The sequence below is a fragment of the Phragmites australis genome, chromosome 6 (assembly GCF_958298935.1).
Source record: "Phragmites australis chromosome 6, lpPhrAust1.1, whole genome shotgun sequence".
In the NCBI taxonomy this organism is placed as follows: domain Eukaryota; kingdom Viridiplantae; phylum Streptophyta; class Magnoliopsida; order Poales; family Poaceae; genus Phragmites; species Phragmites australis.
This window is the reverse complement of record NC_084926.1, coordinates 1608380-1677376: the sequence shown is the minus strand read 5'-3', so window position 1 is coordinate 1677376 and position 68997 is coordinate 1608380. Positions and strand designations below refer to the sequence as shown.

General features: G+C 43.9%; 10 protein-coding genes and 1 pseudogene across 13 annotated transcripts in view; 5 read left to right on the top strand and 6 right to left on the bottom strand.

The window, feature by feature from the left end:
• Positions 1-1602, bottom strand: part of LOC133920986 (uncharacterized) — a 7331-nt gene extending 5729 nt beyond the window's left edge. The window contains exon 1 of the mRNA XM_062365664.1: positions 1197-1602. Coding sequence (XP_062221648.1) covers positions 1197-1496 — 300 coding nt within the window. The 5' untranslated portion in view covers positions 1497-1602. The remainder of the gene's footprint in view (positions 1-1196) is intronic.
• Positions 1603-8315: 6713 nt separating this feature from the next.
• On the bottom strand, positions 8316-17727 carry LOC133920985 (AP-1 complex subunit gamma-2-like). 3 transcript variants are annotated; one of them, XM_062365663.1, is made up of 21 exons: positions 17445-17727; positions 17049-17351; positions 16804-16945; positions 16231-16404; positions 15508-15687; positions 14947-15101; positions 14748-14838; positions 13955-14118; positions 13830-13884; positions 12674-12796; positions 12489-12584; positions 12026-12073; positions 11946-11971; positions 10879-10983; positions 10493-10782; positions 9944-10051; positions 9788-9865; positions 9628-9705; positions 9374-9549; positions 8790-8894; positions 8316-8683 (listed from the first exon to the last, which is right to left on the bottom strand). In XM_062365663.1, exons 1-21 carry the CDS (start codon positions 17522-17524, stop codon positions 8588-8590), a joined length of 2673 nt encoding a protein of 890 aa, XP_062221647.1. In that variant the 5' UTR covers positions 17525-17727; the 3' UTR covers positions 8316-8587. The 3 variants fall into 3 exon arrangements, with proteins under 3 accessions (XP_062221647.1, XP_062221645.1, XP_062221646.1); XM_062365661.1 differs by having other exon boundaries at positions 11946-12073; XM_062365662.1 differs by having other exon boundaries at positions 9655-9705; positions 11946-12073.
• A 3619-nt stretch (positions 17728-21346) lies between these two features.
• LOC133920984 (auxin-responsive protein IAA9-like) lies at positions 21347-23118 on the top strand. Its single transcript, XM_062365660.1, has 3 exons — positions 21347-21840; positions 22651-22741; positions 22853-23118. The coding sequence occupies exons 1-3, from the start codon at positions 21486-21488 to the stop codon at positions 22893-22895; spliced, it is 489 nt and encodes a 162-aa protein (XP_062221644.1). The 5' UTR covers positions 21347-21485; the 3' UTR covers positions 22896-23118.
• Positions 23119-35181: 12063 nt separating this feature from the next.
• LOC133920983 (proliferating cell nuclear antigen) lies at positions 35182-37340 on the top strand. Its single transcript, XM_062365659.1, has 4 exons — positions 35182-35669; positions 35766-35918; positions 36022-36119; positions 36796-37340. Exons 1-4 carry the CDS (start codon positions 35351-35353, stop codon positions 37015-37017), a joined length of 792 nt encoding a protein of 263 aa, XP_062221643.1. The 5' UTR covers positions 35182-35350; the 3' UTR covers positions 37018-37340.
• A 217-nt stretch (positions 37341-37557) lies between these two features.
• LOC133920982 (caffeoyl-CoA O-methyltransferase 5-like) lies at positions 37558-39224 on the bottom strand. The gene is given in 5 exon segments (XM_062365657.1): positions 37558-38057; positions 38435-38566; positions 38648-38832; positions 38835-38973; positions 39069-39224. Coding segments are annotated over 5 exon segments (858 nt in total). The 5' UTR covers positions 39186-39224; the 3' UTR covers positions 37558-37772.
• Positions 39225-39975: 751 nt separating this feature from the next.
• Positions 39976-43420, bottom strand: LOC133920981 (transcription factor PHYTOCHROME INTERACTING FACTOR-LIKE 15-like). Of its 2 annotated transcripts, none has more exons than XM_062365655.1 (8): positions 42889-43420; positions 42695-42790; positions 42542-42607; positions 42362-42427; positions 41342-41656; positions 41159-41228; positions 40884-41022; positions 39976-40388 (listed from the first exon to the last, which is right to left on the bottom strand). In XM_062365655.1, exons 1-8 carry the CDS (start codon positions 42967-42969, stop codon positions 40331-40333), a joined length of 891 nt encoding a protein of 296 aa, XP_062221639.1. In that variant the 5' UTR covers positions 42970-43420; the 3' UTR covers positions 39976-40330. The 2 variants fall into 2 exon arrangements, with proteins under 2 accessions (XP_062221639.1, XP_062221640.1); XM_062365656.1 differs by having other exon boundaries at positions 42691-42790; positions 42889-43418.
• Positions 43421-44090: 670 nt separating this feature from the next.
• LOC133920770 (uncharacterized protein At4g04980-like) lies at positions 44091-46192 on the bottom strand. Its single transcript, XM_062365359.1, is given in 7 exon segments — positions 44091-44129; positions 44751-44996; positions 45094-45246; positions 45329-45493; positions 45571-45657; positions 45659-45743; positions 45852-46192. Coding segments are annotated over 7 exon segments (1116 nt in total).
• Positions 46193-50762: 4570 nt separating this feature from the next.
• On the top strand, positions 50763-52151 carry LOC133920330 (F-box/kelch-repeat protein At1g67480-like). The gene has a single exon (XM_062364939.1). It carries the CDS (start codon positions 50849-50851, stop codon positions 52025-52027), a length of 1179 nt encoding a protein of 392 aa, XP_062220923.1. The 5' UTR covers positions 50763-50848; the 3' UTR covers positions 52028-52151.
• Positions 52152-53759: 1608 nt separating this feature from the next.
• Positions 53760-57754, top strand: LOC133920769 (uncharacterized; annotated as a pseudogene).
• Positions 57755-58106: 352 nt separating this feature from the next.
• LOC133920980 (uncharacterized) lies at positions 58107-61968 on the bottom strand. The gene is made up of 4 exons (XM_062365654.1): positions 61741-61968; positions 58891-59002; positions 58756-58806; positions 58107-58593 (listed from the first exon to the last, which is right to left on the bottom strand). The coding sequence occupies exons 1-4, from the start codon at positions 61896-61898 to the stop codon at positions 58510-58512; spliced, it is 405 nt and encodes a 134-aa protein (XP_062221638.1). The 5' UTR covers positions 61899-61968; the 3' UTR covers positions 58107-58509.
• A 3650-nt stretch (positions 61969-65618) lies between these two features.
• Positions 65619-68472, top strand: LOC133920978 (uncharacterized). The gene is made up of 3 exons (XM_062365653.1): positions 65619-66067; positions 66919-66994; positions 68120-68472. The coding sequence occupies exons 1-2, from the start codon at positions 65945-65947 to the stop codon at positions 66982-66984; spliced, it is 189 nt and encodes a 62-aa protein (XP_062221637.1). The 5' UTR covers positions 65619-65944; the 3' UTR covers positions 66985-66994; positions 68120-68472.
• The last annotated feature ends 525 nt before the right edge of the window (positions 68473-68997 follow it).

The window sequence follows — 68997 nt, the reverse complement described above, 5'->3', positions numbered from 1 at the left end:
TGCAAGTGACACATGGATTGCATTTAGACCTTTCCCTAAAAGTAGATCTAAGTGCTCCAGGTCCTAGCATGAAAACAACCAGCAATGGTGCTGGCAGCTCCTGCATGGCACACTGATGTCACTAGGGACCGAGGAGGAATTTTCACGTAGCTAGAATAGAAGCAATCAGATCGGCATGTGTCTGGATGTTCGTAATGAAATGCTACATCAAAAATGAGATCAGGACTAAACTAGAGTTTTGACTTTCCCTGCACATTGAGAGATGCAGAATCAATGTACAATGCATTGTTGACTATGATGTGGGCTTAACTGCAACAGTCCACACATTTTTTTTGTGAACAACATGACCGAATGACATATATCTGGATGTTCTTAATGAAATGTTACATTAAAATGAGATCAGGACTAAACTATAGTTTTGAGTTTCCTCGCACATTGAGAGATGCAGAATGAATGTACAGTGCATTGTTGACCTCTGCGAATACAGTTGCCTTTCATCTAAATATTAATAGTACCTTCACTGGGATCACAGAAAGTAGTAGGGAAGTACATTAACATGCCTTCAAGCTTCAAATTCAGGTGTTGAAGGCATAAATAAATTAGAGCTAAGAGCCTAATATTGTTTATTGCATAACAACAACGCTCCTACCACACCCACCCTGGATGTGCAAGTCAAATTAAGTCACCAGTCATTAAGCACAAAACATTGGTTATTCAACTGAGCATCAGGCTAGGTTTGACATTTTACATTGCAATGATGAAGTTCCAAAAGTGACTGGTAGCTAGCTGATTCAGAACCATTTAAGTGTCCAATTTATATTTGTAACTAGAGCAATAAAGTACTAGGTGAAACCTCTGCAAGCAAAGTACCCGCTCCTTAGCCCCCTAGCATGTAATCCAGCATTCACCAAAAAACACTATGGATTGCAAAACAAATGAGACCTTCTATAATAGGTGAAGAGTTTATCAAATATAGCAGCACTTATCAATATCACAATACCGACCATGCTACACAAGTTAACTGAAATCCACACTTTAGCCAAACATCACAAGGTCACTATATGTTTAATTCGACGGACTCCAATCATACGATCCAACCTTATGACATTTCTCTTAACAAACATGATAAATACTGCAACAGTCCCATGAGAGGAGTGAAATTGGGGTTTGGGTGGGAGGGGTCAAGCGTCGAACACCTGGCGCGCAAGCTTCCGGTACGCGGCTTTGATGTCCTTGTTGCTCGCGGAGCGCGGCACGCCCAGCGTCGCGTAATAGTCGGCCGACGCCCAGACCACCAGGCCCCCTCCGCGGCGCCGCCTCGGATCCCGCCCGCGATGCCGCGGCGCAGCGCACGCGAGCGGGAGGCCGCCGCTCCTACCGGCGGCGAGGAAGCGGACCCCACGAGGAGAGAACGCCGCGGCGGCGGCCGAGGGGCCGCGGGGGGAAGGCGACGGATTGGAGGGCGCGAACGGGAGCGTGGACAGCGCGAGCTCCATTAGCGAGTTCGTCGCCTTCTAGAACCTTCTGCCACGGGTGCGGCTGCTCGGCGCTGGAGACTGCTGTTATATGGTTCGCGTCGTCTAGAGCGCGAGAGGTGAGAGCTGCGGTTACGGATGGAAGGAGGACGACAGATGGATGAAACAGGGTTGGGCCCCGGCTGTCAGTTTTTTTTTAGACCGTCCATTCCTCAGCTTCCATTTTTTAAAAAGAAAAGACAGATTTATTAACTCTCATTTACATCAAGCTGATTCCTCGGTTCTCATAACTTCTGTTAACTGAGTTGCCATGCGATGAGATTTATCCATCATCACTAATCTTTTTTTTAAGCCGAAACGTGTTCCATTAACCGGTGGGCACAGCTAAGGTGTGTTTAGATAGATGCATGAATCTGGATGGGAGATAACCATTCAGCTTTTATTTGGTTGGATGAATGAAGTGGATAGGATAGTCAATATTGAAGAATATTTCTTAATATTCTGGATGAGTCGATTCGAGTGAAAACAGTCGGACTGAGTCATCCGTCTTTGTGTATTGTGTTTGTCTGTTGTGTGTATGTGTTTATATTTTTTTATTTAATTTTTGATTTTATTTTATAGTATAAGAGTGCTTAAAAATTCTAAACATTTTTATGAGTAAACTAGAACTCACTAGCAAACCGTTTTAATTAGTTTGATAAAAAAAACTTGAGCCAATTTAATTCAAATTTTCCAAAAAAGCCTACTTTTAAATCTTTTAGCCATTTTTAATTCCTTAAATAAATTCCTAAAATATAGTAAAATTCACTAATATTCTTTTTACATGATGTACTAATTTATAAAAAAATTATTCTTATTTATTTGGTGAAAAAGTGAGTTCCGTTGTAATGCTCTATTTATATGTATTTTTATCATTTCATGTTATTCTCTTTTTAATTCAAACATGTATAAATTCATCCAAATACTGCACAATCAAGATGTAAGTTTTAAAAAAAATTATCATAACCAACTCAGCTCATCCAATCTATTTAAAAAAACTAACTTATCTTATCCACTCTAATTCCACTAACCAAACAAAAATTATTTATCCCATTCATACTAACAAAACAGAAAAATTTATCATACTAAAAAAACAAGAACAGTCCTACCTTATCTACCCTCACACCCCCAGCCCAACGTACCTAAATCGCCGGCTACTCGACCGATTACAAAGTCCAGGAATTGGTCCATCCATAGTGGAGGACCAAGCCCAAGTGCCCAACAAGACTAAGAACCAAAATTTTGCTAACTCGTATGCTACCAAATTACATTCGCGAGGGCAAAATTGCACACTGGCTTCACTGAACTCAAACAACAGTAGACTCGGTTTGCTAGGGCACCAAAAGAGGATCGATCTAGTGAGAGGAAGGCCAAGGACTGGTGCGCGCGAACGCTAGCGTGGACAGTGCGAGCGCCACTACCGAGCTCATGGAAGAGCACTATTCAGTTGTAGTTGCAGGCTTGCAGCCAACAAAGGTCGTCAGGTTGATCTGAGTTAATCACATCAGCAAAGGCCAAAGCAAGAGGGCAACCACATCATCGTGCTGGTCTGCTGGACAATAGCGGAGCGTGACAGGATACCACAATACCGGTTGCACGAGTCAGCGCCATCACTACGACCTGTTTACATATCTGCCTAGTGTCTAGGTCTCCGGCTCTCCGCTGACATCCTGCGTTAATCTTTCAGAGCGACAGATTATAGCATCCCTACATCATAATTTTTTTTCAATTTTTTTCATGATCATTGATAGTGTTTTGAATTTTAAGAGATTAAAATATTGTATTTTTTATTTTTTAACCTGTCGCCAATTGATCGACCATCTATCGTATTTTCAACTGATGATAAAAGTATAGAATTGTAAAATTTCAAAACAGACTTATATGTTTACAATTTTTAAATTTAAAAATATATAAAAATATCTGAGCTAGCGAGGTTCAGAGGCAGAGACAGGTCACGAAAGCTTACTTGCTAGACGACTGAGAGATAGCTCAATGCCCTTCTCGGCCATCTCTTGCCGTTCTATTCTCTGAGCCTAACTCAGGTCCTATTTAGATATGTTAGAGCTTATAAAAAGTTGATTTATAGTTTGTGGATCGTTAAAAGCTGACTAAGTAAAAAGTTTGGGGTGTTTGGATCTGTGAATTATAAACTAGCTTATTATTAATTTGAGATGTTAATTGTCTATAATACACTTACGGATAAGAGGAGTAAAGGGAAAAAAAGTTCTTTTTAACATGCATTAGCTGAAATAAGCTAGTTTTTCCTAGCTTATGAAATTATAAAAGAACTGGGTGATTGGATTATTATAAATTGAACCCAAAAAAAACTAAACTGTTTGGATTCAAATAGGCGCTCAACGGCGCTGAAATAAGGTAGTAAAAGCAGTTTTCTATAAGCTAAATCCAAACAGACCCTCAGACGGCGCTGAACTGGAGCTCTCTCTAGTACCGCGTCGCCTCTTCTTCGTTGGCGGCGGCGCGGCGGCCGGGCAACAAGCAAGATGGCGCAACGGCTGCTGGGGCCTGGGGGTGGGAGCCGGCGTCTGCGGCTCCTGTTCCGGCGGCAACCCCTACGTCCGAACCGTGCCGCATCATCTCCGCTTCTCTTGCAGTAACTACCTTCCTACACAGCCCAAACCCTAGCCCCGTCCTGGAATCTCGATGATTTCATCGTTGTTACTTGTTACCGTTTCAATGATCCGTTAACAAAGAGATAGCTAGGTATGCTATTGCATTATTCCGCCCAGTCGAGGAGCTGGTTTTTAGTGATTTGCGTCTGCGGCTAGTGGCTTAACGAGTGGGATTTTCTGTTGCCATGTGTTAATAATTGGGGGAATTCTCTTCCGGACTTGGGGTTGCATAAAATGCAAGTTCCAGGTACACAGCATGCTGTGTAATCTGTTTCGTTAAAGTTGGGTACTCCAGTGACGACTGAATTCACCTCCTATGTCGTTCCAATTCCTGAAAGCAGCTCCTGTGAGACGCTGCGTATTGTGTGGAGATGAAGAGACATCTGAGGAGTTTTGATTTAAGTCTGCGAAATATTTGTTTCTACCTTTCCTCTTTTACGATGTGCCGAATCTGCTTCCTTAAGGGTGGATACTCCAGTGATGATCATATCCTATATCGTTCCAATTCCTGAAAGCAGCTCTTATAAGATGCTGCACATCTTGTGGAAATGAAGAGACATCTGAGGAGCCTAGTATGGTTTTATTAATTGATTATTTTTTGGGAAATACTTGTTTGCCAGTTTACTCCTTTACTTTTTTGTTTATTTTTCAAAAATATTTCTTGCTGTTGATATTTGGTTTAATCTGACGAAATGCACAAACTGGTCTGAAACATTAGGACCTGTTTGCATCATAGGAATTTCTCATAAAGTTTACAGAAAACAATTCGATTCCGGGCTTGCATTACAAACAAGACCCTATTTTACTATTTCCTGCTTGTTTCCTCTGTGATGACACTCTATAGCTTTCTGGCTTGCCTTTTGGTTTTCTGTTGGGTGCTGCTGGAACTTTGCTTTGCTATTTGGGTACAGCGTCAAAACATTTATGAGCGATAGTGATTGAATGCAGATTTGAAGCTAGAATGTGGATTAATTCTGTTAGTTCTACTTATATACAGATGTAGAATGTGGATTAATTCTGTTAGCTAGAATGTGGATTAATTCTGTTAGTTCTACTGATATACAGATGTAGAAACACCTGTCTGCTCACTTGGTTTTATGTTAGGAAAGTGACAACAATGAAATCGATGGGCTACTGAATCTAAGCTAACATTATAAGTGCCCAGCTGTGCCGCGAGCCCGCATAGCCTCAAATCAGCCCCCGGGAAGAGAGGAGCCCCCGCATAGTGCCGTGAGAGAGGCCGCCACTGCCGCCTATGGTGGACCCTTGCCGCCGGCCTCTCCTGGCTCATCTGCTGCCTTGTCCATCGCCCCCCATCGCTTGCAAGCCCTCCATGGCCACCCTTCCTTATCAGGATCTTTCACCGCCTCCGTTGTGTGTGCGCCCTTCGCCGCCACCCACTGTGTCGTGCTCCACCTCCGCCTCTGCCGCCGCTCCTCCTCCTCCTGCTTCCTCTGCTGCCGTCTCACCGGTAGTTTCTTGCATGTCCATTTGTTTAGTGGCGTGATGTCGTTGTTAATGCAGCAGAATAGATCTGCCGGGTTTCATGTGTTCTTTGGTCTATACGCAGCACTTGTTGATTTAGGGACATTGGATAGTTCTAGCATTGGTCAATCATAGATTTGTGGTGATTATAATTGTGATGATTAGCATTGGATAGTTCTAGCATTGGACTGCAATGCAACTTGAAATTAATAGGACTGAAAGCAGTGCTACAACTGCAATTTGAAATTAATAGGACTGAAACAAATCTCTCTCTACAAATGCAGTGGCTTTATATTGGTTCCTGTATGTTCTAACAGAAGTTCAGGAAAGATCAGAATTTGCAGGTTCTAATGACTTACTGGTCAAAGCTAAAGAATGATATCCACCACATGCTACATGAATTGCTTCCTCTACCCAGTTCGAAGTTTGAATTTGCTGAAAATGATATGCAAGATGTGATCATTCAGTACATCAATAAGTTGCCAACAGGCACTAGGCAAATTTAAACTGATAAGTAATTAGAGGAGAGGTGCAATTCAAAACTCAAGAATACATTATTCTCTTATAGTAGAAAGCCAAAAGCCAAAATGAAGGGATGCATTCCTTTACCATGTAACTTAACATGATGGAATAAAAAGGTGCAGATTCTAGTATCATGTCAATTGGAGAAGAAATGGATGCGCATCAAATCTGCAGTGTTTTGGCAATACTAATATTAGCTTTGATATTTTTAAGGGTCAATTTACTAGGGTGGTCAACTGAAAGCATAAAAAGGCATGACAGAGATTGGATTCTACATGGATTGGCGACAGTATCAATGTCAGCTAAGCTATGTCTGATAATGAAATGAAGGATCTGGGTATGCAAACAAAAACTGTAAATTTATTGGAAAACTGCTATGCCATCTAGAGGGAAACACTAACTCTCAGTAAATGTGTATGACAGTATGAGTCGTTTGATGTTTGGTCAGAGCCTAACCTCCCCAACTCCATAACTGCCCATCTGAAGTCAGCGCCATCGTGAAGAAGCACCACAAGCTACAGCTGCAACTGGGAAGTATGAGTCGTCCTGGCCGTAACATAGAGACGCACCCTTGAGCGACGGCGTGCAGCCAAACGAGATCGGAGGAGAATCTTCGAGCAACAAAGCACGGTAGCTTAATTAGACGAGCGCCGGCGTCTGCACCAGCTCGACGCCGCCAATGTAGCAAAAATCGCACACCAGCATCTTGAGCAGCGGCTGCGGCGCGTCTGTGGTCAGCACGGGCGGAGGAGCGTCGTCGTCTATGTCCAGCACGCCCTCCGGAAGGAATCCGCAGGACGTGACAGGAAGGAATTCGAGAGCGGTTGCAGCCTCGCACGAGGTCGTTCCGCACGGCCGGGGCATGGAGCCACAGGTTCTCAAGGGTGAGCTTCGTGAGACACCGGAACGCGCCGGGGCAAACCTTGAAGCTCTGCTTGGCCCGGAGAGCGCTCCTTCTTCGAGCTGTCAGATCGAATCTAGGCCGCACGATTTAGATCTAACGGGTCGTAGAACCTTAAGCCTGGACGGCGAACGAAATACCGACCGTGGTGGTCGTCAAATGGAGCACCGACCACCCCGACCAGGGCGCTAGATTTGCTGGCGCGGTGGCTACTCCCAGCCGCTTTCTCCCTGTTCGCCGCCGACGTCGCCATCGGTCGTTTGAGAGCCCCACGTATCCAGCGGCGCTCGTATCGGCGGCCGCAGCTACCGCCTTGGCGGCGCCTCCACTCCCCTCGTCGCGCTCACGGCGGCCACCACGCTCTCGGCGTCCCCTCCTAGTGTCCACATCGTTGGCCACTTCCCTGAGGCTGATTTTTCCCACCACGTCCCTGAGGCTGAGACAGCGTGGTGTTCGGATTGCCCACGAAGCTCTCGTTGCAAAACATGCAGTTGTTCTCCGGCGCCCCCGCAGCCGATCGAGACGTTTTCTCTGAGTTCTGTGGCTTGCACCCATCCGTTGCCCGTGCTGCGGATGCATGGCGCCCGCAGCTCAAGGTGTTGGAGGGCTCAAGACCCGATCACGTTTGGCCGCGCTCCGGCCGGTGCTCCACGTGCCGTTTGCCAACATGGTGCGCACCTGTATGGCTGAATGTATGTCATGAAACGATCCTCTGACGTAACGTCATCGCTGATATGTGAGCCTCACGTGTCATAAACCACGTCACCCTATGCCATAGTCATGGCGTGTGCTGGCTCATTGTTGGTTTTTTGATGAGTCTGCATTAACTGGGAGCTGCATTGGTGATTTGCCAACAAGGAGCTGTACCTGCATTGGTGTAGGACAGAGCGGAAGAAACACTCTGACCGACGGCCCGGCTACCGGCGAAGTGAATTTAGAACGAGAAAGCACAAGGATGTGAGGAGAATAAAAGTTTGTGCGTTATGGTCAAATCCGTGCGTTGAACGCCCATTTGCTTCACTTATAATCAACAACAAAAGCTTCCCTGTTTCTCAATCCACCGCTCTGTTATCAACCTTTTCCATTTCTGTGATCACCTTCAACGTACACGACCGCCATATAGTACTGCAACACTACTGAGAGCAGAATCTTCATTGCCGTTGCCTACTGCCAATGGCTTGTATGCAAGAACACGGCTAGGAATCTCTAGTGTACAAGGCAGATCGTAAAAGAAAACAGAAAACATTTGTGGTGAGGGGGAGCTGAATAAACTTTTTCTGATTATCATCAAGCCTGATGTACGGCAGGCACGAATACATCGCGATGAGTTTGAAGATATCACGTCGGTGCTGACTACTATACAATATATATAGGAAAATGGAATGGCCGGAAGAGGCCATTTGCTCTTAAGTCCCGCAAATGGGGAACAAGAATGAAAAAGGAAATGTAGAACAGGGTAAAAGAAATCTTTGCTCTGACCCAAAACGTCAAATTTAGAGATCTATCACAACATGATATAATATACACGAATGGCACTATAGTCCAGAAGGAAAATTGCTGACTTGACCTTGTTCTAATCCGTCCTCACCATTCACTTTATAAGACATCCGGATACGCATTGCGAGTGGTTTCTGCTCAGCAGGATAGAGATAACAAAGAAACGTCAGCTATAAGCATGGGACGAAAAGAAAGACAGAAAAGCTGAACGGGAAGTGAAGGATGCAGATCTTCGTATACCTGTCCATGTTGGTTATTCGTGACATTGAGCCCTTGTGTGACTGAACCATTTCCACTAGCTGGAACAGTGTTGCCGCTAGCTGGATCCAGTCTCAATTGGACGAACTGCAATATAGTTTAAGACAGTACAAAAAAAACATTATCATCATATCGAGAAAATCTTTTAGCCTTCATAGAATTTTTAGCCAATAAACAAAAAAAAGGAAGTAAACAATGATAACCACTTTAGGCTCTTTCCATTGCAATTACGAAGAAAAAAACGAGCTCTTTATGCATTTTTTTTTCTAGGGATCTACGGACTACAGAATAACTACAAATGTCAAGCCGTATAAAACGAATGAGTGGTCAACTGCATGGGTAGCTTATAAAAAATGGCCCATCAAATCTCAAGTTGAAGAATAGAAGATAAACAACAGAAATTATCGTGGAGCATAATTATTACTCATCAAGTGATAATTGCAAGTCATAAAACTGATATATGTAGAGCAAAACCCCGATTTCAGAAAGGTGTAATATCAGATATAGTTTGTAATGCCAACGGACAGCTCAAACATGGAATACAGCATACAGCACTAAGTTGTTACCTTTGGAACAGCAGCCTGAAAAATAAAATCCGTAAGAGTACTAGATGTCAAATTTGTGAAAGTGGCATGAATTGTAGTCTCTCGTGGGTTTCCAGGCTGCTTTTTGAAATCAAAGGTTATCTTCAAGGTTGCACTCTGGAAAGCCGTTATTGATGGATGGGCTGTATTATTAAGTCCTGCTCAAATAAGGAGGCTTAGTAACTATGAACGCATTATAGTTTATTCTTGCTTGCAAATTCTACAGCCAAACTAACCAGAAACGGATGTAGCTGATGACAAACCATCGAGCAGATCCATAGCTTGAGGTATCGCAGGAACAGGTTTAGTCTCCGCTGCATTAGTGTTAGACAATTCATTAAAGGTTATAAACAGCGAAATAGGCAACTCATACGGCCAACATTAAACCAAACTAACCAGAAAGTGATGAACTTGATGACAAACTACCAAGCAGATCAATAGCCTCAGGTATAGCAGGAACAGGTTTAGTCTCCGCTACATCAGTATAACACAATTCAGCAAACAGTTATAAATAGAAACATAGGCAATTGGTACCATCAGAATTACTTTTACCTTGTCCAGGAGGACTGAAGTTTGGTGCCAGCGGACCACTCTGTGACGGAGAGGATCCAATGGAAAGAAGATCCATCAGAATATCTGTGCTTGCAGACGAAGGTACACCTGGACATAAACAGAACAAAGTTTATGAAGTGCTACAGTAACGAGACTTCTGATAAAAAGCAAAAAGAATGTAACTAGTAATTCACAAAAGATAATAATTGAAGTACACAACTTTTTTCCCCTCAAAAAAAAGTACACAACTATTTCATACATCACAGCATCATCTTATTGAAAAAGCAAAAGCAAAAATGAGCAGATCCCATGTTATAGGAACAGAACTAAATTTTAGGCTAAAGGGATAAATGACTAATTAGCAACTCACTGTGAATGCACTGCACTCAAATTACAGTGAAGGTAAGGGTGCATAGCAGAGAGGGAGTGAGGGAGAGAGGGAGAGGGCACTAGGTAATAAAGAACTAGATGCTCTAGTTTTTTTTATGATAGAAGCAAGCTAACATGGAAACTGCATGTGGACAAGAACGGAGACACTAAAACAAATACCTGCCATTGATGAATTCGTCCCACCAATACCCAAAAGGTCTTGTAGAAAAAAACTAGGTGCTGTAGTAGTAGAAGCAGCGGTAGTAGCTGGTGCAACATCAGAATTCAAGTCAAGCAAATCAGCTAAAGGAGCTGCGGTAGGTTTTGCTACACCATTTGGAAGCTTAAGGCCTCCAGGAGTAACTGCTGGTGCAGGTTTTTCTGAAGATATAGTTGCTTGTGTAGTGGCAGCTCTCTTCACCAGATAACTAGCTTCGTCCAATACAGGCATACGTTCAAGCAAAGACGATCTGCACTGTACCAGATTCTCTAAGATAAATGTCTTCCATAAGTACCAAAATACTAAATAAAGCTCTTGCGGTAACATATAAAGTTCGGTAACCCACCTGATTGACTGGTGTCTCTGCATAATGGAACTGAATTCAATTGATCTTTGCTGCAGTTCAAGAGCAATATTCTCTTTATTATGGGCAACTATTTGTTTTATCCTCCTGTTAAAACAGTAACATCATACTATTTAACAAGGTGGTAATACACTATAAGAATCACCTAGCAATAATAAACACAAGTTACATGATGTGGTAAAGTATTTCCAAGTTACAAAAAGGCACCATAATCAGAATTACTGACATAAATAGGATGTAGTTAGTGGTAGATATTAGTCTAAAAACAATAAAGGCAGATATATCACCATATGTCAACACTCAAAAAGATGTGGTAAGCTTGTAAAGAAGCTACATTAAAGGATACTAAAAAGATGAGATCATAAATAATGGTGTATCATCAATGACTACCATAATGTACAAATAAATACAGCATAACATAATTCTTCAGTGAGATTTCCATAATTCAATGACCCAGTGCATTCAAAGTTCACTTGTAATAAGAAATAAGACAGTTGCACTTTGAATTTTTAGGAGATTAGTGGAATAAGTCCACTTTACCACCCCCTCAATTCCTGTCCAATCCCAAAAGGTGACCCACGACTTCAAACCCTTCACTTTTCAACTCGAAATCACCTGTGTTCAGGTTTTTCTTGAATACAAAACTGATACCACGTCCCTTCCTATCCATGTGAACAAATAAACAAATTTTTGAAAAATAGAATAGGACCGACATGGCGACATGTCAGCCTCTATTGCCTTTCTTGCTCCTCATTTTCTTCATCTCTCTACACTCTGGCCTCTCGATGTAGGCTTGCCTACTTGATTGCTACATCATAGAATACTGGGCCAATTTGGGAGCGAGAGTGCATTTTGCACCTGCCTACAAGCTCAAAAATTGGTTTCCAATAATGTATTCAAAATTTATAAGGAACCTTATGAGTACAAGAGAACCAACAGAACAAAATCCTACGAGTTCATTGTTAAAATCAAGCGGCTTTGAGTCAGTATTTAGCAAAGTATCAAAGTTATGTAAGTTCCATACTAGGTCAAATTGAAATATATCTTACTCTGATGTCGAAGGAAATCGTGAGGAGAGCTTCAAAAGAGCAACCAAACACATAGCTCTAGTTGTCACATCTGCAGAGTAACGGTTAAGAGCAACCTCTGCAGCATCCACGGCATTAGATTCTGTTACCTGGACAAGTTAACGTATTTCACATGATGTCTTAGAGTTACAAGTGACATCAATACCATATAAAAGGTACCAAACTGCAAATGTAGAGAAGTAATGATTCAATCTATGATCGGAAAAGGATCCTACAGAAATTCATTTCTCTGAATCTATATATCTAAATTACATATAAGGCCATCTACCATACATAAATAGCTAAATGGACTATTTGCAGAGAAATCCTGGAAAGAATCACCGAGGCCTTGTTTAGATGGGTTGGGATGGCTGTCAACCGGACCCATTCACATGGAAGTTAGATCAGATAAAAACAGAACTTAAATACATGACGAATTATGGGGCAGTTCAGACAGCTGGAAGCTTAATCTAGCAGGTTCAAAGGGTTAAAACAGAACATAGCATGCAAGAATTCTCCACTCACCGTAATTGGTTCCTCCCCTTCCAGCATGCCAACATTATTTACCAGCATTTCACCATATTCACCAATGCACCAAACAGCTACTCTTACTAAACTTCCCTAAACAATAGTGTTAACAAAGTTACAGACATCAGGTAGGATGAGACGGAATGGCATGCACTATGAAAAGCATAAAAGTTTTCCCCAACCTGTTCACCATATGCTTGTAAGGCCCTATATAATGACCTCACTGAGTATCCTTGAAGTTCTGATGCATTGCTTAATACAACAATAAGAGCATGCCATACATCATCCTTCACATGATTTCCTGCCTGTTAAACAATGAGAGTACAACATGAATTCGGTTTGTTTTTGTATGTCGGTCAGCGTGAATTCCAGTATGGATTACAATTATACTCCGAGCAACAACCAGGCGATCCACGAACTAATTTTGTTCTAAGTTTGATACCCCCCTATGTCAATTAATGGGTAGTAACGTAACTACAAACAGGGTCCCAAATACCAGTTGCAATTAGTTTTTCCCCTTCTGTTTTCCCCTAAAAAAAATAGTTTTTCCCCAGGCCATCACTGGTTTAGCTGCTACTCATAAATAAATTTAAAAGTATACATATTGTTTTGTGCAATTCAGAAAATTATGCACAAATGACATGATATCATGTGTGCAAAGATAACAATGTTTGTGGTGGTTCAAAAGAGCTATGATTAAATTTCTGTGATTCTGGCCAATTTCTTCGAAGTGCCTGGCATCATATGGACGTTACTGTGTGCACATTTGTCAATATGAGGTACAAAAAACAAGGAGAAATGCAGGAGGCCCAAGCTATAAAACTAAAATCTGGGACGTGACCAGTATTACTAAACCATTACTGGAAGTTTATTCCTTTATGGGTTATTTGGAGTATAGGATAGCTTTGAACTTTTCAAGGAACATAGGGAAGTTTCCTTCCCTTTATTATCATTATTGTTTTCACATCATCTTTTTAGTTGGATCTTGTGGGTTTCATCTCTAGCCTACCCCAACTTGCTTGGGACAAAGGCTGTTGTTGTTGTTGTTGTTGTCAATGCAGGTCACAAATACAGTAATACCCTCACTTGAAATTTCCAGTCAGTACTATACACTCGGACTTAAAGTATGCCATATCTACAAGCATCCAAGTTGAACATACTTGCCCAGAAAACAGATCAACAACTAAGTCTTACTAGTGCCTACAACAGTGATGCACCAAGAAGATTGTAAGGTTTAGCAGTGAAGAGGCATGTAAAAAACCAAAAAAAAAAAAGAGGATGTTCTGGAGTCCATACTTTTCAGATATAAAAATAGTTACACGGTACTTTGGTACTTACCAGGGATAAAACCTTGAACATCTGATCAAGGTACCATAACTTTTCTTGAGAAAACCTATTAGAGATGCAACATTTTTAGAACTGCCATGAGTCAACAGAAACCAACAAAAAATATAGATACTAACTTTTCAACTATTGAGCATATCCTTGCTGTGAGATCTCCTTTGTAGTCTGGATCAGCTACATCTAAGTAATCGACAAGCTCTTTAGTCAAAGGCTTTACATTCGTATCATTGACTAACAAAAAGACAAGTTCAAGGGCCCTTTTGCGAATGGAGGCATCGGCGTCCTGAAAAATGCACAGCAAATAGAAAATGTTAAAGGCCAAAATGGCGGGACTAGGGTGCCAGAAACAGTAAAAGATTGTCGAATGTAGCCCACAAAACTGCAATATTGAACATGTATAGTAAGGAACTTATAGGTCACTATACGGTTAACCATTGAGTTGAAGATTGCTTTGCAAGAGCAGTAACATCCAAACTGACTACTCTGCCCCCTAAATAATATGAATCCAGCTTTAGCAAGTACAAGAGAAGCTCTCTAATCCAAGGGTGCAAGATTAATGGAAGTACCGACAGTTCCTGGTAAAATGTTAGGCTAGATACCAACGCTGCTGTCACATAATTTTTGTTTATTGGAGAATCTATGAAAGTTGAAACCAACAGGAGGGTCTACACTGAGTTGGTACAATATAAAGGGGCTTGTAACTCCTAAAATCTTGAAAGTGCTATAAAAACGTGTTGAATCATTTATAGTGTGGGCCTGTAGGGGTGTGGTAACAGCATCATTTGGGCAATACGTTACGAAAAAGGATAACATGAGAGTTCTTATTCAATGTTGTGCATACATGGACATAAGTTAGTCTGTGGTATAAATAAAACAAGCACTCAAATCGGAAAGAGTTATGTGCATTGTTACCTTTACACACTCTAATATTGTTGTCCTGTGCCTCTGTACTGCTTGTGCATCTACTGTTATGGCCCTCATAAGCATGTTCAGAGCAACATATCTGAAAGAGTGGCAGGCATAGTAAATACTTCACTATGGGAGCAGATTGATAAACCGGTAAACATTTCATTGATCAAAAGTCGAGACCAATAAACAAGAGCAGATTGACCTTATATTGTTATCACGGTTCAACAAGAATCTGCCCAAAATGTTGATTGCCAGCACACGTAAACCACTAGTAGCTTCAATGCCCATTATAGTCTGAACACATTCATACAGAATGGCATTTCCAGCATTCTTGTTTGATTCAGTTTTTGTTGCAACCTGGATAAACACAAGAAACATGGTTAGTTATCTATTCTAATATACAAGCAAGTGCCCAACTACAAAACTGAAAAGGTTGCCTGTGGATAAAATGTCTGTAAATAGGAACGAAACCAGAATCTTTTAGGTCATCGAATGAAACATATGCACCCCTACGGAAGGACCTAATGGAAGAACATCGTATTGTAATTAACACAACAGATATACATGAGTCATATGCTAAATAATGCAAAACTTAGTTCACGATATTATATGTAAGTCTATACCCTGATAGGAAGGTAAGTCAGCAAGAGATATATCAGAAACCAGAAAAAACATGTCCCACTGAATCATGTATGCTTTGCACGATGAACAACAAATGCCAGTATTCTGCATGTGAAACCAAAAACACAGATTAATCAATCACCTGAGCAAGAATATCATTCATATATTCACTGCAATCTGCATCTCCTTGACCCAAAATGCGCATAAGTTTAAGAACACGAATATGCAAGAATGGATCCGAAATGCCAGCAACATCATACTCAGGAGCATAAGAACTATTGGATACATCTCTCAGTATCCGGACCAAACCTTCAATGCAGTTCTGCAATGGAAGAAAAATGTAAAAGTATGTGAAGATAGTGCATATCTCAGCCTCTCATGTATTGTAGTACAATTATCAACACATAAAATATTTAGGTTAAGTATTTAAAAAGCGTGCCTTTTATGTAAGTATAATTTGGAACAATGACGCATTGAAATATTCAAATACGGACCATTTTAGATCGATATAAAAAAAAAGATAAAGAAATGGCATACTTTGGGTTTATTTTTTTCTGTGCGCTTCTGTGTGGTGCTATTGGTGACCGAGGGAAATTACATGCAACTAAGTCGACTGGTGGAGTAGTTCGCAAAGTAAGGTGATACATTGCAGCCTTCCAGGTCACAAAATAGTTTCTGAAGTGCAGTTTGAAATGTAGGCTGCTAAAAGGTGCAAAGATCTCTAGCACAAACTTTTGGTACTCGCACAAAATTAGTTGAGATGTTACATGTTAACACATAAGGGGTTACAAAAACAATTAGCAATCTTTTCCCTAATCCAGTTATTGTCAAAATGACCTCATGGATAAGAAATAAATTCCCTTACCTTCCTTAGGTACTCCAGCGCATCTTTGTTGGCTTTACACAGTTCTGTGCAGAGCTGAATTACAGATATCAGAACCCCATGGTGTTTTTCCTTCAACAGAGATGTGGCAAGGGCCATGAAGTTCTCCGCCAAATCTGGGACTTTTCTTACAATCCTTATAGAGCACAAAGCAGCCTAATAAACAGGTAGAAGTAGACCATGAATAGTACCCCCACAAAACTAATGTTTTCAAAATGAATGTGTGCCGTGTAACTTTTTGAAACTGCCATAGAAAAAAGACAAACAATAATTCAAAAGGTACTCTTTGCATTGCATCCAAAAGTTACTCGGATTGTTGTTTACATGAAGAAAAACTTATGAAAACTTATGCGAAGCCAATGCATTTGGTAGCGCAAGTGTGCGGTATTTGAATCAAGCTAGGTTTCCCCATAGTTGAAATCCATTAAAATACCACAAATCAACAACTCACCTGGCAGTTGTTTGTTTTTGGTCATGCTCTACTAGAGCTTTTTTTAAGACCCAAATGTTCTACTGGATTCACCAACTAGGATTGAATTACACGAAGGAAAGTACCTTTTTCTTTGTATTGACTTCCCTACTGCGCATCAACCTCTCCACTTCAGGCGCCAGATCCCGCGCCATTTCCGCAGAGCAGATGTTCCCAAGCGCACACAGCGCAAGACCCACGATGAACTGGTTCGAGTGGTTGAGATCTCTGCCCCAAATTAAGCACTACCATTACTCAAAACTCAGCACAACATTTGCGGGGACAACACTCGCAGCTGCGACATTGCGGAGATAGAGTCGGACTGGCGTACTGTTTGAGGGAGTTGGTGACGAGCATGAGCACCTCCTGCCGCTCGTCGAGGAGCAACATGAGGCCGAGGTAGCCGACCCGCTTCTCCGGGAACCCCGCGGCGGCGATGAGCTTGAGGCACTCCATCTGGCCGAAGTGGGTGGGGTAGCCGAGCATGTGGATGAACATGAGCTTGGCCATGTTCCGGTGCCGGAGCTCCGGCTCGTTCTCGCTGATGGCCGCGCGTATCGCCGCGCATTCCCGCCGCACCACCGCGCGCTCCTCCGCCGCCGTCTTGCACGCGCGTATCGCGCGTATCATGTCCCTGCGGAAGCTCACGAAGCGGAATTACAGCATTGGCTGCACGAGCGCCATGGATCCGGCGCAAATTGGGGAAACTAGGGGCGCGGTGTCTCACCGGAGGCGCGTGCCGGAGGAGAAGGGACTCATGGCAATGTCCGAGGCGAAGTCCTCGACGATCTTCTCGACAGTATCCATGGTGAGATATCGGGGAGAGCACGCCGCGGCGCGGGGAGGTGGAGAGCGGAGAGCTCGCAGGATCTGAACGCCGCGGTGGTTGGACCTGGAAGCAGTGGGGAAGGCGTGGCGAGGCAACGCGCCGCGAGCCCGCGAGGAGGACGAACAAGGCCTTGGCGGATCTGGAGGAGTGGAAATGGTGGTGACGGTGCAAAGTGCGAATAGTCCCCTTGGTCGCTTGTATTTTTCTTTCGGTCCCATTTGGAGACATTCTGTGCGAATTTGTACAAAATTTGTCCAGCTGAAAATTCAATTTTGAAATTCGATAAGGGAATATTAGATTGCGGGAAATTCACATGTGTGATGATGTGCGCAATTTTATACTGACGAAGTTTAAAAGCACTGTTGGTGAATTTGCACAAAATATCTCCAACTGCGAAATAAAATTACAAATTCTGACATGTTCAGTGACTTTTTAAATGCATGAATTTCTCATAAATTTTGCAGAAAATGGTTACTCCAGCAAGACCCTAGAAGAATCTCTCGTTTCAAATGAGGCCTTAGAGTGATGGAATTTCATATGCTTAATGAATGTGCGCAATTTGTTGAAGTTTTGGCGTATATATGTGGTCCGTGTTCAATCCTCAAACATTACTACTACTTCTTTTGTGCTCGGTCTTGAAATAATACTACATTTATTTGTATGTAAAAAAGTTATACTGTTGTCTAATTTAGATAAGAAGTACCGAAACATAAAGGCAGCAGGAAAACAGATCCTTGGATAAAACTGAAAGGTGAGAATTACATATCGATTACAAAATAGAATGCAGTTCAGCCACATTTTGGAATTTATAAACATACTTTGGTGCAAATTTGGATGCGCTTAATACAGTGTGAAATGGATACGAAAATGAAATCGGATAAATTGGGATGAATGTGGACATTCTTACAAATTGTGTAATGCACTGTTTTGATGGTATTTTATCCATGAGCTCTTTATCCATATAACTAGCACATTTGGTCATCCAACATTAATTACTTAACCTAAAGGGGCATGAAATCAAATACTTTTTCAGCAACATCAATATAATTATAAAATTAGCAACAAAATATGCATATTGTTTGTTCGAACACAAATACGAGCAGTTCGTATAAACAGCATCTTTTATTACAAATCATATCATAGCTACATTCAAATGTTGCATACAAATTCGCAAAAGGAAAGAAAATGTATGTTTTTAGGGGCAGGAATAAACTATTAACTGAATGCCGAAATCTAGAGGATATCTGTACCCATAGAATGCGATAGCCGAATGATACGGAGAACTCGTTACTCGTATCGGTCTTACATCCCGGTGAAATCTAAAAAAAATCAAACACTTGCTGACTGCTGTGTGGCGATGAGTTCCAGCATAGTGTTCCCCAGGCAATCAGATCAGGCTGCATTTTGCCATTCCTCCACATCATGGAACTGAACAGACAGTGAAACTACCTATGAATCTTTCTGAGCATCTTATATTTACTAATTGAGGCTCCTTTTATACCTCCATATTAATCCTAAAAAAATTCTAGAAATTTTCAGAAAAAGCAAAACATCTGACCGTCGAATTGATTGTATGTAACCATAGATTAACAAATAGACAAAACAATATAGAAAATTAAAAATAAATTATAGAGTCCAGCCTCAAGACTACTTATTTCCTTATCTTTACTTTTTTTTTACAGATACCCTTTGTCCAAAAGGATTACGTTAGCAAACTCCAACTTAATTACGTTAGCAATCAATCCACTTTTCCAAATTAATTAAAATATGCCATTAAATATGTGTGTGATCAAATATTACAAAATTAAAATAACAGAACGCAAACATATTACGGATATCACATAAAAATAATATCAAATAATTTATAATGTATTTCTAAAAAATAATATGAGATACGGTGACAACATTAAAAATAAAAAAATTAAGAAACAAATAAAAATCAATTTACATAACACATAAAATGAAAATTATAAATTAGATCACAAATAATAAACATGATTCCAATATTGTGAACAAAAATTACATTTATATTTTTACATTATAATATTTAAATATAAATAACCGATGTATCTTATCATACAACCATTATTAACACAAATATCTACAATTCAACTGTAAGCTAAATTTCTAACATGTGTAGTTGCACGGGTTAATGCGCTAGTGATTCCTAATCCGAATGACTTGACTCCGCTAGGATGGATGCATACCCAGGACCAGCAGATGAAGCTCCTCAGCCATCTCTAGGTGTTCTGTACTGTTTGCTCTTACCGAATGAAATGAACAAGAAACTGCTTTCTTGATGCCGTCTGAACTCGGAGACTTAATCTTGTCTGTTTCCTGCAGAACTTGACAATGCATTGCGAGATTTCAGAAGACAAATTTTTGGGCGGTGAGATTTGCATCAATTTGGCGTGTCCAGGGTCTTCTTCAGTGGCACCAACTGCCGAACAGGGACAATGGCAGCTAGCAAGTAGCAAGTAGCAACCCAACAGAGACTGGCACAGTAGAGATATCTGCATCACGAGAATTCTTGGTAGTTCAAGATTTAGCCTGATACAGTGATATGCAGCTGAATGTCTATGCAGCTGCAGACGGAAGCTCAGGGAGAATCGATCAAGCCGGATCCGCTGCTGCGCGCGGCATGACGTCACGGAGCGCAAGAACGCCGACAAGGCGGGGTAGTACAGGACAAAGCTGTCCGAGAGATCCGCCATGCCCGGGGGGCACGCGAGATACGGTAGTTTCCGTCTCCCTTCTCCCCCAAGCCACGCGCTCATACCACCACCGAATCTGCAGATTTTGTGCATGCTTTTTCTATGTCATGGGAGGAATATCTCGTGCTAGGGGCTTGTGCTTAAAAAATGGCCGATTGGTCGAGCTGGCCATCGAGTTGGTCACGTTTCAGAGGATTTGTTCTGACGTCGTGGCTACCGGATGGACAGACACTTGACATGTCTCTGAACATGTGGCTCGGAGTTCAGAGTCTCCGTGCGGAGCTAGAGGGCAATGGGCGTAGCCGAATGAACACAGCGGAACAATGTCCCGCCGGCACTGCATTGCGAGCCAAGGCAAGAGGCAGTGGGGAGGCAGGCGGCGATCGAATGGATAACCAACGCCCAGCCACGCGCGGTTGCAACTTGCAGCCGAGCAGCCGACCACGGCCGGCTTCCACGTTCGATGGCGCGATGCCCGATCGCCCAGGCCCGACGGAATGCCCGTGTGGTACTGTGAATTTGTGAGCTGCCAAAGTGCCCGCCCGCCCGATCGCTGCTGGCAACGGCGTGCACGCCCGGCGCATATCAACGGCCGGCCACGCGTGCTGCACCGAGTGGTTGCTGCTTGCTCCAGATGCGAAGGGGGTTGATCATTGCAGCATTTGGGAAGTTTTACTGCTGCTGGCCGGATTTCAGCTGCACACAGTCGCACCTCGTGCGGTAACTGAAGTGTGCACTGAATTTGACAGAGCCCACGGGGCACGAGTCACATGGCAGCAGATGACACCGCCCACTGACTCCTACCTCAGGTTGTCACTTGTCAATAAGCTGTTGCACTCCAGCACAGCACGAAAGAACAAAGTCACCGCGGTGCAGTGGACTACCACGAAAGCACACACAGAATGGAAGGGTCCTGTCGGTAGGCTACAAGAAATCAAGGCAAAGCAGGGGACTCAACAGGCAGGCAGGCAGGCAGGCAGACAGATTGGCTGCCTTTTGGCTACCCTAAACCCCGACACCCTGTCCCGCTTCATCGATTCTTCCTGACCTCCTTCCGCTGTCAAGCACTGCCGGTTCTCCTATATATAGACGGGCATCTCATTCTTGCTCGTGACCTCCAAAATTCCAAAGCTCTTCTCTCCGGCCTGTACTGTTCACTGCACGGCTACATCACAATTCACAACTTGTGCCAGCGAGACAGCAGCTACAAGGGGATCAACACGACATGGAGCTGGAGCTTGGGCTGGCGCCACCGAACGCACGTCTGATCAAACACCACGACGAGCTCAGCGGTTCGTCGGATTCCACCCGCGGGAAGAGAGGATTCACTGAAGCGTTCCACGAAACGACTGCTACGCTGCCGCTTTTCGACGACGGCTCGTGCAGGAGGAAGAAGTCACTGGTCGGGTGGCCGCCGGTGCGCTCCGCACGCAGCAGGGATTGCGGCGGCGCCAACTACGTGAAGGTGAAGAAGGAAGGGGATGCCATCGGCAGGAAGGTGGGCTTGTCTCTCCACGCCTCCTACGACGAGCTCCTCGCCACGCTTGCCCGCATGTTCCCCGCTACCAGCTTCCAATCAGGTGCGCACCATTATTTCATTATTAGGAAGGAGTACAAGAACACGATCTATCTTATATTTACTAATTAGAGATTTTTTTTTTGCCTCCATATTAATCTAAAAAAAATTCTAGAAATTCTTATAAAAAAGCAAAACATTCAACCGTCGAATTGATTAATTGATTAACTATAATCATGGATCAACAATGAAATAACATAGAAGATTAAAAACAAATCATAGGATCCAGCCCTAAGACTATTTCTTGCCTTGCATTTCCTTTCTTTTTTTTAGATACATTTTATCTAATAAGATTACGTTAGCAAACTTCAACTTAATTACGTTAGCAATCAACATATTTTTTCAAATCAATTAAAATATATCAATTAAATATACATGTAATCAAATATTACAAAATTAAAACAACAGAATGCAAACATATTACGGATTATCACATAAAAATAATATCAAGGAATTTATAATGTATTTTAAAAAATAATATGAGATACGGTGATGACATTAAAAATAATAATAATTTTAAAAAAATCAAGAAACAAATAAAAATCAATTTGCATAACACATAAAATGAAATTATAAATTAGATCTATTCACAAATAATAAACATGATTCCAATATTATGAAAAAAAATTACATTTATATTTTACATTCTAATATTTAAATATAAATAGTTGATGTATCTTAGCATATAATTATTATTAACATAAATATCTACAATTCAGCTGTAAGCTAAATTTCTAGCCTGTGCAATCGCACAAGTTGATATGCTAGTAATGTCCGACTCATTCTGATTCCCGAAATGGTTATCTTTATGCAGATGAGAAGGAAATCAGCAACTCCACCAGCCTTGTGGTTACCTATGAGGATGGTGAAGGGGACTGGATGCTGGTTGGAGATGTGCCATGGGAGTAAGTTCACCATTTCCCTGTTTCCATTCAGAAGTTACAACAAAGAGTATGAGCTGAGTTCATTTCAGACTTCTGGATTGGTGCTGACATCGGTCTGCGATTTTCTTGCAGTGATTTTGCACGATCTGTCAAACGTCTGAAGATACTGGGGTGACTAAGGACAAACGCAAGTGCGGCTGCACTGATGTATATGTTTCATCGTGTGTGTTTTTTGGTTGCAAGCACTTGGTGGGGAGTCGAGACAGCAGTTTCTAGTAGTTGAGACAATACGTATACGACCAGGGTCTTGTTTATGAGAATGTTCTCTTTGAGACTTGCCTTAGTACTTCTGCGTGCAACTGATCCTATACTATAATACAGAATTTCTTTAGTTTTTATTACAAGCATGCAAACTTGCACCGATTTCTCTCTTTTTAAGCAAATCAGCTGACAATCAGGATAATTAGGATTCTTCTTTTGCGATAGTATTGGCAGCTCTGTTATGCTCGGCATCATGTCAAACAGAACGTTAGTTATGATCTCAAGGTTCATTCATGGAAGAAATGCTTGTTATTCGGAAGGAAGATAAGTTTATGTACAGTTGACGCAATAAACTCCTTCACGTCTATTTGCAACATTTGATCCTCTGTAAGACAGCCTCCCTCTTCCCGATGCTGAACGCAAGCCTTAGACTCGGTGTTACACCCGGTTTTGAGAAAATAAGCTATATATATATATGTTAGGATAAATTTTTATACATACAGTGATTTTATAAGTGATAACATAACAGTATCATTATATAACGATATAATTTATTAAAAAGAGAACATGTGGATCTTTAAAAAATACTAAGATAACTTCCAACGGTATCGGTCTTCCATCCATTCACAAGTGTTGTTCGGGAGAGCACAAGCCTAGAACATGGTCTTCATATCAAAAACTTTCTCGCCTAGAACTCAGCTCCATCATTTGGGATGTCCTCGAAGTCTTCACCTTCCAAGCAGCATCCAGAGATTGAAAGAAGGCAAATGTGAGTACATTGAGTACTCGGCAAGTGTAGAAAAACATGAATGAAGGTTTAAGAAAAGAAAGATTCGACTCAGGTTGATTGTATCTATATCATCCTAATCTATGACTAAAAAAAGACTTGGCAATTCTATTTACTATGTGTGACGATATCAACATTAAAGGAACAGCTTATCAGATTCTATCCAACTAACAGACTCACCAGATATTCCATATCCGTCTACCAACTCATCAAGATTCCACCATCCGACTACAAAAAACCAACTATCCAAGATTCCCATTAATCATGAAAAGGTCCAAGATTGCTCTTGACTGTGAGCACGACTGATCGATCGGTTTTATACTCTGCAGAGGTTGCACACTTTACCCACGAGTCATGATTCTCGTTTTACTTCATACTTTCAAGTGTAGAGTTAGTGTCTCGCTACAAGACCTTTACAAAGCACCTCCAAATCCAAATGCACCCACTAAGATTTTACTGCTAACAGAGATTCCATCTACTACAGAGGCCCCCTCTTGTGACACTCAACTGTCTGCTAGTGCGTATAGAATAAGGAAGATATCTAATTAATTGGTCAGGCCGTACACATATAAGTCTCGTGGTTGCGCTATTTAGCTGGGTTACATGCTCCACAAACTGATCCTTAGAATCTAAAGTATGTACTTGCACATCACCCAATGCGCACACAACAGTCATACCAACCAAACAACCTGCCTAGATCCTTACGGTCCATGTTATTACAAAGATTATCCAAACCAGTTCATGTTGCATAGACCGTTAATCAAATTAACATTTATCCCATCCGACTTGACAGCACAACTAAACATTTCTACTTTTAACATCCAAACTACAACACCGGCGACAAGGATAATCAAGGAAAGTACTAATAAATCCTAAACATGGGATTCATATTAACAAAGCATACAATTAGAAAGTAAAAGACACACTTTCCAAAAAAAAATTACTCAATGTGATCAAGAACACTTGCCTTCAATAATGGGTTGCTCAAACTCTTCAAAAGATCTGGTCCTATAGGTTCACTTACTGCTCGTCTCCTATTACAATCGCGCACACCGTAAATAAGCAAGCACAATATCTAAGAACAGTACACCAAACAGTAGCAAATCACTATAAAAAGCATACTAATGGAAAGTACTCGCTACTACGGTCGCGTGAGCGTAAGAACCGCTTAAAACGAAGCTATAGCGGAAAATTTATAAGGGATCGAAGCTTTGGAGGCTTTTCTGTAAAAGATTAAGGGCTAAACTGTAGAAATAGAAAGTTATAGGGACTTATTTATAAATTTTTGAGGACCTATTTGTAACTATATAAAAGTTTAGGGGCTAACAAAAAATAACAGGGGATGCTAATGGCTTATTTGTGAAAACAGAAAAGTTTTGAGACGAAAATATAAAATTACCTAATTTCATAGAATAAATGATTTTTTACTAAAAACCCTATTTATCACGTCAACATGCTGACTGAGCTCAAACGGATGACGTGGCTTGCCACGTAGGACAAAAAAAAGTGGTGTGGGGCCTATATTGGTGCTAACTGGGCCTATGGTCCCGTGGACCGACTGAGGTGGCACGGTCCACCAATCCATGGTGGTTCGATTACACAAAATGAAAGGGGTATGCGATCTCAGCCTTCGGTTTTAGATCGGATGACTCCGGACGGTTGGGGGGTTTGGCGGCCAACGGTGACTAGAGAGAGGCAGCGTCGCCACGAGCATGGCCGGCGACGCTCGATCAAGCGTGTCGAGGCACGAAACTCACGAGATCTACGACAACAAAAGAGGAGCGCGCGAGGATCCTCACCGAGGGGTTCTTGATGGCCAGGAAAAGCTCGGGGATGGCGGGCGGCGGAGAACGGCGGCCGAGGTCGTCGACAAGCTTCGAGGACAGGGTTCTGGTGTGGGAGACACAAAATTGAGGGTCGGGAAAGCTAGTCAGCGGTCATGCGATGCTAAAGAGGTGGTTAGCGGGCCTCAGGGTGCAGTAGGGAGTGCTCGTGACAAAGAGAAGGCAGCAAAGCTTACCGGCGCTAGTGGAATTCGACGGCCGGAGAAGCTTCCATGTACTCATATGGAGCTGATGGCAGCCTCATGTGTGCCGGGGAGGGATTGGCTACAGCAGATGGCGCGCGGTGGTGCTCTGTGCGTCGATAATGGCGCTCGACGTGTTTGGCGATGGGGTGAGGGAGAAAGGGAGGGTGACGGGGTGCTACGAAGGCCATCTTATAGCGCAAAGAGGGAGCAGCCCGTTGCGGAGACGTGGGGTGTGGGCATGGAGGCGTGGGCGGCGAAATCAAGCGGCGCATTTGCAGCGTGAGCACGAGCACAGGTGTGGGAGGAGCGGAGGGAAGGGGATGACGGGCGGGTCCGAGTAGAGAGAGAGAGAGAGAGAGAGAGAGAGAGAGAGAGAGAGAGAGAGAGAGACAGAGAGAGAGAGAGAGAGAGAGAGATGGGCTAGGCTGCGAGCGGGGAGATGGGCCGCAACAAAAGATTTGGCGTCACACTTGGGGGAATGTTCAGCCTGAGAAAGTATGAATAGCATGATGATAAAGCTAACCACTAGGGTTCAAATCTCGATTCTTGTAAAAAAAATCTTTTGATGTGTGTTTTCTACATTTGTGGCACGATCGCTTAGCGATAGATTGCGAGTTGTAGCTGACTTTTAGGGTCTTTTCTCAACCTTAATACAATACTTTCGAAATGTCTCTCATGTCGAGTTCTTTTGTAATGCTCAGCCTTTGGATGGAAATGTTTCAGCCTTCGAATCAAATGTTCTCACCATCGAATCAGAATGGTTTGGCATTCAAATCAAATATTCCCGGAGGAGCACATGCATGGCGGGGGCATAGAGGCGACGATGGTCATAAACGGGAGGAGCAGAGACGATCAAGAACGGAAAGGAGGAGGGGGGGGGGGCAATAGGGAGCTGGAGGTGGCATGACAAGGGTGGCCGGACTAGGGCGGCAATCTTACCTTAGAGACGACGTCTACATTGAAGCACGACAAGGAGCGCAAAAATGACACACCAGCTAGGAGAGGGAGGAATCAGCGGAACTCCAAAGCCGGAGGAGGGGGCGAGGGCGGACGGACATGTCACGAGAAGAAAAGGGAAACGAAAAGAAAGAGGCCTAATGAACCGAACGAAACCAACAAAACAGGCAGATTTGGCCCACACAGAGAGGTGGACGAACTTAGGATTGCGTCTGCCTTTCGCGGCATATAACATTGGCGTGAGTTTATGATTTCTTATTTTTATATTTTGAAAATAAAATTTTATAAAAATACATATCCATTTGATTTTTTAAAAAATACGTTATTATCGCACGTTCCCTTCCAAGGACGACAAGTTAAAAAATTACCTTAGAGACGGCGTCGACATCGAAGCATGACAAGGAGTGCAAAAACGACGCACCAGCCAGGAGAGGGAGGAATCAGCGGAACTCCAAAGCCGGAGGAGGGGGCGAGGGCGGACGGACATGTCACGAGAAGAAAAGGGAAACGAAAAGAAAGAGGCCTAATGAACTGAACGAAACCAACAGAACGGGCAGATTTAGCCCACGCGGAGAGGTGGAAGAACTTAGGATTGCGTCTGCCTTTCGCGGCATATAACATTGGCGTGAGTTGGCGATTTTGTATTTTTTTATTTTGAAAATAAAAATTTATAAAAATACATATCCATTTGATTTTTTTTAAAATACTTTATTATCGCACGTTCCCTTCCAAGGATGACAAGTTAAAAAATATAAAAATATATGGTATTTCGATGCTCTAAAGGTTCAAAACACCGTAAAAATAATAATGATTTTTTTTTTAAAAAATGTGGGTAGATGATGCTATTATCTAGCTCTTTAAAAAATTAAACTCAAATAATTACTTTTGCAATGATAAACCAAAAAGACAAATTTTGTTGCACAAATTGTTTCTCATTGTACAATAAAATTTTGTCTGAAACTTTTGTTTCTTATGCTACAATAGTCTTTTTGTTTTTTATGGTATAAATCACATTTTTGTCTGAAATTTTTTAGAGAGCTATATCATAGTATCCTCTATATCACCAAAGTTTTCATAATTATTTTGATAGTATTTGATTTGAGAGCATTATAATAATTTTAACATGTCATCTATTAGAAGAGTGACATATTTATTTTTTAAAACCTATGATCCATTGAATGGATGATAGGTGACTGTCGCCTTTTCAACGGGTAATAATAGCCTATTTTAACATTTTTTTTTTCAAATAGATGAATACTTTTATATTTTTTATTTTCAAAATAAAAAAGCTTGTGAGTTGGCTACGGTACCTCTGGTTATTCTTGGCGCGGCACAGCCGATAGAAGTTGAAAACACAGCCGGCTATGATTCGGTGGCAACCGAAGTGTTGCAACCTGTTGGCCCAGACGGTCGCTAGTGCGCGAAACAAGGCAAGGCCTGTGAGTGGCCTGGTGGATTCCTGCGGCCGTAGGTGGCTATGTGCAAACCAGCGCACCGTGTGAACAATAACTTACGGGATTCGCATGCTACAGTAAATCGCAGTTCGTATTTTCCTGTCCACCGGATCATGGATGGACGGTCAGAATTTTAGTGATACAATACTACTACAGTACCCTTTTCGATAGTATTTTCACTACAGTAATAAACTGTATTTCACTGTTCATACACTGGTGATTTAATGTAGCATCTCTGACTTTGCAGGATGCGGATCCAACTTACATAACATGGAGAATAGAGTGCTGCTATTTGAGCGCGCGTGCCTGCAGGTAACTAGTAACTTTTTAGATAGTTTTTTCGCTTTTCATTTTTGGAAAATTTCATCTCACGTATTTCTGTTTTTAAAAAGTTTTTAGAATAAATTATCCGGGTAATTTTTTAAATAAAATTTTTAAAAATTTAACGAGAAAACCTTTCAGAAAAAGTTTTGAGAAAAATTAAAGAAAAAAGTTTGCTCAGAAAAATTTTAAATTTTATTTTTGATTTTTTAAAACGGAAAGTGGGTGGGGCTGTCCAAGCGGCACGAACAACGCAGCAAGCGCGCGTGCTGATCAGAAATTCTATTGAAAACACCGTGAGTTGGCAGGGTGTTTAACGTCAGTTACATGTTTTGTTTGCCACGGTGCATCTCATCATGAGAGAGAGGGTGGGTGCTCGCGAATAGAAACGCTGCTTGATGAGCGTACAAATATGTGGAGGAGGGCGCTAAAGGCTAACTAAAAAAATGATGTGTGCGTGACAGTGTGAGGAAGGGGACAGAAGTAGGAAAAAAACTGTCAATTTAAATGCCTATAAATTAGTTATTCTTATTATAGATTAAAGTTCTTATATAGACACTTAATGGTGTAGCATGTATTCTCTCAGTAAGCATTTTGTATTGTGCATGCCCTACGAAATTACTGGAGGAGTACTAAAGGCACAAGGTAGCCTGTGAATTCTGTAGCATGAAAGCAACAACGGGAGGCACACAACTTGGTCAAAGAGGCTTCAAGTTGAAGCTTGAGTCCGGTAGATATGTTTGGTTTTCTAATTCTTCGGATATTTTCGATGTATCCATAAACATTATTTAATTTTCATGCTTCCGCTGAAAGAAGTTATCTGCTTGTTACCGCAACCGCAAATTCCAGCTACTAAGGCATGTAATTTCAATTCGTCGCAGGAAACTATATAATTTTTGTGGCATCATACGACTCTTCGTCCCTTTTGTGGTTTCGAATTCTGTTAGCAGGTGGGTAGGAGAAGAAGGAGAAGAGTAGAAATTGGATAAGAATTGGCCGGAGGAATGAGGAATTGTATTGGGGAAGAAGTTGATGTTCTGTTACAATTATCCATAGTTCTTTCTTTCCGATCTGTTCTCTATATATAGCAATGTGTAACTGATTACATATGGGCCTTCTTGGGCCGGACCCAATCTGGTCCTGAGACGCGGACACTCTCCAACGGGCCCGTGTACTCGAGCGCCGAACGGCGTCTGTAGCTGGAGCCTTCTCTTCCACAGCGACGTTGGGAAGGGCAGTCTTGGTGCTGACACTCCCCTCCTCTTGAGGCACTGCTTGCCCCCAAGCAGGTGCATAAGGAAATTGTTGACGTAGAGCCTCGAGGTCTTCCCACGTCGCAAGCGTAGTAGGCAAGCGGGACCACTGAATCAGGACTTGAGGAATGGAGCGACTGCTGTGCACCACCGTGCGTCGCTGAAGAACCTTGTGAGGCACCTGCAAGGAACCCAAGTGAGGAGGCATTGAAGGAGTTACCTGACAGTTAGATCCCACAGCCTTCTTGAGCTGGAAACATGGAATACAGGGCGTATCGAAGTGGAATTGGGAAGATCCAATCGATACGCCACAGCACCAATGCACTCAGCAATGCGAAAGGGGCCAAAGAATTTGAAGGCGAGTTTCTGGTTAGCACGAGGGGCTAATGAGGACTGAACGTAGGGCTGCAGCTTCAAGTAGACCAAGTCATTGACAGCAAAGGTGCGCTCAGAACGAGATTTATCCGCCTGTTTCTTCATACGTTGTTGAGCTCGCGCAAGATGGAGGCGGACCAAACGCTGCATCACCTCCCGTTCCTCCAACCATGAGGACAGATCCGACACAGAACAGGCGTCAGCAGGTTGAATGCCGAAATGATGAGGAGCATGACCATAGAGAACCTCAAAAGGCGAACGACCGAGAGCAGAATGATGGCTGGAGTTGTACCAGAATTCAGCAAGATGAATCCATTTGATCCAGTGAGACGGGCAAGCATGGACAAAGCAGCGGAGGTACGTCTCCATGCACTGATTTACTCGTTCGGATTGGCCATCGGACTGGGGGTGATACGCAGAGCTCATACAGAGTTGCACACCTGTAAGCTTGAAGAGCTCTTTCCCAATTGTGCTGGTAAAAATGCGATCTCGATCCGAAATTATGGAAGAAGGCATACCATGGAGCCTGTAAATGTTGACAAGGAAAGCCTTGGCGACGGTCACCGCCGTGAATGGATGCAGCAGGGGAATGAAATGAGCATATCTGGAGAATTTGTCAACCACCACCAAAATACAGTTGGCATTACCAGAACGCGGCAACCCTTCAACGAAATCCAACGAGACAACTTGCCAAGCAATATCAGGCACCGACAGAGGTTGTAAGAGGCCGGGATAACGGGAACGATCAGGTTTGGCCTGCTGACAAATGGAGCAAGACTGGACGAAGGTATGCACTGCAGATTTCATACTAGTCCAAGCGAAGAACTGCTTCAGACGGCGATAAGTGACCGGTGCGTCGGAGTGGCCACCAATTGCGGAGGAATGGAGCGCAACAATCACCTTCTGTTGCAAAGTTGTATTTGTTCCGAGCCAGACACGATTCTTGTAGCGAAGTATGCCATCCTTCAAGGTGAAGGAGGGAACTGCAGAAGGGGAAACTGCAAGTTTGGTAATCAAGTCAGAAGCATGAGGATCAGACTCATATCCGGCCACAACCTCCTCCAACCAAAGGGGGGTACATGATGATACAGCCATGACCTGTGAGGAGGCAGGAGCTAAACGATAGAGAGCATCAGCGGCTCTATTATTGGAACCTTTTTTTATAAATAACCTTGTATTGTAAGCCCAGAAGTTTAGTGAACACTTTCTTCTGCCATGGTGTATGCAAACACTGTTCATTGAGGTGAGTGAGACTCCTGTGGTCAGTGAAAATCAAGAATTCCCCATGCTGAAGATAGCAGCGCCATTGATCAACTGCAATAAGGATGGCAAGGTACTCCTTCTCATATGTGGAAAGTCCTATTGTCCTCACTCCAAGAGGCTTACTGATATAGGCCAGGGGATGACCATCTTGAAGCAGTACAGCACCCACTCCAGTGTCACTTGCATCGGTCTCCAAGCAAAACTTTTTGCTGAAATCAGGGAGAGCCAAAACAGGAGTTGAACTGAGGGATTGCTTAAGGGCCTGGAAGGTAGCTTCATGATGAGGAGCCCATACAAAAATAGAATGCTTCTTAAGGAGGTCAGTAAGGGGCTTAAAGATGACACCAAAATGCCGCACAAATATTCGGTAATACCCAGCCAAACCGAGGAAGCTTCTAAGGTCCTTAACAGTCTGAGGGGTAGGCCAAGAAACAATAGCAGCAACTTTTTTGGGGTCAGTAGAAACACCTTGGCTATTGATTACATGGCCTAAATAAGCAATTTTAGTTCTGGCAAATGAGCATTTGGATAGCTTGATTTTCCAGTGGTCCTTAGACAATAACTGAAAGACTTGCTGAAGGTGGTTAACATGAGCATTAAAAGTAGCACTGTAAACGAGAATGTCGTCAAAGAAGACAAGGGCAACTTTCTGAAGGCAAGGAGACAAAGTAGCATTCATGGCAAACTGGAAGGTGCCTGGAGCTCCAGTCAATCCAAAAGCCATAACCTTAAACTCAAATGACCACCATGAGTTTGGAAGGTTGTTTTAAACTCCTCACCAGCCTTTAACCTGATCTGATGGAACCCAGCTCGGAGGTCCAGACTAGAGAACCAGCGAGCCTGAGCTAACTCATCCAAAAGCTCATCGATTATGGGAATGGGAAACTTTCCTTTGATTGTCATAGCATTTAACATCATGAAATCCACACAGAACCTCCAGGAGCCATCTTTTTTCTTCACTAACAAAACTGGAGAATAAAACAAGCTAGTACTTGGCTGAATTATACCATGTGCAAGCATATCAGATACCTGTCGCTCAATTTCATCCTTCATTGCAGGAGTATATCGATAAGGGCGAATGCTTACTGGTCTAGCACCAGGAATTAATGGTATGACATGGTCACAGGCTCTGGGAGGGGGAAGGTCAGTGGGTTCAGTAAAAAGATCAGAAAATTCTTGTATCAAGGACTGAATCACAAGAGGCAATGGTGCAGCAGTAGGCTCAGCAGTACAGGTAGGATCAACAAAATAAACTTCAATGACTGAACCTTTAGGTAGAGGAGGTAAAATACCTTGCAAGAGAATATTGCTGCCCTGGTATGGAATGGACATCCATTTTTGCGACCAGTGGACCCTCATAGGACTGTAGGACTCGAGCCAATCCATACCCAATATAAGGTCATAGCAGACAAGAGGGAGAATCTTCAGGTTGGAGCAGAAGGAATATGCATCAATGGACCATTCTGCATGGACAATTTCAGAAGCACAAATAAGAGTACCACCACCAGCCACCTTGACAGTGAGAGGAGTAGGAAGATAGGTCACATTGGGTAGTTGGCGAGCTATGTTGTCACCGAGGAATGAGTTGGAGTTGCCAGAATCGACTAATATCAACAACTGTGTCTGATTGATGGAACCATGAAACCGCATTATCCTTGGAGCAGTTGTACCAGTGAGTGCGGCCTTAGATATAGCCATGAACAGCTGCTCAGATTGAGAATCAGTATCAGGAACATTAGAAACGGACACTGGCTCATCACATTGTAACAATTCCCATAATTCCTGCATAACGTGAAGTTGTACTGTATTAGCACATTTATGAGAGCGACTCCATTTTTCTGCACAGCGCTCGCAAAGGCCACGGGCGCGACGATAGGCGCGAAGTGCAGACAATTTGTCCTCAGGACAAGGTGCATCAGACATCTTCTTGTCGTCACCCACAGAAGATGCCAATATCTTGTCGCTGCGAGGAGGAGGAGGTAGGGGAAAAGGGCCCCTAGGTACAGATGACACCAAATATCCCGGATCAGGCTTGCGGTACTCGCGACGGTGAACATGATCGCCCACCTCTTCCTGCAACGAAGCAAGAGTACAAGCAGTATCGAGATCGCGAGGACGTTGTACTAGTACAATAGATTTAAGCTCATCACGAAGACCATCAATGAAACGCATTGTATAATACAACAGATCAGTATTGGACTCATAGGCGGCTAGCTGATCAACAAGTTCAGAGAACTGCTGGACGTATTGTGCGACCGAACCTACTTGTTTAATGTGAAATAGTTGCCTAATCAGCAATTCATGCTCATCTCTACCAAATCTGTCCAAGATCATTTGGCAAAACTCAGACCAATTGGACGTGCGAACACGACGTTCGGCTAATTGCAACCAACGAGCCGTCGCACCCTCAAAATGCATGATAGCTACCTTGATCCAAAGGGTCTGTTCAACGCCATACATCTCAAAGTAATTTTCGCTCCTAGATTTCCACAATTTAGGATTATCACCATCAAATATAGGGAAATTCAGTTTAGGTAGCCTGTTACTGAGCCCCAAGGAACCAAATCGAGGCGAAGATGGAACACGAACAGGGGAAGGCGAGCAAAAAGGGGGATCATCGACATGTGGTTTGGAGAAGGTGAGATCGGTGTGCGTACCCTTGACTGGGAGATGAGTATGGGTAAACACAGACCCAAACCCAGACTCCCGGTGAGATCGATCGATGTGGTGCCCATCAGGGCCGTCGGCTGGAGAACCGGCAGAGGTGAGCGCCGCAACCGACTCCGAGTGCGTCAGGAGGCTTGGGGAAGCCGTGGTAGGATCGCGCACCGATCGCTCCCAATGCTTGTGGAGCTTGGACACTTCCACCTTGAGGGAGCTCAACGACGACTCGAGCTGCGGCTTCCAGGCCTCAATGGACGCGGACTGCGACTTGAGAGCCGCAAGACGTGATTCCTTGCGAGCATCTAGATCTTGAAGCCGCTGCTCCCACAAGAGGTCGTACTCCTTGAAGCGTTGTTCAAGCTCGAGATCAGAATCCTTGAAGCGCTTATCCAGTTCGTCGAGGAGGAACTTGGTAGTTGGATCCATGGCGCCGCGCTTGCTCTGGAAGCGAGTGAAGTGATTGTGGGTCTCCAGGGTAAATCACAAGATCGGGAGTCTCTGATACCAGATTGTTAGCATGTGGGTAGGAGAAGAAGGAGAAAAGTAGGAATTGGATAAGTATTGGCCGGAGGAAGGAGAAATTATATTGGGGAAGAAGTTGATGTTCTGTTACAATTATCCATAGTTCCTTCTCTATAGATCTGTTCTCTATATATAGCAATGTGTAACTGATTACATATGGGCCTTCTTGGGCCGGACCTAATCTGGTCCTGAGACGCGGACACTCTCCAAACGAGCCCGTGTACTCGAGCGCCGAACGGCGTCTGTAGCTGGAGCCTTCTCTTCCACAGCGACGTTGGGAAGGGCAGTCTTGGTGCTGACAAATTCAAACGCGAGTGCATAAAAATAGAAAATGAAAATCAGGAGGGAAGGCACGAAGTAGTGCACGCAGCGAGATGGCGGGAAATTCCGGGAAAGCAATTCCGTCTCCCGCCTCAGTTCCCGGAGTGCCCGCCACCCCGTTCCCCTCACTGACGAGTGGGTCCGTGCCCAAACAACCACCTTGCGACCCACCTGCCAGGTGAATCTTCCAGAGCAAGGGAGCGGGAAATATTTCGCGGCAGCGGCGGCGGTTTCCCAAAATTTCTCCCTCCCTTTTTCACTCCGCGCCCCCAAATGCTTACCTATTAATCTCCACTTCCCCTTCCTCCCGCCCTCCGCCGCTCTCCCCCTCCCAAACCCCTCGCGCACAGATCCTAGGGTTTCTCGATCTCCCCCCTCTCTCCTCCGTCGCCGCACCGCCGGGTACGAGAAACCGCCGCCACGATGTTGGAGCTGCGGCTGGTGCAGGGGAGCCTCCTCAAGAAGGTCCTCGAAGCGATCCGCGACCTGGTAACCGAAGCCAACTTCGACTGCTCCGGGACGGGGTTCTCGCTTCAGGCCATGGACTCCAGCCACGTCGCGCTCGTGGCGCTGCTCCTCCGCGCCGAGGGCTTCGAGCACTACCGCTGCGACCGCAACCTCTCCATGGGCATGAACCTCAACAACATGGCCAAGATGCTCCGCTGCGCCGGCAACGATGACATCATCACAATCAAGGCCGATGACGGATCCGACACCGTCACCTTCATGTTCGAGTCGCCCAGTAAGTCCCCAATGGCTTGACGCCTTTCATGTTTTTCTTGGTGCCGCTTTAGTGGCTCACGATTTCGACCGTGGTGATTTTGGTGTGAATGAATAGAACAAGATAAGATTGCGGATTTCGAGATGAAGCTGATGGACATCGACAGCGAGCACCTCGGTATCCCGGATTCCGAGTACCAGGCCATCGTCCGCATGCCGTCTGCTGAGTTCATGAGGATCTGCAAGGACCTCAGCAGCATCGGGGACACTGGTACATGGATCTCCCTTCCATGTTTATTTGCAGTAGGGTTATTGTTCCTATTGCACACGGATGGTCCTAGTTCTTGTGACTTGAACAATTGTTCCTGTTGTAGTTATCATCTCGGTGACTAAGGAGGGCGTCAAATTCTCGACGTCTGGAGATATTGGGAGTGCAAACATTGTCTGCAGGCAGAACCAAACCGTTGACAAGGTATCCTAAACTCTGTTGTTACCTCAAATGAAACGAATCGCATTCAATTGATCTTTGAAGACGCTAGGGGTAAATGGGTAATTTTATAAACTAAAAAAATGCTAGGGATGATAATACAGGGTTTCCCCCTAGAATTCTTATTACCTACTGTACTAAGCAAATTTGCATTTATAGCTCCTCACGCAGGCCACCTTCTGCATATATGCAGTGTAGGGCACCAGATTAGCTACTTCATGTTGGATGAAGAACGTACCATACGTTCACATTTAGAATTGTTCATATATCAGTATTATGCATGCCCACTTAGCTTGCCAATGTTACTCTTCTGTGTTTGGTGTACTAGTTCCGTCTATTTGTTAGTTTGTCTGTGCATGAACTATGTATTTAAGAAAGCAGGGCTTGTCTTCATTTGGTTGTGATAACACTAGCTTGAATCAGGAATTGTCTAGTTCTCACTAATTTACTTGAGTGAAAGTTGAATGAGGTTTCATTATTTTGTCTGCAAATTTCCTATGCGTGGCGTGTTTTGAATTATGTGTCAGTTTCCATCTATTAAATGTTGTGAACTGAAATCCTACCATGATCTCGTTAGTATCCGTAGTACTGCTTTAAGGAGATATTGCAGCGCTAGTGAGATGATTGTAATAGTTAATGGACATTATTTGTATCAATGCAGCCAGAAGAAGCTACCATTATAGAGATGCAAGAACCGGTTTCTCTGACCTTTGCTCTGAGGTACATGAACTCCTTCACCAAGGCATCTACGCTGGCGGATCAAGTGACTATTAGCCTTTCATCTGAGCTACCAGTGGTGGTTGAGTACAAGATTGCAGAGATGGGTTACATTCGATTTTATCTGGCGCCAAAGATCGAAGAAGATGAGGACATGAAGCCCTGAAGACTTGTAAGGGTATAGGCTCATGTTACCTACTTTTCCTGGTCTTCCAACCATCGTTTGCTGAACTATTCTGTAAGCAAAAAAGATGTTATGCTTATCCCTTAGGCCAGACTCTTTAGCTACTTGTATCAGTAACTGCTCTCTGAGTCCATGGATTTGCAGTGAATCTAGATTAGTGGTTTTGTGTTTGTGCATGTTGCTACTTTTTGCCCTTTCCAATTCGGTCATTTTTTTTAATTTGGAGAACAAAAATGAGGCTTTGTTTCTGTTGTACTAGACTCGTTTCGATTCTAGAAACAGCACATCAAGCATTAGTGCATCTACCTGTGAGATAATTGACAGAAAACCAGTGAAGTAAATGATTTTGGTGACAATGTTCTTGACCCAAACGAAATCAGTTAGCACACCATTCAGCAACACTGCTTGTGCCCAACCTCTTCCAACCGAATTGCTGGACCAGATCCAGATGTAATGGAAATAGTGTACCATTCCATCTCTATGAGCAACATTTTGGGACATGTCAAGTCGTACGACACTAAGCAGAGTTAAACACTATCTGAGACCTGAAATAGTAATATTAGCAAGTAACTGAAACCAGGGTAGAATTGCAAAATGCACAACAGAGTACAATGGAGCATTAACACAAAGTGCCCAATTAGCAATCGGTTGAGTTTGTTCCATCAGCGATAGCGACAGTTCAACTAGGTAATTCAGTATTCAGGGCGCTACCATACAGCATCCCCAGTTACGTAGCATCACTTGACGCGTCGGCAGATCGTGATGCCGTCGCCGACGGGGAGCTGGCAGATCTCGACACGGTCGTCGTCGGCGAGCGCCCTGTTAAGCTGGAGCACGAAGTCGCGGTAGCGGCGGATGTACTTGCGCATGGGCCCGTCGGCGGGGAGCACGACGGAGCCGTTCCAGAGCGTGTTGTCGTAGCCGACAAGGCCCCCCAGCCTGACCAGCTTCATCAGCCGCTCGTGGTAGTTGTCCTTGTCCGCGTCCACGAGCACGAAGTCGAACGAACCCAGGTTCTTCTCCTGCGCGAAGCACATCATTGCGCATTCTTCATTAGCAAGTAGCAAACTAGTATATCAAATACTCCATCCGATCCCAAGTATAGGTTGATTAGCAAATCAACATGGTCTTTAATATGATACTTTGATCAATAATATATATAAAAGTATATTATTTGAAATAGAAAGAGATATTATGATAATATTTTTTACGATGAATATAATAATATCGACCTTATATGCTCAATTTATACGATTTATTTCTTTTTTTGATCGGGATTTATTTCTATTGATGATTAGACTTAAACAATGTTGACTTAGGATAAAACTAAATTGACTTATGTTTGGGATCGGAGGGAGTAGCTTGCTGACGAATGCACGGTTTCTGACGGGGCGCGTACGTCTTGGAGGATGAGGTCGAGGACGGGGAGCGCGGGGCCCTCGCGGAAGTCGATCTTGTGCGCGACGCCGGCCTTCTTGATGTAGGGCAGGCCCAGCTCATAGTTCTCCCGGTTGATGTCCAAGGCCAGGATCTGCATGCACGAATCGCCATGGGTAAGCCTGTGATTTAAGGAAGGAAACGAGCTCAGATTTCAGAATGGGTCACTACTAACCGTGGCGTCCTCGGGGATGGCGAGCGCGGTGGCGAGGAGGGAGTAGCCTGTGTACACGCCGATCTCCATGGTCCTCTTGGCGCCGATGAGCTTGAGCAGCATGCCCAGGAACTGCCCCTCGTCCGCCGACGTCATCAACATGTTCCTGCAAGAAAACGGAAGATTTCGCAGAAATCAGCCGCGGAACCAGAACCATCGGTCCTGTCCACACGCGCGCTCGGGCGGCACATTGCGGCAGCCACGCACCACGGGTGCTCGGCGGTGATCTTGCGGAGCTCCCTCATGCACTCAGGCTCGCGCGGGTACACGCTCGTCTCCAAGATGTGCTGCGAAGCGCGAACCAAATCGCACCAAAATCATCAGCTTGGAGACTCAGCAGAGGAAGAACAGCAGCATCGCGGCAGGTTGCACGGTACCATACCTGGTAGAGCGCGTCGCTCTGCAGGAGGCTGTTGTGCCCGACCTCCTGGTGTTCCCCACCGCCGGCGCCATTGCAACGCGTCGCCGTCGTCGTCGAGTCGCTGTTGCTGGTGGCCATCCGCGATCACACTACGAACGTAGCTAGCTGTCGTCTCCGGGGCCGCGAGGAAGCGTAAGCTGATGTGATGGGGGATCAGAGCGGCTGTGCAACAAAGTTGGACGCGCCAAACATGTGAGCTTAGCGCCGTCGATGCTCCGTGGCCGCCGAGATACTCTGCAGTAGCTGCAGATGCATTAATAGTCATTGACATATGAACCTAGCCCACGTGTTAGTAATTACATATGTATTAACAGTCACAAGAAGCGGATCTGTGTCCGCTCCGTGGCGTCTTGCACGCAGAGATCACGAAGCGGTTCGTCCCCTTCTGTGACTGCTGAGCGATCGCGCGGTCACGTAGCTCGCCGGGACGAGGAGAGCAGAGCAGGTGGCGCGTTGTTCGGATGTGAGTACGTGACGCGCCGTGGCCGGTGGCGGTGGGTGCGCCCGCCGACGTCCGCTCGGGGCTCGGTCCTTGAAACAAACACCTCCGCCTCGCGTGCACAAGGCACGTTTTTTGGCCCGCCTTCAAGGAAAAGGACGTGCTTGTATGGTATCGACTATCGAGCATATTTTGCCAGCATTTCGACTCTCTCAGACGACCATGCCTTGGCATAGGAAAGCTCCAAATTTATCCAAATTTGCATCACTGACAGTGACGACAGCGTTGCGACTTACAATGTAGGACAAGCATTGTGTCGCCGTACAGCCCCCTAATAGTTTACATACACGATGACACCCCCTATCTCAACAGTGGATATATTTGCTGTTGCCGGCAGCAGATAGATTGGGCTGCTGCTTTACAGATCTGTTTCAAGTCAGAGTAGTCTAAATTAGCTGTTACATCAGTGACAGTGCCGGCGGCATTACGACTTACAATGTAGGACAAGCATTGTGTCGCCGTATAGCCCCAATAGTTTATATACACGATCACACCCATTCTCTCAACAGCGGATATATTTGCTGTTGCCGGCAGCAGATAGATTGGGCAGCTGCTTTACAGACCAGTTTCAAGTCAGAGTAGAGTCTAAATTAGCTGCTAATTTTTAGACAATGTGCATCTGATTATTACAGGTACTTTCTTCTAGTATTGCAGCCTTGTTTTATCCTGCCAAATGAAGCATTCCAATGGACAAATCATTCAGAAATCCCGGCTGTCAATTTGTTCATGGAAGTAACTTTGATCCTGCCCTCAGGCCTGCTTCACGGTCACCACTTTGCAAGCTGTCCATGATCAGAATGAGAACAATTGTCAAGTAAGGTGAGCACTGGTTTTGTGTAACTTGACAAACCCAAGTAGACTGTTCCATGAAGATGGGCAAGTCCAAAGATGGATGTGGAATAGTTTCAAGAATTCAAAGGATTAGGTTAGATGTTTTTTCTGGAACAATGATTCGGTTAGATGTTGGCTGATATAATCTAGTAAAGTTACCAGTAAATCACAATCAGTCACATGAACCTATGCTAACATGACCCTAAGTCAAATCTAGTTTGTCAGGCTTGAACCAAGAAACCTTGCAGCAAGAGAAGTGTTAGGTAACCACACAGACTAATCCAAATAAAGCATTAAACCATACTTGAACTACTAACTTCGTAAAATGTTTTCAATCAGAAGGAAGCTATTACTAACATTTTGTTTTCTTTATAAAAATCCCCCTATAAAGAGAGACAATCAGACAACATTTATTTAATATCTTTATGTACCAAAAAGAAACTTACCAATGCAAGTACGGCATAGATAGTACACTTTCAGTGTTTTTTGGCATGTCTTGTGATTGTTCTTTCCTGAGCGATATTCTATCAAAATGATCAGCATTCACTATGGACGTTTCCTGTCTAACAGACTTCACCTTATACCCTATCAAAGGAGGAAATTAAGAGGAGGCCAGTAAGAAGTCAAATATGTTGACCAAAGTGTCAAAATTGACAAGCATTATACAAAATGACGTGTCAAACTGCCAACTAATGGCTATCTGAAATGTACGATAGTTAACCTGGCACAGATGGGGTTTCTTGAGCTGAAGTTAGGCGATGGTTTAACATCATATCCTGCTGGAAGATCATCTACGATAGGAAGGAGAAAACAAATCACAAACAATACATGTGAAGTATAGCTACATATTGCAAACAAGGGGATTCATGTCAAGCTTATCCTCTAGACACAAGAGATGGATTACCTCAGGGGGTAAAGTCGACTGAGAGGATTGAAGGTTGGACTGTGATGACTCTTGAAGAAACTGAGGCTCTACAGTGGTTGCATTAGGAACACTTGGTAAGAAAAGTGGTTTATTTTGCCTTTGGTCATGATTTGGTGGATCAAATGAATGATGAGCTGCAGAAATTTGGTTCGCCGGCAGCAGAACAACCCCAGAATTTGATGCCTTGACACCACTTTGAAGTTGTGTGGCACACATTTCTGAAGGTGCCAGAGGCTCAGGTGCTCCAGATAAGTTCGCTGGGGGCAGATAGAGGCCATTCCTCATAGACAACATCTGAAATGAGGAATGCATTATTCTAGAAAAGGAAATGAAGGTTACATAAATGGTGACTGGAACGGCTAATGCATTTCTGAGCTACTAGATTATGACAATTGAATACAAGACGGCCAACCAATTTGTTTTCTTGGATAGTAAGCGCCCCTTGTAATCCCAGCCTCCCGGGTGTACATACTCCAATGCTGGATGTAGAACTTGAATGCATCTGTTATACCTCCTGAGTACCACGACTCTAATACTAAGTAGAAGCTACTCCAATGTTATTGAAACTGGAAAGTTTTCACCGAAGCCATCATTTTAGGCATAATTATTATAGGCTCTTTCTCATACACATAAGCTGCAGCAATGGGCTTTTGATGAAAAGTTTCATACGATTCGCTTTGGAGTAAAATTTGAAAGTCTAGCTAAATCTACAATGTAGCACTATGAGTCTCCCCCTACTTGTTTATTACTAGTATTTCACTTCATGCCTTCACACCTTTGCAGAATACGTCATTGGCAGCTGCTACTATCAAGTCAATGGCCATGTGAATTGCTAATCGTTTAGCCTTATGCAGTTAAAAGGCTTTGCTGTTGTTGTTAGCCTTATGCAGCTACATCTAGTCCATTCACATTCGCTGGATGGTACTTGGCAGTCCAGCATATCCGAAATTGTCGGTAATCATTAGGGAACTAGTAGCAGTGTAGTATCAGTTTGCCCACCTGCACTTGGAGCTGAAGCTGCTTCAGGTATTCAATGGCATCATCAAGCATGGAGGCCTTGTCCGTCTGCACTTGCGAAATCATGGCCCAAAAGAAGCAGCACAATTAGCTTCCAACGACGCAGAACTAACCCACACAACAAGAATCAAGACTAGATCAGGGAAGGAAAGGTCTTGTGACCTTGCTAGAGTTGGGTATGAGGTTCTGCAGCGCCTTCATCTTCTCGTTGATCCTGCTCCTCCTCCTCTGCACCAATTCAATCAGCGTCAGGATCATCTCCACCTACCCGGCCAACTGTGGAAATGGTGACAGAGGCAAGAACCACGCACCCACCTTCTCCGACAGGTTGTGCACCTCGGCGGCGCGGCTCCTCTTGCCGCGCGGCCGCGCCGGCCTTGCGGGCTCCGACTCCGATGACCCCAGCGCATGCTGCAAGAAGCCAAGAAGCCAACCAAATAAGGGAAGCCAACTCACGCACCAACCAATCGGAAGAAGAAGAAGAAGAAACAAAAAGCAAAGCCAGCCACCTCGCTCTCGCAGATGTTAGCCATGCTCTGGTGGCGCATGATCAAATCCAGCTGCTGCAGCTGATCGCGCCCATCCGTCATGGCACCGGCAGAGCACACCAGGGCAGCAGCCACAAAGGCACGCAGGTGACACTGCAGCAATACTAGGTTGCAAGCGAACGCCACGAAACCGAGCCTTAACTACAGAGACGAGGAGAGGAGCATGCGAGGACCGAGAAGTGGTCGCTACTGCCGCTGCTGCTCCCTACGCTTCGAGCCCATACCGTGCTGCCGCGAGCACGCTCTCACCAGCGACAGCGGCTTGCTCACCTTCTCGCCTTCGCCATCTCCGATGCCTTGTCTCTCTCCTCGAGTAGCTTGCTTGTTTCGGCTTTTCTTTGGCCCGAGAAAGCTGCGGACTGCAGCGCAGCGCAGAGCTTTTGAGGACCTTTCAGTTGCTGCCTGCCTGCCCTTCTCCTCGGTTCCCTCCCCCAGCCGCGCCCGTCAGTCCGTGCCAGCAGCGAGCGAGAGGTCACCGTCTCATCCGGCGGGTGCATTTATGAATGACCGGCCGGTGATGTTTCGCTCGGCGATTGCTACATGCCCTGCATTTATCGCCGCTTTTAATGGCGTGGCGTGTTCAGTCCAAGCTCTCAACAGTTCGTCCTGTGACTCGTAACAGTACCAGTAGTAGTAGTACTGTACTACCAGTAGTAGTTCGTCTCAGACCTCCTGTAGTTCTTTGCCACAGCTCCTTTTGCAGCGGTGGTGACATTACTCATTCTTGACACGGACGAAGCAGCCAAACGTCCGTATCACGGTATCGGCTTCAGCATTTTAATTTCGTTCAACAATTTTTTCACGACTAAAATACACGAAATTTCACCGATATTTTTCGTCCTTGTTATATGGTGAAAAAAATTAAAATTAGATATTTTATTCTCTCCAATATTCTTTAAAATCATAAAATTTTAGCAAAATTTTAATACCTGTATAGAAAATGACCATGCAAGTCAATGTGGTACGAGATGACAATGATTACAGTTATATCCTAAACAATGTTCCTTCTTTTCTTCACTTATCCCTCCAGCATCTAATGTTGGAGCTTTCTTGAAATTAACTGTGCAGAATGCAAAAAACCGGTTTCAGCAACCATTCTTCGTAGAAGTCTTCTTAATTGTAGCGTGGCATATCTAAAAGCAAAGGAATAAAAATATCTTGGATCACCGCAGGCTGAACTTTAATCCTGGAAATTTCATCTCCTGGAAGAAGTAAAACTTTAAATTCATAGAATGAATGAATCTAGTAGAACTCTAATCTCCTCTTGAGTTAACAATCTCTAGTTCTTTGTGCTGGCTTCTTGTCGGCCTGCAACTTGTTTAGTTGCCATTCGTTGACCTTGTAGCCTAATTTTTTTTTCCTGTTTTCTTTGTACTGTTCTCTTTAGGATTTTCTTTGATAAATTCATGGGTTGCTAATTTTCAATCGAATAAAAACAAAGATATATTTCACTCAACAACAATAATTATTGGATGAATATCTAACGGTTGATAAAAAACTGATTGATAAATAAATAATACTTTTCTATAATAAAAAAATATAATTTTCTTGTATATACTATGTAAATATCTCTAACTGAGTACAAATCAAAAAATAAATGAATGATCGAACGGACAACACGTTGAGTGAAATAAGATCTTGATTTCAACCGATCGAAGTCGAGTAAATCCGTAAATTCACACTTCTCCTACTGTATTTCCGTAAAAAAAAAAGTGGTACGGGACGGGAGTAGGACCCATGTGATACTACCAGTAGTACTTGGTTCGGGAACGCGAGATCCAAGTGCAGTACTCCAAGTATTTGTGACTGTACATGATGCGTACCCTTGCGTACACGCACAGTACAAAGGGAGAGAATATGTACATAGAGCACGTACACGGGAAAAGATTGATGAGTTTATTAGAGGGGATGCGCTCGATCTCGTGCGCTAGGATGCTCGTCAACCTATCTGCCCGGTCATTCTGGCCTCCGGCAAAATTGTACACCCGGAAGGCCAGCTGAAACATCCTCGACAGGCCTGTGGCTTGGGTACTTGACTGTACACTCGCCTCCTTAGCATCTTGGTTCTCCTGACATACGGTGAAGTGAATTAATACCTTCTGAAATTGAGTGAGCAAAAATGCAAATGAACTCTTGATCTGTAGGTGCATGCATGGTAGCATGTACCTTGAGAGCCATCTCCATGCCGCTGGATGACAAGTCCACCATGCTCTCCTTGATCTGGACCAGCACGCCGAAGTCGAAGTGGATGTTGTGAGATTGGAACCTCTTCATCTCCTCGTCTTTGTTCCGCTCTATCATGTCCACGTCGTCTTTAATCTGCGCGCACACAAGGTTATATCAAAACTATTAGACCATGACATGAGCTTTGTATTGGTGAACATGCAAGTTCCAAGAGTACCTTGTTGAAATAGCCCTCGACTCTGTCCATCTGCTGCGAGACGGGGGCGGCAAGCTTCTAGCCCTTGAGCGTGGCGACGACAGCGTCCAGCTTTGAGTATGGCGCGGCCGCCATCCTCAAAGTCTCTAGGTTCTTGGAAGGGAAGCCCTCGAACCTGGCCAAAACCTGCACCGCGATCAAACAACGTGTCAAGACATACGATAGATTCTGCGCACGACTGAGCTTGGGAGAAACCGGAGCACCTGTGACTCGTCGGTCAGGCACACGAGTAGCTGCTTGACGTGCTGATGGAACCTCACTAGCTCAGACATGTCGTCCTTGGACGCGCGCGAACGAGCCAACGGCGTCTTTCAGTTCCAGGATTGTTGCCGCGTGGTTTTCCGCGTCCTCTTCGATTCGCCGGAAGTACGCCGATCTTTTAGTTCGAACACATAAAATGGTAAAGATTTCATTTCAGCAAGAATGAAATAACCTACCGATCTGTTGTCACTAACGATGCCGTTAGCACGCGCGCGGCATATACCTCTTGGTCATCTCGGCCAATGCGTCGGCCATGCCCTGGCCCGCGTCGCTCTTGGACCCGACCGGCGACCGGGCTTCTTCCGTGCTGTCTCTTTCCTCCTTGCGTGCAACCAGAGCCGTCCACCCTGTCACGCAGATGTCTGTAGAGGCGCCCATCTGCGTCGATCGTTTCAGTTTGCTCGCGGCCTTTTTGGCACGCAACGCTGCCGAGATGTTTCCAGGAGGGGGCGCCGGCGTCTGCGCCGGCGAAACCTGGGCAGGCGTCGGTGGAGGCGGTCCTCCTTGTACTAGAGACGGCGGTGGCGGTACATTTGTTGGTCCTCTACCTTTTGTCCAGCGCATGTAAGCACCGCTCGTCGCACTCTCTCACCACTCCTACGACCACTTAGACTAGTGCTAGCAATCTCACACAGACACGCTTAAGCACTGCTCGTATGAACATATAAACACTTGGATACAAAAGAGATTTTTGTACCGCTCAATTATAATGATTTTTCAGTTTTCCTCTTATCGTACGTTGCAGCTAACATGTGATGCAACGTAAGTTGTGAAGCATGAGTCGCATGTGTGGTACAAAGGTCGTAACGTCATGATATATATCATATCTCACGTCTCAGTTATATACCTACTCGTACGTTTCTAACACAAACAAAATAACATACGTTTAACTTAAAACACAAAAGAAAAGACAAAATACTAGCACCAACGAGTTATTATATTCAAACAACACTTACCTCTTACTGGTTTGCCCGTGGACGATACTTCGTGTACTCTGTCTCTGTTCGTCGAAAGTGGCGGCGGCGGCGGCGCATTTGGCACAGCGGTACTTCCGTTCTGCACAGGCGGCTGCGCGCTCTCATGTGAATTCATGGATGACGGTGAGCTAGGTTGGCCTGCTTCCATTGAAACTGAGCTTGAAAGCCCGTCCTTGCTCTCACTGCCTATGGTCATGGTCGAGTCTTACTGCGCTGTGGAAGCTGCCTGATCAGCTGGCTGTGCAGTTGGAGGTGGCACCATTGCTACGGCGGCAGTGTCATTTTGCATGGCCTCCCACGACTGGAGCAGCATGGGCAAGCCCACCACAGGCACAGGGGACGGTGGCGGCGCCAACAGCGGATGCGGTGACACTGACCTGTAGGAGTTGGCGGTGGCTCGCACCCGCAGGTATGGCCATCATCCTTCCCGGTACAACCGCCTTCAGCCGCGTCCTGAATTTGGCATTGTTCCGTGTGCCTCGTCGTGACATCTCCGCAAGAAGCGGCAACCTCGGCACTGTCTGACGGATGATCGCAAGCGTGTTCGCGGTGCGATGGAGATCTCGGTCGGCAGAGAACAGGAGGGAGGCTTCTTCTCTCTGGGAGATCCTCAGGCCAAGCTGCAACTGCATTTGTACCATTGGAGCTTTCCATGAGACTCAACATTTCTTTCGCCATTGGAGTCACCTGATCAAGCATGTCGATGACTTGCTCACCTAAGATCCAGTTTGAAGAGAGAATAATGTACGACCGGTGCGATGACACAATAATGCAAGCCTTCTGATCAGGATATTGGCAGCATGACATTAATACGGGCAATGCAAAACTACATACCGACTTGGTCTAAGCTCTGTTTGTTCGCCAGTGGTAGATCCTGTTTGTTTTTTTGCTCTAGATTTTGGATTGTGTATTATAGAAGTTTAACTTGAGTGAATTGTAGATTGCATCATAATTCAAACATATATTTGTAGGATCTATTTCCAGAATCTAATCTTTTTTTTTCTTCAGAATTCACATTCCACAATCCGGAGAGACAAACAAACAGGACCGTAGATGATGCATCAGATTTATTGAACACAACATTGAGAAAGAGATCACCTTTGAAACTCAGTATGTTTATTTTTTGAGAAATTTTACAGTGGTCCAAAATTAATATGAGACATTTATTTTTATAGTACAACGATCTAGATTAACCAGGATACTACTCATTTCTCACCGGTAGTATAGGTAGTATATACGAGTAGTATGGTAGTATTAGGGTTATTTTAGGAAGAAAAATATGTGGTGTGAAAGTAATTAACTGCAGTTATATGTCTCTAAATAAATTAATATTTCATTGTTGTTTTAATATTTTAATTTGTATTCGGTATGAGAGCTCATTTGCTACCCATCGACTAGGGTTAGCGATCCGACGTTTACGGCGTTTGCGGTATCGATCTTTCTATTAGCAAAAATATGGTGGGTAATTTTAATAAAATTGTCATAATTACCAAAATATTCAATTACGTGGATCGTCGGATTAGATTTATACTACCTCTTACCTCTAGGTAGTATAAAACATCGTAAAAGAGCTCTATTTTTTTTTTCTTAACATGTTTGCAGAAGAGAATTTGCAGGTACGGCAAGAAACAAAAGGGGTTCAATTCAGTTGACAGACTTGCTGTAAGGATGTATGGCTTCCTGATAGGTCTTGTTGATGTAAAGAATAAAGGGTCTCTTGTCAGGTGAGGCCCAACAGATACCAGTTAACTGTTGATATTTACAAAATTATGCCCCCTGCACGATCAGGCGGGATTCGCACCCAGTCCACTGGTCGCTGATGGAATTCTTGCGACCAGAAAGGTTTAGTCGTGGGATAGGTACTTACATAACTAATATAATCACATTTAATACCATACACTCATACGTTTTTCCTCCCAATCACCTTTTTGACGAGCGAAGTCGTGGGTTAGCGCAGAGACAGTGTGACACATCCCGCATGCCTGTCAGGCTATCCTATAGCATTTATGACGAGCGCACAGAGACAATATAATGCTACAGGATGCCCTGACAGACATGCAGGACGACATGGTAGGTGAGCATGATGAGCGCACAACGAGTACGACGATGGTTAATGGATGGGATAAGACGTACAAGATGACCCGGCCGGGTTGGACATGCCCACCTTCTACAATTATGATCTAGAAATAGCTATCTTTATTAGGTATAGAGCAGTCACCGTATTTTGGAACAATCTGCTTGTATATACACTTTGCTTCCTACTGTATAAAGGGGAGGAGCGGACTTGTAAGGAGGACGGAAGAAATTCACAATCCAACGTATAAGAAAATACACATGACATATGACTATTATTCTGAGGAAGGTCTAAATCTAGATAAACCTTATGTTCTTAAGTTCGTTTGATACATACTCATCAATAATCACTGAAAACGTTGATCACACACCTATCGTCCGGTATATCCTAAATATATTGTTAGGGACTAACCCACCGCAGGCCTGATAAACATTTTGGATATGTAATCTTCAGAGCCTCCGGGGTATCTAGAAGTAACTGCATTGAGAGGAATAACAAATTTGTATAGAATCGTGTCTACAGTGCCGATCATGGTGTCCAAAACTCCAAATGGGAAATGATGTCAAGTTTTGGCATGAACCTGATCCAACGAATCATATGGCCTTTGACATGGCAGATCTAGAGCCTCTCTCAGATGGAGTATTTTGCTGATGAGGTTGCTTTCCAACAGTGAGTGGTTCGACAATGGAGTTCTAGGTTTGCAACTGCCGCCACCCTCAGCAATTGTCATCAGTAATGCCAGGCCTTCATGTCTGTTGGAAACACCTGAAGGCTCCTGTAAATCATGGATCCAAATTAGTTGGCTGAGTCATATATTCATCAGCAATAGAATCCATTTGTCCGTGTACATGGATGCATCGGTCGTAGAAGGAGAACAAGTGAAACCCGTAACTGTGATAGATCGCGGCGATGAACGGGCAGGTTAGAATGATAAGGCACGGTGAAGGATGCACGTCGCCATCCTTGACCATGCTCTGCCACCCTTACCTACTTCTCATTGGATCAATGCAGCCTACATCACATGGGGGCACAATCACAACAAAGGAGATGAACAATTATACGATTCTGAGTAGCAGTATCATGCTGTGTGATTGTTATTTTGCTGCTGTGGCTGGATGCTGTCTGTGAGAAGCAAGGGGGCCTCCAGGGGGATTCAACAGTGCCTCTCAGGACATGAGGACTCTGAGAAATATTGGACGGCCCCATCAGAAGATGGACGATGTGCAAGGATATATGCAGGGGGAGAGGAAAGGACCCAAGAAACTGATGGAGAATGGCAGGGATTTATTGAGACAGGAACAGAACCATGGAAATGGACAAAGGTTTATGATTAGTACAGGAGTTAGCTAAAAAACCGTTTAAACTAAACATATACAACCTATATGACCACGCGGGTCATATAGCTTGTGTGGACGACAACTGAAGGAAATGCTTCAATGTTTTCCATAAATTAAACAGCATCATTCATTTTGCTGAAGCTGTGCTTGCACATAATGGCCATTGACCAGCACCAGTGACTGTATTGAGTTTGTGGGCTCTGGAAGACTAGAAATGCGTAAATCATGAACTGGGTAAAGTTTAACTTAGAACATGCCAGTGGTTTGGAGGTGGAAAAGTTGTTTAACCTCTCAGTCCTTCCGGTTTCAAGGCCTGGGTGCTCATCACCTTCTTACCGAGTTCCATATCTCTTTGCTATTTTTTATGTGAAAAACCTTCCAAAATTGGTTGGGAGTTGGAAGGACATTTTCGTACGGAACATTGAATTTGTCCCAACACTGGCAATGCCCACGCATGGGTACAAACAGAAAGGCTGAGCACTTGGCCCTCTTCGCTATCTGCTTGACTGCTTGTACGATGCCATCACTATATTTTACAGCATCGCTGCTCAGGTGAGAAAGGAGAACTCTAGAAGCTCGACAGATTCCACGAGCGGCCGGAGTTTCCAATAAGCGCCTTCCTATGCTTCACATCGATCGGTCCGTCAAAAGCCACATGGCAAACGGCACAACAGCGACGACATGGCTGCATCTCTCTATAAATAGGAACATTTCCCATCCTTGCAAACTCCCCCGGCCAACCCAGCTACACTACCGGTAATGGTATCACTTAATTAGTAGCACAAGAACAAGCAGACACTAGTTGGGTAGTACCTGGTGCAGAAGCTGAACCATGGGCTCCTTGCATGGCGACGTTGGCACCTCCCCGTGCTTCTCCAGCTCTGGGAGCAGCAGTGGCAGCAGCCGGAGTGACAACGTCGGCGGTGGCAACGGCAGGTTCAGGATATACGCGTGCTTTGCGCTCGGCGACTCGAACAGCCTCGAGTGCTACGAGCCCAGCGCCAACACATGGTGCCGCATGGGCGCGCTCCCGGATGTTCCTGACGGCCACATACTGAAGGGCTTCGCCGTCGTCGCGCTTGCTGAGTCCGTGTATGTTATCGGCGGCCGGCTGTGCCGGAGGGAGAGGGGCGCCACGACCGGCGAGTACCGCGACACCGACGTCAGCGTGCGGGCAGATGTGCTCCGGTACGACGTGCGCCGAGGGGAGTGGCATCACTGCACGCCACTCCTCGTCCCGCGCTTTGATTTCGCTTGCGCGCCGTGCCAGGGCAGGATCTGCGTGGCCGGCGGGCAGTCCTCGCTGTCCGGCGCCCGGGGCACGGCGGCGGCCGAGGTGTATGATGCGGAGAAGGACCAGTGGTCGGCTCTCCCCGACATGAGCACGCTGCGCTACAAGTGCGTCGGCGTGACATGGCAAGGCAGCTTCCACGTCGTGGGGGGCTTCGCAGAGAGCACATCGTCGGCCAGTGACGCTCTCCTGGCGCCAGGAACCACCGTGCCACAGTCGTCGGCGCTGGAGCGGAGCTCCGCGGAGGTGTTCCACCGCACGAGCGGGACGTGGGAGATCATCCCGGGGATGTGGCAGCTTGACGTGCCGCCGAACCAGATCGTGGCGGTGGCGGGCCGGCTGTTCAGCTCCGGTGACTGCCTCAACAGCTGGAAGGGCCACGTCGAGGTCTACGACGGCGAGCTAAACATCTGGAGCATCATGGACCACTCGGCCCTGCCGGACCTGTCGCTGCTCGCCAGCCTCCCGCCGTCTGCGCAGCGGCTCTACCTCACCATGGCCGTTGTCGACACACGGCTCTACTTCCTCGCCGGTTACCAGGTGCCGTCGGGCGACGACAGCTTCAGAACAGTCTCTCTAGTGCACAGCTTCGACACCAGCGCTGCCCCAGGGTTGGTGCCGGCATGGAGCAGCTTCCAGCCCAAAATGGACCAGGAGAACGTCGAGGACGGTAGCAAGGAGCTGTTCAGCCAGTGCTGCTCGGTGCAGCTCTCCAGCTAAAGTCCAGTCCACAGCATATGTATCATGGTTTTGGTCATAGCATTATGCATTGTGTCTCATCTATACTATTAATCTGGTACTTGTGCTCTGGTGGTGAATATGTTTGAACCATATGGCACACATCTGCATGAAAAAAAGGCGGTCTCATTTCTTAAGTTCTTTCTGGAATGGACTATGAAGTAGTAATTCATATGCAGGGAAGCACCTAACAAAACGAATAGAACTGAATTCATAATACGCGAGTGAAAACTGTCAGATGATACATCCTCTGATCAATGATGCTGAGCTGGTGCAGATATCTAGCTTAGTCAACACGCCTGCCACTTGACAGGCGAAAGTTGAAGAGAAAAAACATCTACTAGTAAACGCATGCACAGATACGTTCAATGAACAAACAACTATACAGAATTACAGATGCTTTTGATGAACAAAAACCAGCGATTTGCCAATCCCAAGGGATGACTCGTTTATGAATGAACAAGCTATTATCCTACAAGCTGAATTGTTACCCCTCATAGTCATAAGTACTTAAATGAATACTTAAACCGATTCTCCAAGCCAAAAGGAGCTGAGCTACCTGTGCGAGATATCCGAACGTAAGACAAAACGACAGATTTGATCTGAGAGTAAATCAATAATTCTTTGTAAAACTCAGCTTTGCATTCCATGATCAATATGAGGCCATTCTCTGTAAATACCTTATTGCTTGGATCATAGTGTCGATGAGTTCCAGCTTGCATCAACAGCATCTAAAATTCTCTGATGAAGCAATGCTCCGGAACAAGCTATTATGCCTCTATCCAAACCTTCCAAGTAAACACCCCTTGAGAAGTCCAACTCGTGGCCTCCAGCATCTATGACCACTCCACAGCCTCTTGAATGATGACCACCCCTGCAGCATGATCCCATATCTTCTCCTTGTATCCAGCTCTTGCAAATTTCATGAAGATTTCTGCATCCCCTCGTGCAATTGCAGCATATTTCACCATGCTGTACACACGCAGAGGTTGCTTCCTGGAAACAAATCACATGGATATGAATAAACAATCTAATCAAAAGTAAAATACTTGCAAAAGATGAGCAGGCCCAACTGCACGTGTCAAATTTTGGAATCATTTCATTGTATTTGAAACATCAAACCAGTATCCTATCGAACAAAAATCGCACATCAACTAGTTGATGCCAGATACTAATGAAATAATATCAGCAAGGTTACACAGAAATGAAAGTAAAAACCGACGTTAAGCCGACACTACGAGCAAGTCCTGCGATGAAGGAATGGCTTGAGTTGGCTTTCTTTACAGGTTCACAGAATGTTACTGAAATTGGCTAGGATTATTTACTGTAAATTTTATACACCCGTTATAAGACACGTGTATTGAACTAATTAATTATTAATTAAACAAATCCTGGAAATCTGAGTGGACCATCCTAGTTTTCTTTGGAATCCTATCCTCTGATTTTGTTTCTCCAAGTTAGAGGATGAACAGTGCCGTGATATTGGATTTTTAACCGTTAGATCTGGAGTAGATGCACCAGGGCAACTGCTACAGTACTATGTAAACAGTAGAATCGATACAACAGCTACAGTAACTGCTACAGTAGAATAATGGTAGAATACTGTTTACACAGACTCATTTTACTGTGCATTCCGATGATTCTGTGAAAACGCGTCCGTTTTCTTTGGCCTGGGCTTGGTCCATAAATGAACACGAGGTACGGTCCTCGGTCCATGAGCAGAGCAGAGGTGGAGGAACCCCTGCCGCTGGGCGAAGGAGATGTGCTCGTCGAGGTCGTCACCGCGGGCGTCAACCGCACCGACACCTTCCAGCGGCAGGGCCAATAGTATCCCCTGCCCGTTTGCGCCTCCCCGTACCCGGGGCTCGAGTGCTCCGGTACCATCCTCGAGCTCGGGCCCAACGTTGATGGAACCTAGCCCGAGGATCACTCTCTCTCTCGCCGGACGGAGGTTGAAGACGATGAACAGTAGACGCGATTTTGGCGACGAATGCCGCGGCGACGAACTCGCCTGTATTCACTGGACTTAACTCAAAAACAAATGACACTTACAGGGCGTTATATAGCCAACGCACTCGAGCAACTACTCTTGCGGCCCTCGCGCGCACGAACGCACGAGCTCCTCCTTGCGACCCAGCATGTCTTGAACGTGAGCCTCTCGCTCGTCCGCACGGACCGGTCCTCGCCGAGCCTTCCGCAAGCCATGCCCACGTGTTCCGCATCCTCCGCCCTTCCCTTGACTGCTTGCACACGTCCCGTCGTGACTCACACGATGCCAACACCGAACGTTGCCATACCTAGCGCGAACACACGCGCACAGACACAGCGCGACCATACGCGCACTAACCTGGATCTAACTCCATTCAACACGACGCACACCATGGCGTGGTTTATTCCAACAAACGTGCCCTCACGCTGGTCCGCCTTCGCGCTTCTTTGGTGTTTTTTTTTCTTCTTTCCTTTTGAAGTAATGCTACTATACGGTGAATTGGGGATTGCTTCTGCTTTTGCCGCTGTCGTGATTGGTTTTGGCACTTTGCTGTTGCTTCGCAGGTGTGCGCGCTGCTTAGCGGCAGGGGCTACGCGGAGAAGGTGGTGGTGCCGGCGGGGCAGCTGCTGCCGGTGCCGGAGTGGGTGTCGCTGATGGAGGCGGCCGGCTTGCCCGAGGTGGCCTGCACCGTCGGTTGACCGTCTTCATGACCAGCCACCTCTCCGCCGGCGAATCATTCATTGTAAGAAAAAGCTCTCTGTTTTCTTCTCCATGGCTGCGTTCAGTACTCCAGTACATATTCTTGTTCTAGGGAATGGGATGTACACATAAATCAATTAATTCTATGAGCTGGTAATTCACTTATGGATTTCTTTCACCATGAAAAATCTACATGCCTTCACTAGCTGAGAATAGTAAAATAAAACACACCTAAAATTGGTGTTCTGAGCGCGAAGTTAACACTGAATCTATATGGCTGTGATTGGCTGATTGGTCCTGATGTCTGGGCATATTCGATTTGGCAGATCCACGGTGGATCAAGTGGAATCGGTACCTTTTGCTATACAGATCGCGAAACACCTAGGAATTAAGGTTTTTGTCACTGCAGGTTTGTTCGTTATAACAGAAACAAGATATAGTCAAATGTTCCTTCGAATGCCCCTAGTAATTCTGTTATACCATTCTAGGAAGCGAAGAAAAACTAGCTGCCTGCAAAGGTTTGGGTGCCGATATATGCATAAACTACAAAACCGAAGACTTCGTTGAACGTGCCAAACAGGAAACCAATGGAAAAGGTATACCCTACCACCTGATTATCGCTGGTCGTTTAAATTGTATTAAGGTCCGAGTTGTTGTACGCAGTACGCTACTGGTACCTGAATGCCGATCGCATTCTCATTAGTAGCATTTTTCCTTGGTGGCACCACTTGAGACAATTTTTCGTTGGCAGCTTTACTATTTACGAAGACATCCTTATCTGAATTTTACACTGAACTGACAGTATTCTGAAAACATCTCTACTAGGTGTTGATGTTATTCTGGACACTATTGGTGGATCGTATCTTATATATGTGAATATTTTTATCAACATCTATTTTTTTTTTTAAACCCATTTGCACTCAACTACTTTGACATAATCAGGTGGATCAATCAAGTTCTAAACTTGATTATTGTGCATGTATTCTATCTCAGATCTTATTGCTCCAAGCCATCTCTCAGAGTCCAGACCCACCACCGCTTTCGAGTAGGTCTTAGTTTCATCATTATCCAATAATAATATACCGCGCTGCTCTGTTATTAGGAACATAAACCTCTCAGGTGCGTGACTGATAATTTCCGACCGTCGTTGGGCTGGTGTATCCACAACATGTTCTGTAACATCCAATTATGGTTCAGTAGGAGCTGAAACACTTTCTGATGGTTCCTGAATCTTTTCGAGTTGCACCATGCTCCAACTGATGTTCCGTGAAAGAAACTCTTTCTCCAGAAAAATACTATTCTGAGCGACAAACACTTTATTTTCTTCCCGGTTATAAAATTAATATCCTTTAATTTTCATAGAATACCCCACAAATAAGCTTTTATCTAATTTAGGAGTGAGCTTATTAGACGTCAAACGTTTTACATAGGTCTCACAACCCCAGATCTTTAGGAAAGATAACCCAGGACGCTTCCCGGTCCATATCTCATATGATATCTTCTCTACAGTTTCATATGGAACCCTATTTAAAGTGAATGTAACAGTTTCTAGAGCGTATCCCCAGAAGGATAATGAAAGATCAGATTAGCTCATCATGGACCAGACCATATCTAATAAAATTTGGTTCCTTCGTTCGGACACTTCATTCCATTGAGGTGTCCCCGGTGAAATCAACTGTGGAACAATTTCATATTACTTTAGATGATCACTAAACTCATGATTTAAATATTCACCTCCACGATCGGATCACAAAAATTTAATCATCTTACTAAATTGATTTTGTGTATCGTTTTGAAACTCCTTGAACTTTTCAGGCTTGCCCGAGGTGGTCTGCACCGTTTGGTCGACTGTATTCATGACCAGCCATCTCTCGCCCGGTGAATTGTTCCTTGTGTGAAAAGCTATCTCTAATCTTCTCCATAGCTGCTGCGTCCAAGAGAACCCAGTAGTCAGTAGGTATGCATCCTCTAGGGAATGGGATAGCATGGCAATATGGCATCACGATTTCTTGATCCCAGTTTTGTATACATAAATCAATAAGCATCACAAATGATTTCAGTGAGCTGATTATCCACTTCTAGATTTCTTTTGCCACAAGAAATCGACATGCCTTCACTAGCTGGGACTGAGAATAGTAAAATATAAGTAACAAAAGATGTACCATATTCTTCCTTGGCACCTAATGGGCTGCGGAGTCTCTTCGCAATTACTTAATTGCCAGGAAAAGGTGGGCGCAATTGTTGCTCTTAGCACGAGATTAACAGTGCAGCTCTCTGGCTGTGTTTGTTCCTGATGATTGTGCATCTTCAGTTTTGCAGATCCATGATCCAGTGGAAAATAAGATATAGTCAAATGTTCTTTGTAATGTCCCTAATAATTCTGATAAAATATTCTAGGAAGTGAAGAAAACTAGTAGCCTGCAAAGATTTGGGTGCCGATGTATGCATAAACTACAAAACTGAAGATTTTGTTGAACGTGTCAAACAGGAAATCAATGGAAAGGGTATAACCTGTCACCTGCTTATCTTTGGTCCTTTATATCTGAGTTGTTATATGCAGTACGCTACTGGGTACCTGAATGCTGATACCATTCTTAGTAGCATTTCTCCTTGGAGTAAGTAGTTCGATGCATTTTTGGCAGCTAATTGTACAGAATGTAATCTGAAAATCTCTATACCAGGTGTTGATGTCATTCTGGACTGTATTGGTGGATCATGTCTCCAGCGCAATCTGATATCTGAAGCGGCTGAGGCTCATAAGCTGATGGAAACCAGTTCCCACATCGCCACATCGGCAAGATACTGCTGCTCCCATGAGTTTGTGTGTAGTATGTGATCTACCACTTTCGGAGGAGCCAGTTTGAGCGCAACTGCAACTTCTGTAACTACCTCTATATATGCACCGGCACGGCAGTGTTTCTCTAATGTAAATTTGATCCTTGAAGTGCTGATGACATTCTTCTGTGAATTGTGATGTAATAAATTTGGCGCATGGGCATGTATCTTGCCGCTACATCTGATATCTGTGTGTCACCAATTCAATACTTGGATTCCTGCCGATCCAGACAATTTTGATGAGCTTCACCAAGCAAGGGGTGCTGATGAACCACAATGTCAGTTTGATTGAGCTCCTTATGATTCCCAGCATATCACCGCATGGCGCAAGCCTCAAGTGACGCTGATCGAGAGCATCCCGTTTTTGACGGCCGCCGGAACTGGTGCACGAGGCAACGAGCGACCACGCGGCGCTCTGTTCGGATATACCGCGCGTTACAGACAGACAAGATAGTATGACACAACAATATTCTGAAGTGAAATTTTCTAGATGAATTCAATTGAAAACCTGTACTTGGATTCAATTGTCCCACAATCGAAATAAGCAGTCCTTTCAATATGCTATAATCCAATTTCTAACCTTTTTCGGTCAGATGGATTAGCAGAGGTCAGTGAAGTATTTGTACAAATAGGAAGCACACAGCTCTCTAACAGAAGGAACGGCAATGACCATCGATACAATGCATATTTACGGACACCGAGAACATTAGAAACTGTGAATTGATCCTTGCTCAAAAAAGGAGCTAAGAGCTATCTCTTAGATTGTATCTCCTGCAATTTGCATTGCTCACTATCAGCAACAAACATAGAAACACTAGCCATTTCTCCAATTCTCCTACTCCATGTCTCAATTTAACTGTCCTCCCTCCAGTTCAAAGACAAGTTAACAAGAAAATTATGTGCCAATCTGCCAAAGAAGCTAGAAACTCCTGTCTTGTACTCAATCTTGTGTAATGTTCAATGGAACAGTGCAATTGCATTGCTGTCTCAATGATTCAGTCTGCCTCTTCAGCTTCTCATTATCCTGCAGCAATGACAATGAGTGTAAGCAGATATGCACGCATAAAAGAGAGTTAAAAATGAAAATGAATGGAAAGGAAGCAGAAACAAAAAGTCCAAAGGAGCCCTACAGTTAAAGGACATGATAAAATAGTGAGAAAAACAATAGAATTTGTCCCAAAATTACCTTTTGCAACAACTCAAGACGCCTGGTCGAAGCAGCCAACAAGGCCTTAACCTGTGAAGAAAATGCAGACGAGCATAGAATGAGTGTCTGAGGAGCATAGTTGCATACAAGTACATAGTAAGTAGACAACAATACCTTTGAAAGTTCATCTTGCAACTGCCTGTTTTTCCCGAATTCTGTATCATATTTCATTCTCCATTCGGCAGATTCATCCATTGCTTCTAGGTTTGCCCGTTCAAATTGCCTCCTAATGATTGGTGCAGAAAACAACATCAATTCATACCCAAAAAAAGAGAAGCAAAGGATAGTCTTAAGCTAGCATAACCGGGAAAAGGTAACTGCTCATAGTTGCTTTCGAGCGACAGATGCGAATGGTAGCTCTGAAAATGCCCATATAATAAAGGTTGGCAGATGTAGAAGAAAGCATTCAATTATGGCTAATACTTCACCGTAGATAAAACCATTGACATGGAAGAACGGTTTGTATAAACAGAGAGATCAATGCAACTGAGAAATCAAGTTGAAATGTGTCTTAGTTCATATATGATAAGTGATTGACAATGGTGTTGATTTGGTTTGATGATTTTGAGATTGTATGGGTATGGTTATATACTACAATTATGATCATAAATAACCAAAGTTGCAGAGAAAATGGTGTTAACGTGTTTCTCTTTGAGTCCAGAAAAATTATTCACACCGGATGATCCGGTGCTGAAGAAAATGAACTCGCCGGATGATCCGGTATTCATATGCAATACACACCGAAGTATTTCAACGATGAAGCAAAAATTAAAGTACACGCCAGATGGTTCGGCGTTGGGCATCAATGAACGCCGGAGTTTTTCTTGCAGAAAGGTTGTAAACTGGCTCTGGTGAACTTGTATACACCGGATGATCCGGCGCTAGACAATATGTACGTCGGATGCTTTGCCGAAGTAATTTTTCCAGAGAGGATGCAAAACGGGTTTCAGCAAGAATGGATACACTGGATGGTCTGACGATGGGCATGAATACACGCCCGGATTATTTCTTGCAGAAAGGATTTCAAGCGGTCTGGTCTGCTGAATTGAACATGCCGGATGGTCCGACGCTCAGGAGGCGTGAACACCGGATCATCCGGCGTTTACGATTTTTCAAAGATATGTCATTTCTGCAGGGATTTTGATTCTGACTAACTTGTGATGGAGTTAAATAGTGTTGAAAATACATGTTCGCTTGTCTCATGATGTGTAGATGATGGATGTAACTTGATAGCAGACGACTGGAAGATCAAGTCTAAGCGGGGAGCTTTTTGTCGGATGATCGAGAGAGCCAGGCGGAGTTAAGGGTAATCCCAGTTGTACACGTGGAGTTCAAAAAAAGTATGAGATGGAGGATTAAGACGACATATTGACAAAGTCAAGCAAAATGGATTCCGGTGCAAGTAGCAAGGCGGCTCGAGAGAACGGGAGTGAGAGAGACTTACCGACAATCAAGATCGTAAGACGGAGTACACATGTGATCATCAAAAGGCTTGCATAAGGTGCAAGTGGTTATGAGTCACGCTTTGAGAAGCGTGCAAGACGGTTTCCCAATTTGAACACAAAAACTGCAGGATGATGGAGTGCACGTGGCATTATCTCGAAGCTTGCATCGAGGCAAAGCTAAATAATGAAGGCGCCACGGCCATCCAATTAATTGAGAAAAATTCGAACGAAACTACCCCTGATGGTAGGTGAGAGTGCATTATAAGGGAATGACAGTTTATGGATAGGATTGCTTAAGGTTAAGAAAGCCCACTAGGCTTATAAATATATGGGTATGGCTGGTGGAAACTGAGTGAGCTTTGGAGAGTTCTTGGAGAGTTTTGAGAGACTTCTATTTGTATTGTGTAGAGAGGGAGAGATGAGTGTTTAGCCTATGTCTAGGTGAGAGCTTTTGTGAGAAAAATATTTGTAATCTGTTAAAAGAGGATGGTCCTCTAAGCTTAATAAAGAGAGTGTTTTTGAATATGCTTGAGTTCATCTCCTTCTAGTCTTCTGCTTTTGGATCTCGTGTTTTCGTGCAAATTCTTAGTGTTTTCTTGTTGATTTTCTTTTTCCTACAAAACTGCTCATTTTGGATCATGTAAAAGGTGTTATTCTTATTGCTAGAGGATTAATCATCTCATATGAGTTGGTCTTGAACGATCCCAACCCTCTAGATCCATCAATTTAAAGAATCTCTTCTTCCGGCGGCTAGTTCTCTTGTGTTTAAGGGTTTTTCATCACGTTGTTTGATTTCTTGCGCTATGACTCTTAATATGACCTTAATTGGAACCTAGAGTTCACATTCATCTAAGATGAGTGTTGGTTTTATAATTTTCGCAATTTGCTCTTGCCTCTCTTACTTCTGAATGGTTTTAAGGTACATTGGGTTGAGGAATAGGAGAAGATCATTAATTTCGAAAGAAATTTATTTAAAAGTCTATTCACCCACTCTAATCGCCTATATCGGTCCTACAGTAACATACACCTGTTGATTTCTGTTTTTTGGCCATCGATCTCCCCTTAAGTATCTAAAAGCTGTAAGATTGCATTTAAATTACTAAACTCAGACATTAGAAGAAACAATAATACAGGTATCATTGTGCCCTTGATGAACAATGGCATGGAAGGAACTGGAAGCATCTTGACTGACTGCAGGCTATGCAGTACAGAAAAAACGATGCACATCGAGAACCATCTTTTGTGTTTGTGGATCAGGGTTCAGTCATTTTTTGGGAATCCATCTGGGTCCATGGATTCCTACACGCGAATGAATATGGCAACTACCAATGCATTCTATAAAGAAAGCGTTAGAAACTCCCCAGTCACGAGTCCATTCATCAGTGATCAGAAGATTGAGCTAAAACGATCAGTTAAGTACTGCCCTCCTATCTCCTGTCGTGACAACGCGTTAGGATTTGGGAAATTAGGATTCGCGGTGGAAGAAAGAAAGGAAGGTGGAGAGGATTTGGAGGCGAACCGTAGCTCTTCGCGGTCGTCGGCTGTGAAAGAGGGGTCGCTGGACTGGCGGGCCCAGATGCGGAAGTAGACGGCGGTGCCCATCAGCAGAGCCACCGCGAACGCCGCCATCAGGGCCTGCCTCTCCTGCCTCCGCCCCACTCCTCGTCCCCCCACCATCCTCCCTCCTCCCCGTCGTACCTCCTCCCCAACTCGAGCAGACGAGACACAAGACAAGAGACAACACAGAGTACACCGCATTAAACCCGACCCGGAAGCCCACTCTATTGCAGAATTTATATATATCAAATATTTCAAGATTGCATATCCGTTTAAAAAATAATAAGATTTACTCATATGTTTAATGAGATTTGGTTCTCACCTATTAAATATGTGAGATTTTATAGGCTCCCGACGAATTTAATAACCGGAGAGAGTGATGTCTCGCCTGTTCAGCGAATGAGAGCTTAATCTTGACCATTAAATGGACGATATCTTCATCTCGCTCATACAACATGTGACATATTTATATCGCTCACCTACCGAATGACATATTCGATTTAATTCAATTCCATATATATATCGCCCATTTAACAGGCAAGATTAAGCTCTCATTCGCTGAACAGGCGAGATATCACTCTCTCCGGTTATATATATATATATATATATATATATATATATATATATATATATATATATATATATATATATATATATATATATATATATTAGTTTTTAATATAGATTTTGTATTCGGTAAATTGAAAAATATTGCAGATTCATTCGGCGGAAAATGGTAGCTGTGCATATAGTTGTCCAAACAGTTTATTCTATCTTTAATTTTAGTTAGATGTCATTTCGTTGATATTTCTTTATTTAGTTGGTGTAAAGTGTGTAGATTTTTTTTATGAAGTGACTTTATGATGATACAAAATCTAATTTATCGAACAATAGTAGTTATGAATCATAACTATCATATAATCTGGCACAGAGTTTACATACGTTGATAAATATTACATATGATATAGGGTTTTTAGTCAATGCGTGAATATACCTAACCATAAAGAGATGACAACAAACGTTGACATGTACGGTAAGTCTAAAGGTTAACTTAATAATGTGCCGCTGCTAAACTTAACATACCTTAAGGAATGAAAATAGGCTGGGGTATAATAGATGCTCTCTACTGAGTGCATTTAGGATATTTACAGTTGAGAGAGCTGAGAAATGAGTGATCTATCAATAGTTGAGGATGTGGTTATTTATGGTAGCTGAGGGCTCGTGCATAGATTGAATGCATGGACATGGATAGGGCTGGAGCATGTGATTTTCTGTGAAAGATAAAAAAGTTATGGTATTGATGCTTGACAGAAATTCCCTATGAAACTTGCTGCTTGGTGTGATCATTTCATTCTATAAAAGTTCTACAAAAAATTATTGTTTCCTCTACATAAAAAGCATAAAATCATATGGAAGTATTGGACTTAGAAAAAACATATTGGTAAAATGATAAATCCCGACAATAATATGGAAATACATTAAAAACTGCAAATAGCAAACACAACTATTACACATAAATTATCGTATAGTTCTTACATCAGGAACATAAGTAATACATAACTAATACAGCTTAGTTCTCACATTACGAACATCAAATTGTAACTTTTTGGTGCGTATGTCGTATAGCAGTGTTACTGTGTTATGTAATCGTACTTGAATAAATTATCATCGGCCTTTATTGTACATACCTTTTTATCCCATATATTCCTATCTCCCTTCAATGATCTGCCTTCATCAGCTGCGTGACGAAAGGTATATACAACACGTCTAAAATATTCGTACATGTCTACTTTTTATGTATTACATGTTCAGACGTTACTACTTAGAATGTTATTACTGTAATTCTTAATCCTATGTGACATCACGCTACCAGCTTCTCAGATTGAAGTCACCTCTCGCTACCACCTTTTTAGGGAGATGCGACCCCTCGCTGTCAGCGTTTTAGATTGACGTAACCTCTCGCTACCTCATTTTCAGAGTGATGTGACCACACGCTATCAACTGCTCAAAGTCTAGTGACCACTCGCTATAGGAAGGCATCTAATGCATACACTATATCCAAATTACATACTACACTTTATCCATACACCATTGGCCCCTGCCTATAAAATGCGAGGCCGGGGCAATGAGAATGTCATGACATTGTAGTTTTTCCAAAAAAAAAAAACCACTAGCATTTGATACTTAATACCACACCACTAGCATTTGTATTGGTTGAAGTCCTTGTATATATCTTCCAGGTGTGCGATATAGGGCCTGAGAGCAGTACAGCTCTTGAACATTGCACACACCATCAATCGAATCCACCACAACAGCGACAACAGCGGCGTCAGCTGTCAATCCAACGAAAATCTCCGATGGGGTTCTAACTAAGAGAGGCGGATTTAGTATTGAGGGAGGTGAAGTCCTTGAAGGAGAGGGACTTGAGGTTGGGGTTGTGCTCCACGGAGTTGTCCTTGTAAAACCAGTGTGCCTGCTCCAGCAGGAATAGGATCCGCTTGAATGACTCCAGCTCCTCCTTGGGCACATTCAACAGGAAGCATTTGTAGAAGCGAGGTGGATTCGGTTTTGGATTGATCTGAGTGAAGAACAAGAAGAAGTAGCGGGATGGGGTTGGGGTTAGGGTTACCTGCAGAGATCATCGAGAAATTCCTGCAACGGAAGCTGACCCCTCGATGATGCTTGGTTCAGTCCCCCGCCGCCGGTCATCGTCATCCACTGGCCGCCGCGCCCTCTCTGCACCCTCCTCTCCTCTCGCTTCAGGTACCGGCAGCGAAGTGCATGCAACATTCAATAGAATAATCGCGACCCAAACGGGGGCTTTCGATCGCGATTAGTCCATCCGAATTAGGGAGTTTATGAAAATATACTTGGATCGTGATTAATAGTTATGAGCTGAATTAAGGGGTTTATGTAAATATTTTTTCATGGTTAATAGTCGTGATTAGGGATGGCAACAAACATCATGTCTAGGGTATGGGCTGTACAAATTCATGTCTGTGAGCTAGGTTCTAAAGTTGTATATGCACCCATTATTCACCATGGGTATAAAATATCACATGCGCCTGTCGATACCACATACCTATGGGCATACCTGTCTGCACGGTGGATTTGTAGTGATGGGGCTCTAGAGTGCAAGATTAGACGGTGCTGCTTGCTTAAGGCTCGGATGAATCGCGAGATATGGCGGGTGACGGACAACGAGATGGGGTCGAAGAGCTCGTACGGGAGTAGCACCTTGTTGATAGGATAGACGGCGAGCGGGAAGTCCTTGCTGATGACGAGCGTGAATGATGGGTGGCAAGATGGTGCGGATGGTGTGATGGCAGAGTGTGAGGAATGACGAGCGTGAATGATGGGTGTCAAGATGGTGTGTCCAGTGTGGTGATTGGGTGAGGATAGGTAGAAGGAAATGAGATGGAGAAACTCTAAGGACAACTTGTTTATATACTAATAATTGATTTAGATTCACATGTCATATAATTGGAGTAGATATATAAACAAAGTAGGCACGAGTGAGGCTTTTTAATGCACATGTTTGTCTGTTCGTTATGTTTAAAGTCAAACCCACTCTAAACGCATAGGCAAATAATAAGATATGTGCTTGCACCCATTCAAGTTTTTATCCGTAGGCATGTGGCTAATATGTGTCAATTGCCATCTCTAATCACAATCCGAATTTGAGGGTTTATGTAAATATTTTGGTCACGGTTAATAATCGCAAGCCGAGTTAGAGGGTTTTATGCAAATACTTTGGTCGTGATTAATAATCACCATCCGATTTTAGGGGGTTTTATGCAACTATTTAGATCTCGATTAATTAGTCGAGATCCGAATTAGGGGGCTTCCTGCAAAATTTTCAGACCTTTCCCGAGTGTCTCTGCGCCGCCTCTCGCTCCCAGCTCCATCGGCTCTCGGCCTCTCGCCGCGACCGACAGCCGGGCAGCCGGTGCTACGACGCCCCCGTCGTCCCGCTGCGCCCGACGACCGGCCAACGCTCCGCTAACCGCGTCCGAACCCAACATCCAGCGCTCCGCCCCAGTCTCCCCTCCGTACTCGACGGCAGTCGTGTTGAAATCCTAGCACCGCCACGGCCGCCACCGTCGACGCGACGAATCTTCTGTTCTCGGCCGAGGGTTGCAGGTAGGCCGGACGGCAGGGGTGATATGCCGCACCGCGCGCGGCCGATGACGGGGCTACTGATGTTCATGGGCTTGAACCTGGTGCTCGTCAACACCATCTCCCCCGTCTACGACTTCGTCTGCTTCCTCCCCTACTGGGAACGCAGGGTACTCCATTCTTTCTCCTTCTCATCCTTACCATCGTAAAGAATAATGCTTTAGCCTTCAAATCTCCTTTCACTAGTAGCTGTAGTGTCACTCTTGCGGAGCAATGCTTGGTGCCGCCGGTCTTAATTGGTTCCTGCGCGTCCTGATCGCTGTTGTATGGAGTGTGCGCGTCAGCTGTTTGCGGAAATGCCTCTGTTACTAGCGGGATTGGGGTTGCTGGGTTTAACCTTCCCTGTAATTAAATTACCGTGCAATTCTGGATTGCAAGCCAACAATGTGTGTTATTTAGTAGGATTTTGTTCTGAGTTTCCCGTTTCCTGTTGCAGTTGCATGCACCAACTGTTTGTGGAAATGCCTGGCCCAGATGGAGAGGATAGTACCTATAGTTTGCACGTCATTGTTAAGTTGTAGCTAGAATTTACTGTATCTCGAAGGATCACTTGAGGGGTTCTTGCACAATTGCATCAAAATAATTCTATATGATTGGGAATGTTTGGAGACAATTTCCCCCCTGAAAAGACGGCAGGTGTTCTGGTGATTTATATTAGTATAAGAGTGATCTTTGGAGAACAATTCCGTCAGCCTATTGTTTCATGAGCTAAACTTGATGTCTTTTAACTCGCGCTTCCAGAACTCCGTGCCTATTTCTTTTTCCCAGCACTTTGCAATGGTGCAATATTCTTGAAACTTTGCGATTGATGTGAATGCACATATTTGCTCATCTATGCATTGTTTTTCTTTATTTCATATATGCATGTTACAAAGCTGTGTTATGCATAATCTCTTAAAGCAGTTGATTAAATTTTGACCTTTTCTTTTATACTTTGTAACTTTATGTCCAATTTTTATAGAGGGAACGTCATCGAAGGGAACGGGAAGCACTGCAAGTGAGAGGCTCTCTAGAAACTACTGAATGAATTCTCTTATGTAAGATCATTCTTTCTAATTAGGCAAAGACACCATCACTGTATCTTGTAACGTAGTGAATCTGATATCTGTTTGACCTTACAAGTGCTCTCACTTTGCATTGATAAACTGACATTGCAGTGTGCAGATTTATGTCCATTGTATTTGTGTACATCTGTGCATATTTGCTTGTTCAAACTGCTATACACATTGCAAACGAGATGCTTCGGTATAGGACTAGGTATCTTCTTGTGGTTTATTGGCTCGGCACCAGCTGTTCCTTTCCTCATAATTACTTTGATGGATCCTATTTCTGCATAACTTTTTCCTCTTAACATGAACAGAGCTGATGATATTATAGTTCCTATGCTGTATCACATGTGTTCTATCAGCTAAATGCTTCATATTATATATTCTTTATGCTGTCAGAGTCAGCATCTGAGGTTACCCCCTTGATTTTGTTGGCACCATACAACCCTTGCTTCTTCAATTCTTGCTGAAGCTCTTCTTGAGATGGCAAATGGATGCCACGTCAATCAAAAGTACCATTGAAACCAGGCTAGGGACTCAATTTGTACCGATGTTGAGAGATGGAGGAAGAGTTTTACCCGGTTTTGGAGTTGGGGACAAAAATTAAACCGGCGTAAGAGTTGGGGGACCAAAAATAGATTTATTCCTTTATAATATACATCTGATTAATATGAAATAAAGTTGCATTCTCCCTCAGTATTCAAAGTCCAAAATTCAGGAATCTCAGTTGTACTAATTTTGATGCTTTGTCCTTGTGGAAATACTGGGATCTTGTATTTAAGGTGCCCCTTTATCCATTTTGTTCATGTGTCCCGTTGCTCTCAATCTGTCAATTGTTTCCCCTTTATTGATGGGATGCTCCAAGCATTGAAATGGATTTCATTTCTTGGCATGCACGTACACCTCATTGATATTACTCTGAAGGATTTTTTTTGTCAGCTGAATGAATATGATTTTTTGTCACCTCATTGATATTACTCTGAAGCAACTTTTTGCAATTGTGCATTTTTGCTCTTGCGCCCAAGATTTTTGGTAAAAAAAATTGAGCCATGACCTTTTGTTTTCCTAGATCAAATATTTGTTGATAATAAAATATATGTATTCCATAATTTGCAGGTTTGGTGGGAGACAAATCCACGCAAGTGAAGATGATGGTTCTGTTAACCATGCTCTGACCCGTGATTATGATGCAGAGGTGTCAAGGCTGGAACAATTTGGGGAAGAGTTAGGAGAGTCCACATAGGAAGTTTAAATTGATCATTTGGGTTGCTTTCTTATATAACATCATAAAAGTAAAACTTTTCATCATTTTACCTCTTTCGTATGCTGGAACTTTCGTTTGCCTGATTAATCTCAGCAAAAATGATCGTGGGGTATTAGCCATGGGCTGTACGTGGTGGTCTGTAATTGTAAATTATAAAGACGGTCTATTTCTCTTCCTACTTTCAATGCTCGTGACATTGTTATAAGCACGCTGCTGACGTTTTTACTGGCAAATCACTGACGACACAACTTGTAAGATGAAGGGAGGCAGAACAGCCCTCCGGCTTCTTCTTGACAGCAGACAGTTGTCAAGAAAATTTCCAGTGGTTTGATTTCTGCACTGGCGTCTTCAGGATACCAGTTGATTGAGTTTCCACCTCGCAGAAAACAAGATTGCCTCTAACTCTCCTATAAGATCACTCTCAACCATATTCTCTTCCCAATTTCTCTCTCTGTTTTTATTCTCTTTATTTCTACCTTATCTTCAACAGTTTTTCTTCGAGACGATTCATAAAGAGAAAGAAGAGATAATTTCAGTAAAAGTAATAAAGATGAGAATTCCTTCGTGATGGGAACTGCAAAGTAAAACTGTTGAAGGCAACGAGAATACTTTCGTAAAGGGAATGAGAACCGCGAAAGAATTTAGTTGGAGATGCTAGATCCAAAACCAAGAACTAGAGGGCTCTTCTTCCCCCTCCTCTTCTTCCTCCTCTCATTCTTCTTCCTCTTTC

Bases quoted from the DNA above. Each gene is read 5' to 3' on its own strand.
- LOC133920985 (XM_062365661.1), bottom strand. From the start codon at position 17,524: ATGGATACTGTCGAGAAGATCGTCGAGGACTTCGCCTCGGACATTGCC. The intron at 14,839-14,946 runs GTCAATCTGCTC...CCACTCTTTCAG, and splicing joins AACCGTGATAACAATATAAG to ATATGTTGCTCTGAACATGC. The intron at 14,119-14,747 runs GTAACAATGCAC...TGCATTTTTCAG, and splicing joins CAATATTAGAGTGTGTAAAG to GACGCCGATGCCTCCATTCG.
- LOC133920984 (XM_062365660.1), top strand. From the start codon at position 21,486: ATGGAGCTGGAGCTTGGGCTGGCGCCACCGAACGCACGTCTGATCAAA. The intron at 21,841-22,650 runs GTGCGCACCATT...ATCTTTATGCAG, and splicing joins CGCTACCAGCTTCCAATCAG to ATGAGAAGGAAATCAGCAAC. The intron at 22,742-22,852 runs GTAAGTTCACCA...ATTTTCTTGCAG, and splicing joins GTTGGAGATGTGCCATGGGA to TGATTTTGCACGATCTGTCA.
- LOC133920983 (XM_062365659.1), top strand. From the start codon at position 35,351: ATGTTGGAGCTGCGGCTGGTGCAGGGGAGCCTCCTCAAGAAGGTCCTC. The intron at 35,670-35,765 runs GTAAGTCCCCAA...GTGAATGAATAG, and splicing joins CTTCATGTTCGAGTCGCCCA to AACAAGATAAGATTGCGGAT. The intron at 36,120-36,795 runs GTATCCTAAACT...GTATCAATGCAG, and splicing joins AGAACCAAACCGTTGACAAG to CCAGAAGAAGCTACCATTAT.
- LOC133920981 (XM_062365655.1), bottom strand. From the start codon at position 42,969: ATGACGGATGGGCGCGATCAGCTGCAGCAGCTGGATTTGATCATGCGC. The intron at 41,229-41,341 runs GTAATCCATCTC...TTCCTATCGTAG, and splicing joins AGTCGACTTTACCCCCTGAG to ATGATCTTCCAGCAGGATAT. The intron at 40,389-40,883 runs GTAAGTTTCTTT...GATCATGGACAG, and splicing joins TCTATGCCGTACTTGCATTG to CTTGCAAAGTGGTGACCGTG.
- LOC133920330 (XM_062364939.1), top strand. From the start codon at position 50,849: ATGGGCTCCTTGCATGGCGACGTTGGCACCTCCCCGTGCTTCTCCAGC.
- LOC133920980 (XM_062365654.1), bottom strand. From the start codon at position 61,898: ATGGTGGGGGGACGAGGAGTGGGGCGGAGGCAGGAGAGGCAGGCCCTG. The intron at 59,003-61,740 runs GTTCGCCTCCAA...ACCAATCATTAG, and splicing joins GACGACCGCGAAGAGCTACG to GAGGCAATTTGAACGGGCAA. The intron at 58,594-58,755 runs GTAATTTTGGGA...TCATTGCTGCAG, and splicing joins GTCTTGAGTTGTTGCAAAAG to GATAATGAGAAGCTGAAGAG.
- LOC133920978 (XM_062365653.1), top strand. From the start codon at position 65,945: ATGCCGCACCGCGCGCGGCCGATGACGGGGCTACTGATGTTCATGGGC. The intron at 66,068-66,918 runs GTACTCCATTCT...CAATTTTTATAG, and splicing joins TCCCCTACTGGGAACGCAGG to AGGGAACGTCATCGAAGGGA.